The sequence below is a fragment of the Trematomus bernacchii genome, unplaced genomic scaffold (assembly GCF_902827165.1).
Source record: "Trematomus bernacchii unplaced genomic scaffold, fTreBer1.1, whole genome shotgun sequence".
NCBI lineage: Eukaryota > Metazoa > Chordata > Actinopteri > Perciformes > Nototheniidae > Trematomus > Trematomus bernacchii.
Genome location: NW_022987685.1, coordinates 3,294,651 through 3,366,739, shown reverse-complemented (window position 1 = coordinate 3,366,739; position 72,089 = coordinate 3,294,651). Strand labels below are relative to the sequence as shown.

The window sequence follows — 72,089 nt, the reverse complement described above, 5'->3', positions numbered from 1 at the left end:
ACAATACTTTAGCCACATCTGTCGTAGCAGCCCTGGCCCCGCAGCTCAATCCAGGTGAGTTTATTTGTTAAAGCTGTGGCAAGTGACGCCCTCAAGGAGCCATCACTTCCTCGCCGAGGGGGCAGCAAAATAAACGAGGCCCTGCCAGAGGAAAGAGAGAGAAAAGCAGCAAAAAGGAAAAACAGAAATATAGACCCTTCACTGGTGCATTCCTAAAAATACACTGCTGTCATACACTGGTGTAGGAGAAAAGGGTATATAGAAAGCATATGGAGACAACATGGACGCAAAGATTTACTAGGAAAACTAGACGGATGAACCCATAAAGCTGTTTACTCAAATATGCATGCAAACACTCAGTGAACATGCACACTACCATTTATCCGTGCATGCTTCTCATGCTCAGTGACCTCCCTAAACTGAGCCCACATCTCTCGTACGACTCTTCATCCATGTGGTGCATTAAACATAAATGAGATGGGACTCAATATCTCACTCATGGCTTCTTTGACACTCAGTTTCTTCTACACCACAACCTTTCTCTTTCGGAGCCTCCTTTGTCTATTTTTGCCCCACTCCCATTCTTCTCTCAGAATATTCAAGGTTATTACTTTTTCCAAAAGGCCACTTAGGATGCGGAGAAGAAAACATGTTGACTTCCTTCGATTTTTTTTTTGAAGGGGTTTAAGTGTATTTCTAATTCACTGGTGGCATGGTTCACTACATATGAAGCTGCTGTGTGGCGTTCAATGGACCTGAGGGGGACATATTTATAAACCGAATCCTGAACCGATGGGACTCGTAGGGAAGTATTTGCCTTCAGAAGCATTAAAGTGCAGGGATCACCATTTGCGGTACTATATTATACATTAAAAATTGAGACGGGGTGACTTTAGCTCTGCTGCTGACCTCTATCAATATTTGATCGCCGAGAATGGCAACTAGTAAACAATAGGAGAGAGGGTGATTGTGGGAAAAGGTGAAGGGCACAAGTATGATGCCCAAAGACCCTTACACTTGGAAAATGTTTCATATAGAAACTCAAGCAAAACCCCTTGAGAGTTTAGGGCTCAGGAAAGTATTGGTTGGCATGAAATAAAGACAAGAGAAAATGGTACTTACCAACTCATCTGTTTAGTCAATCAGTTATGTGTCACACTTGGCCCTTTTCAGAGAGGATTGTGGTTGGCGAGCTTTGAAAACGCAAATCGAAGTCATCTCTCTGGAGAGTCGCTGCCTGAAGGCTGCTCTGACCCCATGACCCGAGTATAATTGATGATCTCACATTATTTTATGAGCAAATGCAAAAGCCATCCACATGTCAAAAAGACACATCATCGCAGGCATGACTTTGAAGGGCAACACACAGAGAGAAGGCGCATTACGCGTGTCAAAGCACCCTATTGTTTTTCAGTGTGAACGCATGCACCGGCAGCATCAAAGCGTGTGTCGTCGTGAAAATGACATTTCTCTTGTCCTATTTACCAACACTGATGCACTTATTCAGAATTACAGAAATTGTGAGGAAGGGGGGAAGACAGAACAAAAATAATTACGCGTGATGAAACGTGTTCATGAGAAAAAGATTCAAGGTTAAGTATCTTGCCTAAGGATAATTCGTCATGTTTACTGGGGATCAAATGACTGACCCTCTGATTGGTAGATGCCCATTTAAACCCATAGCTCCCTATATTTAGTCTTGGAATGCACTTTTCCCACATAAAATCAACCACTTAACACACTACTGTAGGTACCAGGACTTCAAATTGTTTGTTAAATATCAAGCCAAAGCCTGGAGATGATTAGCCTAGCTTAGCATAAAAACTGTAGACAGGAGGCTAAAGTGAACGCTTGTATATTTGTTGAATTTATTGAAAAATAAATGTGTAAAAAAGACACCGTGTTGTTTAACGGATGGTAACGTCACTTTTTCTATCAGTTAAACCAATAAACCTGGACCTACTTCTTGGTGAGTATCTGTTACTAGAGCAAACCTACAAGAAAGGCAACAAACAAGATAAACAACTAGTGTCGCTATAGTGATCCATTATTGGAAAGCATACTTTATAGTATGTACATTTAACACAGACTTGGATCAACTGGTGATTATAGTGTCGACTGTCCAGATCATTAACTCAAATGAACGTGCCAGAGTAATAAGTAAGTAGTTAGCCAGCTAAATAGACAGAGCCCAGTCCATGGCACATCAGCCTGACAAACATGAACTAGCTTCTATAAGTATGACAAAATTAGAGATCATCTTGGTGGCATGTGGCGAGGAAAGAGACAGAGGAATGGGGGGACAAGTTAATCATCTCAGAGTAGCTTCTCCCATCAACTGGCAGTGACTTTAATCAAATTATGACCTTGTAAAGCATGCACTTGTCATTTGGGACCCTAATCTCTTTGCTAATGACTAATTAGCCCCATCACCTGTTCCTCCTAGCTTCCATTACACCCCCAACAAAGCTTTAAGATAATGGAATAAACAAAAGGGGTGAAAAATACTTCCTTTGCCGCAAACAAAAAAGGAGAAAAAGTAGAGCAGACAGACATCAATCAAAACCTTGGAGATTGATTACAGTCTGACAAAACAGCTTTTTTTCCCCTCTCTGACAGGAGACCGATCTTCAGTGCTCTGGAGGACAATAAGGATACACAAATTCATTAGGAGTAATTAACCAAAAATAGCTCCAGAAACACAGGCGGGGGAAGAGTGAGAGAATTCAGCCCAGAGCTGCTGCCCAGCGTGAGGCGAAAGCACACCGAGGATGTGCAAATAATCTACTGGCCTGGTCTCATCAATAACTTCACCTTGTGTCGGGACAAAGCCCTTTGGACCGCAGTTACAAATGAGTAAAGCCCACTTGTTTGTTTTTCTGTTAGGTCTTGTTATGGATTAACTCATTTGCTTCAATCTGAGGCCGCACACGTGCAACAGCCAGGTTTCTGCAGCGGACTGGCAGAAGGGGCACGGGGGCTTTTGTTTGTGCCATGCAGCGCCTGTGCAGCTGCACTACTTGGCGGCAGGCACACAAACAGGCGGCTCCCATTCATTAGGCCTTTTTATATCAGAGACACTCTGCTTCTGGGGGCCCGAAGCATCTGCCTCCACATCAGTGGGAGTGAGAGAGGGGGGGGGGGGGAAGACACACACTGAGGGGGAAGAAGATGGAGATTGAGCAAAGGGAGAGAAAACGGACGAATCTGGGAGGAGATAAGAGGCACAGTAGAGTTAGACAAACAGAAGAAACTCTTGGAGAGGCAAACTGCTCTGTGGAGAGTGAGACGGCTGAAACCTGTCTCTCCTCTTCATCAGTGCCTCCTCATCCTCCAATCAGACGAACATCTGGCTCCGAAGAATAAGAGCTACGGCTGGGCATTCATAGATCTGACACACACACACACCTCATCGAGCTAAGGGACCCATGGGAGTATGCACACACAGCTGTAATGGACCAGTATTATTTGAACACACAGCTGTAACTGATTCTGGATCAGCAATGGTGTTTTACATGAGTTTACGACACATTAAAAATATTTTATCTTGTTCAGTACTGTTAATCTAAGCACTGTCTAGAGTTCAGTTCACATTTTATGCACCGTGACAATCTTCATACTATTGGCTTTATCGTTTCCCTGTGACATTAAAACAGAATATTATAATTTATCATTTACTTTAAGGCAAGGCAAGGCAATTTTTAACTATATATTATTTTTATTAATTTGAGTACAGGTATAAATCAATATTTTACTCGCAAATGTTTAAGTTGTCCCATGCGTGCGTCATCCAGGGTGGGGGAAAGAAGGAAGGGATATTTATTTTATTTTATTTCTTTAATAAAAAGTGTTTTATTGTGCAATACAGTGGTTATAATAAAAATGTAAGACAAGCTGTTGAAATGCAAAAGTGGTCGTGGATGCCAAACAACTGGGTGGTCTTTGGAGTAGGATGGGGGTATTTTAAAGACTGGAGGGGGTGAATAAGAGCCTTTTTTAAGGGGAATTGATAAGTCGTACTATAAGTGGACAAGTAGGAATACTATATTTGTATACTTCATGTAAAAATGATCCATGTAAAGTGATTTGCATGTAATACTAATAAAGAAACAATAACAAATGGTATGCAGCACTCAAGGAGTAATGCAACTAGTGTGAATAAATAAAACAAAAAGTTACGCAGACACTGTGGCCTTTGGTTCTTTATCTCCCAGTGATGAATGAGGCATGCCACCTCCCAAATGAAGATATCCCACAGGCCACCAGCACTGCTGTAATGAAGCACTTCAAAAATGATATGACCAACCCCAATAGAGGTTGTGCTAAATTTCATCTCATTGAATTTCATTAAAGTATATGCCAGCAGGTGCAAGGACAGTCTTTTTTGGTGTTGCTTTTGTTCAGCACGTATAAATCACGACACCCAGAGGGTACCTGCACGTTGTCTCGCAGGGCAGGAATAAATAAAACATCAGCTATATCTTCATACAAATCAAATTTGATGAGAAGTAACAGGGGAATGTGTGGTAGGAACAGTTGAGGCTGTCAGCTAAGATTGTGTTGGGTCCCTTCAGATGAAATTATGATATAAAGCGACTATGAGGAAGAGGATTTATGAGATAACCAAAATATTCAAAAAGCATGAATGCAAATCTGACACATGTATTTTTTTCTGTATCCCGGGATAACGATAAACTCAAAAAAGTATATTTTTTGGTCAACAATTTAGCATTGCAGTATTTATCATGCTGCCAAAAGGCCTGCCAACCACTGTCAACACCGTTTTGAGAGATAGTGGCACATTATCAGCTTCATTAAATCCACAATCTGTGGGAATTAACATCCACAATTAACCTTTATTTATTGCCGACAATGCACCTCTGGCCAGGGCAGGCAACCCATTTGCATGACATTTAATATAAAGCATCCTGGGATGCAGAGACCTGTTATACGTTCAAAACAGCGCCTGGAATCTAAATGGAAATCGTGCAGGTTATAGACCCACGCGGAGGAAAAGCACCTTCTTTGTTGAACCGGGCCCAAAACAATACAGATACATGAAAGAGAAGGGAGGCTGTGGATACTGCAAATAAAATGATTACACATTTTAGAGCAATTTCTGGGTCCTGCGGTCATAATCATTTTGTCGATAGCCTTCCAGTGTGCAGGTGTGCTCATACAGATGGTTTTATGAAGATCCATTAAAAATAATTTCGCTCATCGGCGGGCCCAGGAGGGGCCCAACCCGGAGACTGGGAGACGAGCCCAGATGCCTGCTTAGCTTTAACCTGCCCCGCACGCCTGATGTGGACCCCCCTATCGCCATGGGAATGCAGCGCAATAATAAAACCTGTGGAGGTAGGAAGGGAGACTGTGTTGTGTACACATGCATGAGTAACACATTCATCTTAAGGGAAGAAGCGTTTTATAACTTCTGCAGGAATGATGGCAGCCATAAAGTTTTTATTGAGATGCAAATTTGAAAGAAAGTAGAGTTTAAATACAAGATTGCTGATTTGACTGTCACTTAAGGCTATTCCAAAAAACAAAAACACCTTCCCGCACTATTCCTCATATCAGTTTGACACGCGCTGCAGTGAAGCAACGCTGGAAAAACAAGGCAGCCGGGGAGCGAGGAATTTGACGTGGTTGTCCTTGGTGGCAAATATGTGATGTGTTTTGATTAGACTCCGGTGGGGGGGATTATCAAATGCTAAGAGAAATCAATGTTCTTTTAATAAAAGGAGTTGGGTGGGAGGGAGACAGACAGTTCTGTTCATGACAGGGCTGTCTCTGCCTTATCTCCCGCTCCTCAGATCCCCTAGACAGGCAAATATTTTAACTGTAAACACCCGTGGCTCGACAGCCTGCGTGGGACTCCTGTCAGCCTTTTTCCACTTACTCCCTTACTCTGTCACATGACCAGAAAAAGAGTTAGCGTGAATGCTAAACCCCACATACAAAAAAGGCATGGATGACTTCACCTGCCCACTCTTTTAATACACAATACCTGCTACAATTATCCCACAAAGCTTCACACATGCTTGATTTTCAGAATGCATATGCTAAGTGATACCTGCACCCTCCAGCTGCCATCCACATCCACAGTCATCCAGATTAGCCCGGACACCAGCAGATGCCTCAGAGCCGCCAGCAGAAGAGAGGAGCGGCGCGGAGCAGTGAATTCCAGTAATTAATCCCAGATTACATCCTGTGCCTCTCCATCAGGAGAGTTAGCTACAGTGTGCAGAGAGGATCGCTAGGTTGTGAGAAATGCAGAAATACAAGGGGGGTTTGCAAGTCATTTCATTGCAAGTAATGATGTGTTAGAGATCTTCAAATAAAGAGGCTTTTCAGATCAACTAAAAAGAAACTGTGGAGTGGCAAATGAGCCCCAGATACTTTACAAACTAATCACAAAGAAGAGGTGTGAGTTTCCAGCTGTGATTATTGTTCAGGGACATACTTGTTTTCTTGACAAGAGTTGAGTTTAAAGTGGGGCTAGAAGGCAATTAGCCTAGCTTAGCATATGGACTACAATCAGGGGTTATCAGCTAGCATGGCTCTGTTAAAACGTCCTAGAAATCCAACAACAGCACCACGTAAATTCAACTAAAACCATTTATTTAATTTGTTATTTTTACCACATGAGAAAAAACTATCTAAACTAGAATCCTTTCCATCGTCAAATGGTGATGTTTTTGCTCATTAACGCAGTTTGTTGTGTGGTTAGGGTTTGGATTAAACAGGCGCTGTAATGTATTTCTGATTAACCCTCTCTCTACATTAACACAATGATATGCGATCCGTATTGATCGTCTTACTCTCGGAAATAAATCAAATAAACATTATCCCTATAGGAGGCATTATGCACATAAAACTAACTGATTTGTAAATTGGTAGCACCACATGATAAACTAGCACCCTGCTACATTGATACATTCATTTCTTAACCACACTGTGATCATGGTAATCAACAAGCACCCAATATCATGCAAATGACATGCGGCATTGTTCTGCAGGATGGGAAGGTAATTGTTGTGGATGGACAATAAAACAAAGATTTACATGTGCTGATAACCTGCACATGCACACATAAAGAAAATGTAAGGTCTGGGCTGCAAGAGGAGAGATAAAAGCATCCCTTCAACAGTACGCTGTATCCCCCGCATACTGAGCAGCAGCCTCTTTATCCATCAACTGAGCTTTTTACTCGATCATCAATACAACTTTGAGACAATTTGCAGCCGCCTAAAAAAGTTCACGCCACAATTTCATAGTCTGCGGCGGTAGATTTGTTTGAAAAACTAATAGAGCGGTGTGCTCTGGAAAGCTTAGATTTTGTCTGACCTTTCCGGCTCAATTCCTTTTCCAGGACCGTGGAATCTAAATTAAATAAATGAACGACATTATACATTAAAAGGCGTTTCAATTAAAAATGGTGATCCCTTTGATGCTGGGGGTTGGGTGGTTGATGTTGGGAAGCCCCCCTCCCTTCAGGCCGTGAGAGCCTGTTTACTTCAGATTAGGCCCACAGTCATTTCTCACTGGGGAGGGAGTTGCTTTCTCTTGTAATAAAAGTCTTGCAAACTTACTAGGAAAGGCTCCATCTCACAAAGCAAAATGTGTCCCATTAATAAGAGAATATGTCGTGCATGCATTTGTTGCATCACTCCCCCCTGTTTGTCTGTGTGTGACATTTGATATGGAAAAGCATCAGTAAGTCATCTGCAGCGCCCTATGCCCCCCCCCCTCCCCTCCCCAAAGACAAGCCAAGAGCCCTTGAATTAAGTCAATCATTTAGTCGTAACAAATTAATTAAAAGAATAATTAAATCATTAACACATTAAATACGGCAATTAGAAATCTTGTCCTACATGAGTGAATTTGAGTGAATTTAATGGGGGAAGCAAATGGAGCAATGGGCTGTGCCAAAACATAATTTTTGTTTAATGCTTTTTTCCACAATAACATGCACTTTGGGATAACCCTTCACTAAAGAAACGGTTGACTAATGTTATCTCCACATGATATTGTAAAAATATTCAAAAGGGATATTACAGATGGGAGACGGAAATAATGGAAACTTTATGGATTTAAGCGTATTTGCATAGCCTTAATAAAAATGAATATTAATAACTGGGCACCACTGGCCACTAAAATGGCACAAGCCCCTCCCTTTCTTGTTGCCTAGGAACTGCAGCTCTCTCTTTAGGAGGTAAAAATGGGTTCAGGGGGCATCAAGGAATAAAAAAAGGCTCCTCCACCCAAAGTGCCTGTTGGCTTAAGGAGCTCCACAGGAAGGGCGGCAATGCTGTGGTTAATTCCCGGCTGTAATACCCTCCATATATATCCCCCCCCCCCCCCCCCCCCCCCCCCCCCCCCCCCCCAACACACACATGATGTTTAAGTTCCCAACCTGCCCGATGAGAGCACATTCGAGTAACACTAGTATGTAGCGCTGGACAAATCCGGATACGAGTGATGAAGATGAAGGAGATCAAATGGAGCCCAGTCCCCATGTTTCATATACCGTTAAATCACATGACCATGACCCATCTGGAACAATTATATGCAAACACATGCCCCCCTCGCTGCTACACACCAGAAAACGTCATCAGTATTCAGATTTATGTGAATTTAGAAGGTTTATTTACAGTATATGTTTGCGTTAATTCAAATGTTGGGTATCGCTGCTGCGGGGGATTGTGACATCAAGAAGAACTATGGGGGGCTTTCTCAGGTTTGATTCAGAGGAGCAGAGCATCCTGGGTAGTTCAGTGCAGAGTGGAAGTACAACTCTGTCTGTGTTCGTATATTATGAATGATAATACATGATAGTTGTCTTACAGGACTCACGTTAAGGGCACTTCCTGTCCAAAGACTCCACTCAACTTGAGGATCCAACACCGGGGAAATTGACTTGTTACACTACTAAATGAGACCACATCAAATTACTTAGTTCTTGATATAACATTTTTCCACTGCCTTCTATATAATAATATCTATTGTATTTTATTTCGTCTTATTATATTTTATCTTGTTTTATTTGTATTCTCTCAGACTTTAAATGACTGTTTTTAAATGTAATTTATGTCATTTTATAATGAGTTTCTGTTCCACAATGTCTTAAATGTTGCTTTGTAAAGCACTTTAGATTGCCTTGTGTTGAAATGTGAAACTTGCTTTGCCTTCGAAAACCATTACATCTAGAAATGCATTGAACCCTGAAATTCAGCATCGTCTGGTAAACTGTATTTCTTTACAGTTAAGGTTGCCTCTATTCCAAAAATATAGTTTTGAACGTTAAATGCACAGTTCAGTTTACCGTAGAAGTGACTCTGTTGCATTACTGCCACTGACTATTAATGTCAGGATGTCTTTTCAGCAGACAGTTTTAACACCTTTAATGACAACAAACATGCAATGGCTTGTCATTTAGCCCCCCCATTGCAGTGATAAACTGCCAGCAGGAGCTGTGATGTAAAGCAGGAAGATACTTCACATCTCTCAGGGTTTCCACTGGGCCACCCTGAGCTGGAGTAACATGTAACCAATTATATTCTCCCGTTTATCTTTGTTAAAGAATGTAGCTAGTTCAGCACATACATTCACAAAGAAATGTTCTTTTCTCAGTTATTTAAGATACCGCTGATGGAGTAATGAGTCCTGGGGGAATGCTGGAGTGATAGTGGATATGTTACTCATGTAGTTACTAAACACTACGGTGTGTATGAGAAAAGAGACACAAATAGTGAGTGGAAAGAGGCCATTATTTTAAAAGGTCCTATAAGCAACTCTTCTCAAGGGGTGGACACAATTAGTTGTATAGGCCAGGGTAAGGTGGCATTTATTTAGAAAAGATTAAGGAAACAGAGGCAAAAATTAAACCCAATAGGTAGTTTTGCTTCAACTTATTATAAAATTACAATAAATGGCGGTAGAATAATGAAACCCTGAACATTTAGCTTGTTTCCTTCTACATTTTAATACATATTTTAATTGTGTTTTGTGTTACTAGCAGTAGGCCTTGAGGGAAACTGAAAGCAATCCAGTTATCATCCGAAAAGAATACCATTTGGAAACACCTATGTTGAAGTTGTCGCCTCTTCAAATTGAGACAAAAAAATCAACAAAATAAAACGAATTAAAGTAGCAGGCTCCAGTGAATGGTTTTAACCTTTCAGCTTTAACTCACTGGACCAACTGCCCAGGAAAATATTAAACTATTTACTGCAGAACAATTCTACCTCTCTACTTAACAGTGCTCAATGCTAAGAGGACACAATGATGCTAACCTGTTTTTACGCTGTCTGGTTGAGCAGCTGTTCTAGCCCAACACCACAGCCAGGCATATAATACTGTGGACCAAAACAACTTGATACAATTTAAAAACATTAATGGAAACACTGGACTTAAATGTTCAATTTTGGAACAGGGCCTTGTGAAAAGAGAAAAGAGCTACCTTTCCCAATGTACAGGAGGAAATCAGGTCACTAGCTCTGCAAATCAGACACTTCCAGACTGCTTCAACATCGAAGTGCAGCAATAGTGAGATATCAAATGGTTTCACAAGAAAGCCTAACACAAATAACGTGACAACAGTGGGGTTAGAAAGTTTGGCACATAAAAGTTAGGCAAAGAAAAATCTCCCAAAATAATCACAGTGCAGAGTAAAGTGTCTCTGACAGGGCACGCGCCGCCTTTCCCCGGCATTATTCTAAGCCCGAGGTTTTATATTTGGCGAGACAAGCTCAACCTTGCATTATGAGACGTAGAAAGCTCTGTGCACGAGGGAAAGAGAGCCAGATATAGTAGCAGTGGCTATACGCACCACCTTCACCACTATGGAGCCCCGAGGGCACTCAATACCATCAATGGTCTATTTGTGTATACATATCGGAGCAGAATGGGAATGATCTCTCACACATCGATCCTTTCTAGTCTAAATATTTTTAGAAAGCCATCGATTATATCGGATTTATGTTCTGGGAAGCATTGCCCGATAAATGCAAAGGTGCCTGAGTGTTTATACATTAGTGAAAATATACAATAAGTGTATCACACAGGGGTAACAATAACATTATTTTGTTGCTGCGTCAAATGCTCAGGGGTTGGCAACCTTACTCAATCAAAAGAGCTTTTTAACAAAAGGTAACACCGTCAGTTAAGTCTAAATGTGCATTCATTCATTCATTTTTCTCAACAAGCTGTGAGGACTATAAGAATAGCCTGTGCCTGCATTCTCGACCAATCCTTTAACGTGTACCTGTGTAATTTGCAGGGTTGAATCATCACGAGTCCCTCTGATTGGCAGTGTAGTGGTGCTCAGTGTTATCTCCTAAGTGCTGTTTGTTCCAATATAAGCAGCCCACTGGAGCTATAGTGTCCCAGCAGCACGCCAAATCAAAGAGCCAGCACACACTGCGCCCATATTTCTACACACCGCTGCAGAATAAACACAGACAGTAGGTTTAAACAATCATTCTGTACTCATGAAAGCCTGCAGATGAGTGTGAACACACTTACACACAAAGAGCATCAACAACACCCGCCAGTTTGATGGAAATGCTGCAAATGAATGCGAAAGAAATTGATCTCTCTGTGCGGTTAATCTATTGTTGCCGTTTTAATGAAACTATTGCAAATGAGCAGTACCCAACATTAAAATGCATAAGTAATGGGTTCACTTCTAGAATGTAGCAAAGAGGCAGATGCACAAGTCTTAATTGCGCAGATTTAACTGATAGCACAGCGTGTGCCGTGTGTAATCTTTCTGGAAAATTGCGGGGTGCCGATTTAGCAGATATCCTCGGAGATATGCGTTGCCATGGCTAATCGTACTGCAGGCGAGTTATGTACCTAAAATCAAAGTGCTTCCTATTCAAAGAGCTTTCAAACTTGAAATGATTTACTTTTAAAAAGAATAAAAACCCAATAGTTATTTTTATCCCAGCGCCACTGGAACTTTTATATAAAGCTAATCTGGCCATGTTCATACAAAACGTAACCATATCTTCATTTTGAGACTGTATACCTTTCAATTTAAGCATTTACCGCTGTCACTGTTATAAGCTAGACGCAGTAAAAACCATATAGAGTATTGCAATACAGAACAATGGCTCCAACACATAAATATTACAATGTTTTGTCCTGGCTTTAAACCGTTCATGGTGCCACACTGCAAATCATTGTTTGATTATGCCTCAATGACCAGAAGCCATTTGTGTGACAAAATACTATTAATATGCTTATGAAGGGCCAAAAGGGATCAACACATTTGAATAACACCCCCTAAAATTAATATATGCAGTATCTTTGAAGTGTGCTAGCTATACAAAGCTGGAGAGATAAGGATTTTCTCCAGGAAAGTTTTTCTAATGCCTGCTTTGTTGCTTTTCCTTTTACTCACTCACTCACTCATCAATATACCAAAGACAATGCTGTCCTTGCAATTCTGTCCGAATAAAAAAAGAAACAAATTAGACTCGATACAATGGTATGTTTGACAGTGCAGACTGTTTAGCCTCGTCTTGGTGAAACAAGCCCATTTCTAGAACAACAACTGAATGAGAATATAGCGGCTGATTTTGCGTTCTTATAACTATTTACAAGAAAAACGAAATAAAGAAATTCAGCCCAGATAGCATGTGGTGATGCGGTACAAAGACCTACAGATATCTAAGGAGAACTGATGGACGGCTGGCTCAAATACATGACTTATTTCAAATAACATTTCATATTATATTTGAACCCAACCACAATCTGTTCCAAAACTTGCCAATATATTTTGTTTGAATTCACAATGTTCACATGTTTGTGTAGTGGAGCGTCATAGCATAGGCTATCCACAACACATTCATGTAAAAAGCTCTGAAATAGTTTGATTTCATTTAGGTTTGTTATACAAATAAACCCAGCAGTTTGAGCTGCAATCCAGGGTGTGGATATAAAAAATAATCAGCTGCAAAATGTGGGATTCTGGTCACTTTATACAAAGATGCAACACGAGATACAGGCCAACTATTTGTCAATAACTCTGAATTAGGTCCTACAGTGCCGCCTGCAAACGTCATCTCAGATCTGTGTTGGAGAAATAACTTCTCCAGCTTTTCTGGTGCACTTGCCTCAGTTCTCCCTCGTTGGCTTGCTGATGGACTGCGCCCTCACCATGCCAGGCACGCAGTCACACACACCCACAACAAAACAGCGTGCGACGCTCGGATGTGACACGATTAAGGTGCACATTCGCACGGAACCTCGCCTCTGCACACACACACACACACACACACACAAACTGCAAAACATCTTCTTAATGTGAACACAATTTTAGTGAGAGGTAATGATTGCATCACGCCATCGTAGCAGCTCATTGGAATGCCTGTCAGATCCCAATCCATTTGCGGTGATGAACCCCAAAAGCATGCACACACACACACACACACACACAGAGTTTCTGTATTTATCAAGCATATCATTTGTGAGGAGTATCATGTGAGAGGAAGTCTGGCAGCCTGATTCACGGCCAGATATTCATGGGGATCGTTTTAATAGACAGCTATGGGTCTGACACCCCCCCTCCCACCCAACACACACACACGAGAAGCACAATGTACATCTCCGAGCAGACCATCAGTGGTTGTAAAACTGTAGAGTCGTAATGTTCCCCAGCCTTGGGGGCTTATTAGGAGGCATAAAAGCTGCATGCTACCTTCATTCATATTCTCCATAAACACCCTGCCACATCTCAGCTTTTTTTTTTTGCTGCTGCTGCTTTCCGACTCTGGGCAGTCGGAAAATATAAGTCTCTGCGCCACTATTTTGTGCTGCATGATTGATTTGCAAAATAGGCCTGTACTGGAAATGTATCTGAATAAGGCTCTGTGTGTAAGTGCAAATTGCAGTGTCAGATCTCCGCGTGGATGTTGTTTGTCAGGCGTAAACTCAGCATGGCGGAAATTTGTATTCCTCTCTTTACACCAATGTCTGTATAATCTGCAAAAATGGAAGCTGTTGTAGATTATAGTCGAGGGGAGAGAAAGGACTGGGCAAATTGACATTTCCAACTACGATTTATTCTTGTGAATAAAAAAACACTGTGGGCCTGAGATAGTTTTCGGTTATAAAAATACAATTATGCATTCCCTTACAAAAGTTCACAACAGGACAAATAATGCAACATCTCAAGAGCGGACGATTACAGGCGCCAGTGTGCCAATGTTAGACTTTGAGAGGGTATTATCTGGGTTTGAAAACATGGCCAGACCACTGAGATCACACTTTTTACCTCCTGCAAGAGTCGAGACGGTATTGAAGACCGATTCAAATCAAATACTTGGCTCAACACAGAACCAGGCTTCTCACATTTCATGGCAGGCAGACAGAAAGGTAGAGGAAGTTAGTTATAATGGAAGCGATATCTTTGGATTGTAAGAGGTAAAAATGGCGAATATGGAGTACAAAATAGGGAGAGGTTTGAGAGAAAGTGAGTCCTTTGTGTGGGGAGTGAGCTACAAGTCATCTGGTTGCCGTTCCCCCTTCACTCCATGGCAGCAGAAGGAACATCTGGCTTTAAAGCGGCCCAATAAAAGAGCCGCTGGGAGGTGAGGGACGAGCGAGAGAAAAGGTGTGAGAATGTGTGAAGGATAGATAAGATAGCGGAGAGATGCGGCGATACAGAGGCCGAGGAAAGACAGTGAGACTGTAAGAGAGTGCTGGGGGGCTGTCATAACTGCAGAACCGGGCCCCTTCAAATGACATCCTTCGCCAAATCATATTTCACACGTGGCGACAAAGGCCACGCCACATTTAGAGCATTCCGTCCCCCTGCAGGGATGGCAATTGCACTCTGAGTTCTGATTCTTCTTCTTCACAAAAAATAGCCACTTGTTCCCCGTGTTTCTACATTTACAGTGTGTAATAAAAGATTGGGACAGCACCCACATGGAAAAGTACTTGTAGCTTGACAATATTTCAAAAGGAGCTGCATTTGCATAAATATAAAAAAGAGGTTTTAAAGTCAATCTTTGAAATAAACTCAAGCAAAACCTCTGGGTCTAAAAAGTAAAGCCAATAAGGAAGCGCTTAACACAGGAAGCGAGTCCACTTATGTGTATAGAGGTCTATGAGAAGATTACAATAAAACCATAATCAATGGGTGAATTCATGGCGACTGCTACCACTTATTTTAAGTAGATAATCTTACCTACTATTTCCTTTGCAGAAAACAGTTTACTTTAATGGTAATCCATAAAATGCACCACAGTTAGACTGAATGTAGCCGTCTTTAAATAAGAAGTGATACTACCATAAAATATCATCTTGATAGTCACAGTTTCACAGCACTATTTGATGGCACTTGTCCATCAAATTGATATAATTTTAAGAGAAATAGTATCCAGGTCTTCCTTTGCTGCAGAACAACTGTGTGCACAGAGTGGATGGTAGTGTCTGGGCTGAGCGGCTGACAGAATGACAGCTTTTTGTGACAGCTCCCTGTCAAGCAGCTGGAGTGTCGCACTCCAGTCACAGTGTGATCACTGTCATTTGCAATGCTGAGCAGGTTTATGTAAGGTTTTGTAAATAAACCAAGCAGGCTGCTGTCAAGAATTCAAACTGATGTAAATTTACTGATTCAATAATCTCCGCAGAATATGTGGAATAATGATGAGTCCAGATAAGCTTCCAAATAGCAGATAAAAGGATGACAGTGAGACTGCAGTGAGACTATGACATCCAGTCATTTTTCCCCCAATTGCATCATGTGCCTTGAAATCCAACAGGCAGGAAGCAACAGATTTCATTTGCATTGGTGATCTGTGCCTCGCCAATCCCTGCTTCCAAAGTAGGTCAGCACGAATCGGCGCCTCCGAAAATAATAACAAAAGGTGAGCCCCCTCGCTCTCTCCGGGGTGAACGCTCCGCTTTCCTTCGACTCAGATGCTTCCTCTGCGAAATGTGCTGTATCAGCACTATCCAAATCTGCAGGCATTATACTAGGCCATATTAAGGCACAATATAGCGTTCAGTATGCGAAGGCGCTCAGCAGCCATTGTAAAATTGTAACAAGACAATAGTGAATACACACACACATTGTAAATATGCAGAGTTTTGTTAGGAGGCACTGGAGTTGAAATTGTAATGATGTTAGTGTGTGACGGGGGCTGCAGCGAAGACTGAGTGTGCCGCTGTAGCCTCATCCTTTTTCATCAGTGTGTTTTCCCAACCCGAAAAGTGAGTTGGAAAACACAGTCTATTCCTCTGGGGGGGTGTAGCTTTGAGCAAAGTGCACTTCATCTACAAGAGTAAGTCAGGGCACTGTATATCACCTCAGCACAGGCACACAAACATGTCCTTTCTTACTCCCAGATCCACAAACACACCTCTCCCTTTGCTTCTGATTCACACAAACACACGCCCTCTGTCAGTATGAGAACAGTACATGCAATGTCCAGAGACCCAGCTTCATGCACAGTTAATGTCTCTGCTGTCTAGATGATTAACGTTACTCGATTCACAATCCCAAACGTTGTCCAAATTCCCCTCTCCTCTCCACCTCACCTTCTGTGTGCAGCTCACTCCTGGGCTTCAGGTAAAAATAGCCACTCCATCCTGCTCCTCTCGCTGCCCAGAACCTGCTGGGCCTCCACTGGGCTTCAGACCTGCGAGACATTGATTTTATTGAGAGAAAGGCTTGTCATAAAAGACAATACACCTACATTAAAAGACTTGTGAATTGGGACCTGATACTTTTTTTTTTAAATAAACGTTTTCTGTAGTAGAAATGTTAATAATTCAATTTGTATTGACATGTTCATTTTCCAAAATCACAGTGTGTAAGTGCAACAGGACAGGCCTTACACCAGCTAAAAGAATAACTACAAATGGAGAAAGCAAGTGTATTGTGCTGAACAAGTTATTGTTTTATCAAACTAAACCTCATGGACAAATTGCTGATGAAATAACATTGCAGGTACATTTAAATGTTAGTAAATTAGGTAAAGGCTCTTAAAATATATAAAATGCAGCTGCCATTTATAGCATTAGCTTATTGCTAATTTTAGCTTTTGCTAATGTTAGCTTGTAGCTAACAGCAAATTAACACAATGTAATTTGGGATTAAGACAGAATGGGTTACGTTTATATTAATTCTGACAAATAATATGTTATTTGTTTTAAGTGACACGCATAGGATATGTATATTTATGGTGTTTTATGTATGAGAAATAAAGTGAAGCGAAATGTATAATCTAACTGTTGCCATGTTTATAGCTGTACGTTTCAGTGTATCGGATGTAAACAAAAGAGCCCTTTGGGACAATAAAGCATTGTTTACGCAACATCTCTGCCAAGAGACCTTTGCACATGTCAGCAGACAGCTTTCATAGTTAGTTATTCTTAAAATATATATATTCTTGTGCCAGAAAATGTTAATGATTTTGCTAACCTCAACCATTCGTTCTAATAGTAACCAAAGTACAGTAGTTAACTCGAGTTACCTGTATCACTCTTCCACTATTCCCACACCTGTCCGGTTGTTTGTTGTTGATATAAATCAAAATAGACTTCTTCTTCTTCTTTACAATTTAAGGCAGTGACGCGTCCTAAAACCCGGAAGTAAGCTGCGCATGGGTTCCTTGTTCCTTCGGAAAAAAAAGCAATACAATTTCTCCATAGGATTTTGGAAAATAGCTCGAAATAAGGTCTGTTGTTGACACACATTTAAGAGAAGGAGCACGTTTTGTTCAGTCGGATAATCTCCACATGTCTACCCTACTTTTATAATTTTCGAATCATAAATCTAATCGATAGATTTATGATCGATAGATTTATGATTCGTAAATTATAAATGTCACAGGTAACTTTTTTCCTAACTTTACTCCTAACATTTAGATACACCTCATGGCTGGTAGGGGATGAGGGACAAACTAAAAAAATGCAATCCAGAGTTCATCCAAAATTAATATTATGTGAGGCTTCTAAGCTAGACAAATTAAACCATGAGATATTCTGCTTATATGCAGATACAGTAGCAAGAAAAAAAAGAGCAAAAATGGTGAATGTTGTATGAAAAACACTTTATTTTCTGTTATTCAGACCGCTGAAGCCTCATATTATCTTCAGCTGAACTTTGGACTTTTTGGACAGAGGTATAGATTGTTACCCCAATCTCTAACTTATTTAGGATATCTTCAAAAGAAAGAATGGTGAAGGGGAAAGATAAGATCAACCCCTATTTTAAACCTATCCTCTAACAGGCAAGAGTTAAATACACCCACTCACTGATTCTGTCCTGGTTTGGCTCCTGTAACTTATTTAGGAGTTGTTGGGATACCAACACATCAGACCAGTGAGCTGAAAGCTTGCAAAGCTGCAGTCAGGTTACTGTCAGGATCTCAGCAGGACTCTATTGAATAATAGAGTTTTAACTTAGAATATAAACTTTAAAACAAATTGACATGTAATAGGAACATCCAGGCCATTGTCTCACATGTTAGCCCTAAGCACCTGGTAATGAGATTTATATCAAAGCTGGTTTCTTTCAGTTTGTTTAGTAGTCTCTGCCTCCAGTTGTCACAAATAGCTTTCTTCAAGTAACTCAGTCAGAATTTACCTTTGACAAGCACTGCGTTGAGCTTTGGGAACGCTCCCAGAATCCTTCTTTCCATGTCAGTGATAGGACTGGATGTGAAGCTGTTGCCCGTGGCCAGAATGCACACATTAGTGAGGAAGCTTTCCAGCGTGGCATCTCTCTTTATGTAATGCAATAGCATCTGCTGAAGGCGTTGACATAATCCCAAAACTGAGCCACGCCGTCCGCATGCCAACAAGTCCGCAGACAAGGGATCCAAATGTGAGTCTGCAGACAACAAGACAAATTAGGAAAAGAAAGTTCATGAAGACAGTGTTAGTTAAAGGTGGCCTCTTCAGAATGCAAACAAACTTTTATCAGACAAATAAAGTGTTCTTCAGAGCTTTCAAAAATCCATACGAGGACAAGATAAAACAAACCCAACAAACAGGAAAAAAGATTAGAATAAAATTAATGTATATTATTTACGTATAATGACAATATAGAAATCTTGACCCTTGAAACAGGAATAAAAGCAACATCTCTTATATAATGCTACCTAAAACTACTCGTATTTACTGCTCAGCCTTAACTTTGAATTGAAATCAGGGAAAGCAGTAATCCATGACCAAACAAACAAGGGACTTTAATAATTTACACACGATTAAGCCACAAAAATCAGCAAAACCTATCCCACTGTGAGAAAATCACAATAATAACAATTACTCACAACTTACTGAAAGGTCTTGATCCTGTAGAACAGTGGTCACCAACCTTTTTAAGCTCAAGATCCCCGACCTCGGCCTTGGTGAAAGGCGAGATCTACCTATTGCAGAATTGAGTGAAAAAGACAGCCCAGACACAGTACTTCCAATTTGAGGCCTTTTATGTAGGCTAATTGCATCTGAATTAATGTAGGCCTACATCAAATCATTTGGTGTAACTTCCAATTAGATTAAACCAAGAACACAACATAACTAACATGTCAAAAAGGATAAATATATATATTTACATCATACCTATCATTTTAAGTTTCATTCATTCCTTCATTACAATCCTGAATATAAATGTATGTAGCTTATTTTCCATTTGTTTGAGTGAATGAGTATATTATTTTGTTGACAGCAACAACAACAAAGAAAAAAATAACATCTTGCAGTGAGCAGATAACATAAAGGGCCATTTTAACTGTGAGGCTTATCCACTGAAGCTTCATGCAAGTGCAACATTTAAGATTAACATTTCAACTAGTTATTTTAACACAATTCTTACAAATTCAAAATTCTAACAACATTCTTTATCCGTGCATAAACCATTGGTGCGTTCACACCGGGCGCGATGCGAATGACGCGTTCTCGCGGTAGCCAATCAGCGGTGAGGATCTCAGCCTGCCGTCACTGACGGTGAATCAGAAAACCAAAACATCATCACTCAGAGCTCACAACTCCTCATATCTGTTCAGAGACTGGACACAAGTTAAACATTAACAAACCACAGACTGTCTGTGTCATGGCGAATTCAGTAGCTGTTGTATCTGTGTCTGTATCATGTTGTTGTGATTCCGAACGGAGCAGCTACAACGTTAGCTTAGCCTGATGGATCCGATCTCCATTCAGAAAACACGCAATTTAAAAGGTTTTTCGCCTGCCGTCTTGTCTGCACACTTGTCAAAGCATTAAACCATGGTTTTTACTAACCGGTATCAGTATGTAGTCATTCCGGCATCATTTTTGAAACGTGTATTACAATTAAATAACGGTAAAATATATTCATTTTGTTGTAGTTGGTACTGTATCTAGCCTACCATAAGTGCAGTGAGTTCAAAAATATGCAGCATCACTTGAAGTCAGTCTATTATTTTCGGGAGCGACAAGGAATGTCTCGAAAATACGTCAATCAAGTGGCACCTGCTAACGGGGTGGTGGATGATAGGCTTACATCTAAAAACTTTATTAAAAAAAAACATTATTTTTTTATTTACTTTTCTTTCTTTTGTTACTTTCTTTTTTTAACGGTGCGCGATCTACCCGCACCACACTCGCGATCGACCGGTTGGTGACCACTGCGAAGCTTCCTGCTCAACCCTTGACTTGTGTCATGTCATGCTTCTGGATATTTAAAAGTGAAATATGACATTTTGAAGGGATTTACATTAGCTTTAAGTCTAGAAGTTTGATTATTAGCTGCTCCTGTGCAGAGCTGTGTCCTCTCAGCTGTGTGTATGTGTGTGTGCACGTGCGCGTGTGTGCAGGCAGGCACGTTGCCACTCTCCAATCAGCGTTGATTGAGTCCAGGTGCAAGTTTGTCCTTCCAAGTGGTAGAGAGCTGAATCAATACCAATTCACCCACCAAATTTGTTCACGCTCGCAACAAAACTCTTGCATTACAGTACGTCACGTTTTATACCCAAACTGTGTCAGATTCACAGTGCAGACATATCTGGGCAGCACACTGAGTCCTGCAGAGTCCTTTGGCACCGAGTGTGAGATCCTGCTGTCCTTGTATCATGTTGCATTCAACAAAGTGCAGAAGTGTCCCCTAGCAAAAATGACATGCCTGTAATTCCTAAAAGTACATGTAAGCAAGCCTCGTATGAATGCAAAAAATGCACTTTTTGGTACAAACATGTGACCTGAAAAGCTTTCATTACAAATGACTCACAACTATCGGAGCATCCAACAAACTGACACACATTATGTCCAGAGACAGCTCTTATAGTCCTAGTTGGTGAAATACAATTGCCTCTAATCTAACATGGCGAACCGGCTTGTCACATTTAAAAGAAAAAGTATTCACAAAGTGGGAAGACTTCCCACAAACTTCCCTTTGTCCTACAACTTATTGCCCTGTCTCTGTTTAACAAGAAGCAGGCATGCTTGAATGGAAGAGCGGTTCTGTCCTTCACACTGTCTGATTTGCTTAGGAAAGGCGCTCACGTCTAATACTAATCTGAACGACAGCAGTGGAAATCTTGGCTCAGTTTCAGAGGCTAGATTGGGCCTGGCCCAATGACCTTCTCTGAGAGAACATGGAAAGTTTGCCGGCTCAATATGTCACAGCCAGCATGAGCTTAGAAAGAGAACAAGAAAGGCGTGATTAAATGGGTTGGATCCGTGGCTGGCTTTGTGGATGTCAGGAGGAGTGCCGCTCTGGTTGTACTATGAGATTATCAGAAATTGTATCAGGTAGAAACTCTGTTATAGTGATGCATTCAGAGAACCAAAGAAAATACAAGACTAGTTCCAAAAAATGTAGATGTAATTTGAAAGGTGTTTTCCAAATTCAGCTCTGGAACTGTTTGTATGAGCGCAATCATACAACAGCTCAGTGGTGATGAATAAAGACAGCAGACGATAATAAATGACAAAGATATCATTATGTTAAGAAATTCCCTTTTAGGCATCCCTCTGGATAAGAGAAGATCCCATCCACTGAAAATTAGTGTTCCCCGACATAAACAACTGATAATTCAGAAATTGGACTTTCTGAAGGCATAATTATAGCAACTGAAGGAAGTTTAAAGCAAATTAGCCTCACAGGAAGTTGAAACAAAGTGTTAAAACGGGGTTAATTGAATTGTAAGCCTTGTCACAGAAGATTACCAAGTCCAAGAAACACCACTTTAATTGCGTTATTACCATGTGGATTAAGGCATGGGGTATTTTTGCCCAGTAATTATAGCTTGACTGTCTGTGCATTTTAATGCACTTTAGTCAGGACGATTTGGGCTGAAATGTTTGACAGTCCACAACGAGGAGAGTTCCATTACAAAATCATCTGTAATGCTTTGGGATAACATTGGCATTCAACTGTAATGGTGTCCACAAAATAAGGATTAAAATGGATGTATTGTGATAATTAGTAATTCATTTGACAGAACATCGCCTCAATTTGATGCTATTTGTGTATCAGAGGAGAGAATCAGAGGAGCCGAAATCAAAGAGACTCCCCTCACTGTGGGCATTTGTCAGCCATGGAAATCTTACTTACAAATGTATTTTGATCATCTTTATCCAGTCCTCTGCAGCCAAATGTTTGCTGAATTTTTTTCTAGTGCCACCAGCATGTCAACAACTTCATTAACAATAGTTGATATGGACAGTCATGGTCCTCAGATGATGAAAACTAAAGATCTTGGTCATCACTTATTTGTTTTATGACCATACCTGCAAGACATCAGCTTTATCTGTACATTTTGCTTATTATATTACAAAATGAAGTCAGTAGAATGCCAATATAGTGTGGATGCTAGTCTTAAACGTAACAAAAGCAATGCATTTCAGAATGGAACATATTAATGTGGATGTAGTCTTGTTGAATTACATCAACTCTGTCCCGTTTCCTCTACATTTCAACGTTGTGTTGCTTCTGTTGTGACTGGTGAAGATTTTTCAGAGGTCTTTAAATGGAGGGATAATGTCACTGAAGGTGCATCTTTGCTTTGAAACGATAAGGAGCAGCGACAGCATCAAACCTCTTTTTTTAATACTTTATTGATCTCCTGTTGCCGTCCGCTCTCTACACTCCATATGTTTGTCAGATCACAGGAAGCTGCTGGGACTTTTTCTATCTGTTGCTCAAGGGCACTACAGGGCAGAAGCTTCCAGACGCTGGAATTTGATCACGGAGCTCCAATTAAGCAGCGGCCTCCCATACTCTCTCCTACTTCTCACATTCGTGATTTCAACAGCCAGAGAGCCCGGGACGGTTGCAGAATATCATTAGCCTAATGGACGGGAGCGCGGGATGGCAAGAATGAATGATTGCATTACGGTGCCATTTGCTGCAGTCTGTACATTGACATAAATAGTGCAAACAAACAATAACTGTCCATGTGCCCATTGTACTGTACTGTGATGGCTGGCTGTGTGATACATGGGTTCATGCCGGGGGCCGGGGGGGGAGGGGGGGGGGGGGGGATGCTCTCTTTCGCCCTTGTGTTGGACTGAGTGGGTCTGGTGGGGGCTAAGTAGCTGGGAACTGGATTTAGACACAACTGCGTGATCCGCCATGACCACTCTGCAAAAAATACAAGGAGCAGATAAGAGAGACAGGGGAGGGGTGGGGGGTGTGCACAGAGAGGGAGAGAGCACTCAGCTTTCTCTCTTTTCAAGCCATTTTCTCAAGAATGCTTGAATGGAGCCATTATGAAGCCTAGATCCAACCAGTATGGGACAGTTTAAATAACAAGAATAAAAACTAGAGAGCTTGCTTTATACTTCTAAAGCAATGGTTCCAAAACTGGGGGTTGCGACCCTGACGAGTGGCCGCAAGCTGAGTATGAGATGATTTCTGTGGGATGGAAATACAAAAAAATGATTATTCTGCTACAAAAATGTGTTTGTCTATAAAATGGTTGAAAAATAAAATATGTAAAAAACACTCGATTACAATTCAGATGAATTTAGGTAAATCAGGGCCGTGAAAAAGCAAAAGTATATCAAAAATATCCATTTAAAACTCTCACACAACTCAAGCCCAATTATATAGTGTTGCTGTTGTTGTTGCCCATTTACTTTAATTCATCAATTTCAGTTTTATCCTTTTTATTTTTAGGGTAAAAGTATCCCTTTAAGTCATTTAATGATTCAGCTCTGGTGCTACTTTTTGTTATTTGCAGTCCTCAACGTTCTTAATCCAGTGTGCAACAGACTGTAAACGACCTATTTGTACGGAGGAAATAAGCATATTTGATTTGTCAGTATCTCGGATGAAGTCATTAAGTACTGAAGTTGTGGAAATGATGGTAATTGTTATTGATGCCACTCCGTGATTACCAAATAATAACCGATGATATGCTGCTCACATCATCACATTTACATGTTGCTCTCCTCGTTAGTGACGCCGGGCCAATCAGGATCCTCCGAGCACATGAGGTGGGAAGTAGTGGAGTACTTATTTTTCTGACGACTTTTTACTTTTACTTCTTACATTTTTAACACAAATACCTGTACTTTCGATTTCTTACATTTTCAAAACAGGTTCGTAAGTTTAGTTTTAATCTGTGTTTGGTGGTGTGATCATTATTATTTAGAGTCATTGCGTGCCTATTGATTTTAACACGATCCATGTATCCATCATTTCCTGGTCTTCTCTAAAGAAGAGGGACCAATGAGAACTTTGTCATTTTGCCGTTGATCAGCATCGAAACATTCATTAGCTAACAATAACATTATTGTTCTATTAATATAAAGTTACCTTGGTTGGTTATTGGATATTGGTTACACAACCCAAAAAAACTTTATGACATCATAAAGTGGCCAAAATCTGATCAGCTCATTTTCAGACAGGTTTTTATATAAATGGATCAGGACAAAAAGAGAGAGAATCTTTTTTCCTGAAACTTTCAGAATCTCTGGGGACACATATTTATGTATAAAAGACATGAAAAAGTGTATTTTGCACAATAGGTGACCTTTAAGTACATTTCAAAGCCCATACTTCTTTACTTTTACTTGAGTAAAGAAGTTTAGTCCTTACTTCTACTTTTACCAGAGCATTTCTAAACACGAGTATCCGTACTTCTACCTAAGTAAAGGATGTGTGTACTTTTGCCATCTCTGCCGAGCACCTGCTCACTGAGCCTCCCTGAGCTTTCCACCCAAAGAGCGCCATCACAGCCTTGTCACGTCGACTCAGTCTCTTTACTCCCTTTTTCCGGTCAGGTGAGGGGGCCCAGCCGTCTGAATCTGCAGTCCTAACGCTCTCTGTCACCCGTCTGTCCCTGCGGTCACTCTGCAGATTCATCTTTCTGCTGATGTCCCCCTCGGTGTGGCACACAGTTGCCAGCCTCGGCATTTTTAAAAGGCCCTTCATGGCCTCGAGGCACAGGAAGCAGGTGAACGTAAGCACGTCATCTGTTAGTAAATGATCAAAAGACCAGATCACCAAATGATTGCCTTCTGGATCTGATTCCTGTGCTAATCCATCAACAAAATCTATACCAACACATCATCACGGATGCTAAAACACTGGAATCTTTCTCTTTTTTTGTGTGTGGTTGTTCTAATTAATATGCCACGTCTTGGGCACACTTGAGGTAATTAACATTGTTTTTTGCCAGCAACACACAGCAGATGGTGATTGGAAATAGAGGGATGAGTCGCTCAATCAACCACCATTTGTCTGTAGCCATTAATTATCTAGCGAAGAATACATTCAGTCCCCAAAGTTGATAGTTTGGGGGGAAGAAGAATACTGTCCTTCTGTTCCTCATTACTCTTTAACAGCAGAAAGTGCTGAAACTAGAATGCCGGACAGGGAGATTGTGATTTTAATAGCACTGTCATTATCTTCTCCCAGAAGGTGCCATACGATAAAAGGCTTGTAGGACAAAAAAGAAAATGGCGCTAACAGAGGAGCGTTTGAAGAAATGGAAGCCAAGCAATATAGTGGTTCATTCTGTTGTGATTCATCAAAGGCCACTTTCACAGATGACGGCAACGCTGCAAGAAATGTTTCTTCTTTTGATTAAAAGAAAAGAGCCAAAGGGTCACATGACCACAACACTGTCACGACAGGGCCATGTGACTTCCAGATCATCCACAGTTTGTTCATGCAATCTGATGGGAAAGGAACAACGGCGTGCCTGCAGCGATCGCAGTCATGATGCTTCATGATTTCACTTCCACTTCTGGCAAAGTCTTGTTGGTTTTGCGTCACTTGAGCGCCTTACTCTGCCTGGTAACGAGATACTACAATGTTACATACTCATCCTATATGAATAATCTCAAACTAAAAGGCCAGGGAGGCAGAAAGTGAGGAGGAGTTTGGGGGATTGAGCAAAAAGAAACCTTGAAGGGACACCAGAGGCAGGAAGTGAGCGTCACATCCTGCCGTCGCTTCTTTGATGTTATTTTGTCGCCGCCAACAGCTCCCTAATCCCACATCTATAATCCTGTTTTTATTCTCTCTGCCAGCCTTGTAGTCAGAGATAATCAGTGTCACCTAACTTTAATTATTGTGACAGACCCGGAGATAAATGTTGTTGCTTCAATGTCAGTTGTTCTCTATCGATACAGAAGGGAAATGTGTACTCTTGATACATCTTGTGCTCGGCTGAGGATATAAAAAAAAAAGTTCTTGATAGTAAATTACTGGTAGATTGCTCATGTTCCACCCCACAGGCTTTAATTAACTAGTCTCAGGTAGTCTAATCTTATTATCGAAGACTGCTTTTTCCACACATTAGCCTGCTTACATGGTCCTGACGCGGGCGGAGCAGCCAGGATTGTGCACGGTTTTCATTTTCAACCACTGCTCGGCCACCAAAAACGCTAACCATTTAGACATTCTTGTCACATCGCTGGAAACAAAAGGCTGAATAGTCGGTGCCATTTTCAGGATTTCAACAGCCACAGCTAGACGCCAAATAAAATACACAGCTACACATCTCAGTGTTTGTCCCACAGAGAGCCCGGCCCCATCAAACCCCATTATCTCCAAGGCTACCTCTTACTTCCAACTGGAGTAGAGATAGCTGCTTATCTACTGGTTAATAATAAAAAAGACACATAACAGATAAAAAAAAAAAAAAAAAAGCTATCCTATCGTGATGGAAGGAGAGAGGAGGGAGAGAAAAAGCCGACAGGGAGCAGAGAGATTTCCAGGGACAGTTTCATTCTGTGGAAAGGGCAAGCAGACGGAGACCTCCCGCTGTAATGCGCCAGCCGAGCCGAAATGAAAGCCAGCCGCTCTCTTCTCCGGGGCTAAACAGCGGCCTTAATAAAAAACACAATCAGACCCCCAACCTTAAAGTTTAATGCACATTCTTCCCATATTTCTCTTTGCACGAGTAGAAAAAAAAGACCTGGTGAAAGCTCCCGGTGTGATCCCAGGCTGTGTTAAAGCAAAAAAAGGGGGGCTGCTATAATCATTATGAATATCAAGCACACCATCAACCCGCTATAGCTCTCCATCGCGTTAATGAAATTGTTCCCCCTAACTTTTTAATTAACTCGCAGACTCATGGTGTGGAGTCAAGTTGTGGACACAAAGACTACAGCGTTCTCTCCCAGGTGATGTGAATATCAAAGAGGGGAGTTGTTCTGAATTAGGCTGAGTTTCTTTATTAGGGGAGAAACTTCAGAGGGAGAGACAGATGTGCTCGTGTCGTTCCAGTCAGCTTTCATTCAACACTTTGATATATCAGCGCAGGAGCGAGGCATGATGGATTTATCGAGAGGCCACTTTTACAACATGCATTGTTTTCATAACTTTTCAATCTTTTTTTAAAAAGGATGTCTGCTTGATAGTAACCAGACAGAGAACAAATCGTCGCTCCCCGGCGCTGACTGTTTGATGACGGGACATTCATCACAGAGAAAAGGGAGATAATAGGGAAAAAATAAAGATTTTTGTTTCAAACACATTTCCCTTTATTGGCATGGTGAGGCTGATGAGAATTGCACATAAAAAATGAAATTCACAAGAAAGTCGTACAATAGGTAGAACCACAAAGGCATTGGTAAGGACTTGGCAGAAGGCAACGTGGATAGGACACAAACAGGTAACAACCCATAGCGGCCCCCCTCCCCCCCTCCCCACACACACACACACACACGCTTCCAGAAACACACACACACACCGGCCTAGAATCACACACACTCACACACATACATTTGCTCATACACATATTGTCCTTCCAAAAGAAAACATGATTACCCAACAAACGTTTAAGCACTGGCAAAGTCCTCAGTAGGTCACATTATTAAAAAGTCCGCCACATTTGAAATTTTGAACCAGAAGGTGTTATAATATATTGCTACTCTAGGCAATTTACAAAGCATTTTTTCATTACAATGATTAAAGCCACATCTATCAAATGGGACACGACACCATTACCCAAACGCTACACAGACATCAAAAAAGTAAAACAATGTCTTGAAACACAGGTGAAGGGATTTTTTTTTTTGTATCGTTCCTTGGGAGCAATTTTTGCCTCTTTGCATCGTAAAAAAATCTCGCCTCCACAGTCAAACTCCATGAAAGGAAGTCTGTGATCAGCAAAAGATTTTTGTCCTTCCTACGATTGGAAGCTGCTTCTCTCATTACTTGGCTGGAGCTAGAAACGGGATATTAATTGAACCAGAAAACCGCAAGGTTACCTTTTATGTCATGTGGACGGCGCTGTGATATCTGGACTGTGAGAGGAGGAGGAGGATGGGCGGGGAAGGGGAGGGTGGAAAGAGGTGCGGCATGCGATACATTGTCGAGTAGTTTTTCTCTAGGCTTATAGAAGGTCATTTAAAATCTGCCAGTGAAGACAGCTGAGAGGCAGATATCCAAAGTGGTAAATACTGTGCCGACTGTCATCCTGTAATAGCCATGCACTACACAACACACAGGTTCAACACGATTTACACACAGGTGGAGATCAGAGTCACGTCTGCACAGATGTCACAAGGTAATGCGTGCATTACAATCACATAGACTCAATTACATCTTAAAGGGAAGACTGGGAAGTGGTGGTGGTGGTGGTGGGAAGTGGTGGTGTGGGGGGGGGGGGGGGGGGGACATTCAAGTGTTTACCGCACAGGGTCATGTCGATGAAATGAGACTGGAATGGAGTCAACCTACAGCAGCTAACCAGCGACTGGGTAATGGGTCAAGTCCAAAAATCACACAACAATAGAAGCTAAAATACAACTCTGAAAAATAATTTATTGCTTTTTATATAGTTTTTTCTTTCATTTATATTATTATCATTGTTATTATTATGAATCATCTTGTAATTATCGTGAATAATATAATCATATATATATAAGTATATATATATATTGTACATCAAATACAAGATCTTTAAAAAAATTCAGGAAAAGGAAATTGTAAACTTTTGTTTGGCATTCACATAATCAAGCGTGAGTGGAGCGATGACAACGACTGTTTACAGTGGTACAACAAAGAAATGCCTGCTAAATCATTTTATTGCTTCATGTTCTGCTCGTGTGTGGAAAAAGAAAGAGATGTGACGGATGGTGGAGACAGAAATCTCTGCGTGATGAGCGCTGCCTGCCGGAGTGATTAGCTGAATAGTTTGATTGTTTTGGAAAGGCATAGAAGGTAATATTATCTCCACCAAACCATTTATTGTACACCCTGTCTAGTGATTGGAAGTTAAATAACACAAATCGAAGGACAACATAAAACAGCAAATAGATTTTGTGAGGTGCGCCATGTCGAAATGGAGCCCATAAATAGTCTTGATTCAAATAATAAAATAAATAGATAAATATGTGTTTGTACTGATTGAACAGATTTGAATGCAGTAGTCTTTTTCATTGAAGGTAATCAAAAGGAGAACCATACAAAGCAATGAAATCAAACCCAGTTACATATATACATATCTGTATATATATTGATTGCTTCAGAAATAATTAATAAAAAAATGGGGTATCTTTTTTTTTTACAATCATGAAAAACACGTTAAAAATGCATTTTATACTGGTTTCATAAGCAAAAACACTGATTGAGAAACGTTATAAACAGAGAAAACTATACATGGTTGACTGTTTTTTCCCCCGACAAAATAACTTAAAAAAGGACGTTTGTTCACATGCTCCCTCAAAATGAGCAATCAGACAAATCTTTTTTTCTTTTTTACAATCATATCATGTCTTCTAAACATCATGTAGGTGTACAATATGTTTTACAGTATTGTAATGACCACAGATCGACATTCTGAATTAAGAAATGTTCTCCTCATTTTTAAAAAAGGCTGCGTTTTACAGTGCATAGCTGTAACAAATAAAGAACTTTATCAGATATGTACATAAAATAAAAATATTCCTTTTTATAGTATTTGTAAATACACGGCTACATTTCTCCTCAAAATGTAGACAGCAATGTTACCTTGAGAATTTTACCTCCAAGACACAATTTCTTATACTCTTGTTTGTAATGTAACACTAGATCCAAACACCAGGTTTAAAGAAAGAAAAAAATCAACAGCAAAAAAAAACAAATCTGGCTGAACAAGCTGCATGTTTTCACCCCCAAAGAATTGTGGGTATTGTAGTGCTTTGAGAAAAAAATCACAAGTTTTTTTTTTCTTCTTTCACTGGCGGTAGCACAGCAGTGCACCAGGCTCTGAGGGTTCGCTGGATTTCCTAGAATGCAATGTCTCTTCCCAGCTCTTCAGCAGCTATGTTCATGTAAACTTTATTTTTGATATATTCATTTATATTGATATAGGTCTATAGACTTATTCTTATATACTCTATAACATAGAGTGTAAAACTTCTGGTGGTCTCGTCGTCAAAGGAGCGAGACCCCACAGTGAGGTATCAGAAGTCCCTCTGTGACCGGTTACCTTCTCAGGCTGCGCTGCGCCTCCCTCAGCAAGCTGTCAAAATCCATGGAGTCGTACTTGCTTTTAGTGGAGGCTGGATCAAAGTCATCCGAATGGGAGTCTGAGAGCAGAAAGAAGGGTTGTGATCAGTGTTGAGCAGAGCAGCGTTTCATCAAAATAGTATTTCTTCACCGAATATCGTGCCTTAGCAGCTTAATTTAGCTCGGTGTTATTTGGTTACTTTGCTATTGAGCTACACAGTTTTCACATCTACATCTCCCTTCAAAATGTAATTAAGACCTTGGATGTTGATCTGTTTCATCGCATATATTCTCAAAGAATAAATGTATAATATAATTTGACCTGAAGATTGAGTCTCTTGGTCTTTTCCATTTCATTTGACTGCAATAATATTAATCAAGACCTCCTGGATCCTGTTTTAAAACGTTTTGGTCCCAGCTCACAGAATACAGCATTATTGCTTGTAGCTAGGTCTTAAATCTGATCTGGTTACTTTGCATTTGATTAAAAAATAATAATTTTGGGAAAGAACACCCATCAGGGTCCAACGATGAAGACCTAGAGTTGACCTGAATCCTTTCGCCTGCCCTACTACAGAGCATGGGTAAGATCAGCAATCAAAGCCATGTCAAATCTCCTTTTTTTTAATTATGAAAGTACAAAAAAGTGTATATTGCTAGTTTGAGTTTCCACAAATCATGAAGATGCGATAAACTTCAAAAAATAAAGAATGATTTGCGAATAGTCAGACGTTGAGTTGCATGCAGGAATATTTACTGAATGACCACGATAAATTACATTACATTACATTACATGTCACTTGTTAGACGCTTTTATCCAAAGAGACTTACATACATTCAGTACTGTGGACAATCCCCACAGGAGCAATTTGGGGTGAAGTGTCTTGCCCAGGGACACAACGACATGCTGACTGCAGTGGGACTCGAACTTGCTACCCCGTGATTCAAAGTTCAGCGCACTAAATTCAGCGCACAATCCCACTGAGCCACAGCCTCCATAAATAGATGCTATAAATAAATAGTAGATAAATCCATAACTGCATGTTTACAAAGCACCCTAATAACTTAAACCAAAGAATTCTAACAGTGCAGGTAGAAAAAGTGCCTTATTTGTATCCCTCTCTCTGTCAATCTTCTCGTTATGTCATATTTTTCTGATCAACCTGATAATACATAAAGAGTGTCTTATCTCTGCCAACAGACAGCTTCACAAATGGGGCCCCCAAAGGGCCCAGCAGCACACCGCGAGAGCTTTGAGAAATGGGAATGACCATGGTAGCTGGAAGACGCCAGTTGTGATCTAATGCAGCGGCCGAGGGCTGGATTGTGTCACACTGCGCACCTTGAGGGATGAAAAATACCGCGGTGCTCTACTTAAAACTAATGGACAGTGTCTCCGAACACACAGGGAAGAGGCCTTAAAGATTGAGAAGAGGGGGGGGGGAGAGCTTTGGATCCTCCCCTCCGTCTCTTTATCCTGTGCTATCAGTGTGGGGACGACCAAAATAGCCCCATTCCTGACAAAGAGGCGCTCGAATGAAGGCCTTTCCATTCCAGTAGACTGATTAGTCAATCTCGGCATAATGTCTATCCTCAAGGCTTTAGGATTAGCAACTGTTTCTGTGTGTGTGTCAATTTCTCATCATGTCCTCTCTTTAAGAGCCGATAGCTTCAAGCATGTGCTTTGAAAATGTATAGTAACCGCTTCATTTATTGAGGAAAGTGGCTCTTTTTCTCTCCGCTGACCCGCTGACCCTCTTGCCGCGGTGCAATATACATTTCTGACCTGCCATTTTTGCTGGTAAACACATGTCACGGTCAATGCCCATCTTATATCAAATGGAGGAGATTATCTTCTCTTGCAACACTTGCCTCACTTTCAGCTGCTCAATTATTATCACCAGCGGTTTAATTGTGCAACTAACAGAAGATAAGAGGGCTGCAGGATAAATAAACAGTTATTTTGAAAAACTAGAATTAGCCCTAGAAAGTACTCTCTACTCTTTTGGGGCATCATGCCAGTAAAAAAAAAGGCCTCGCTTTCACGGATATCTTGAATAATTGATTAAATGTGCCATTCAACCTTCAGCTGAGCACAGATTCCTCTCTGAGATGTATGCATCTGATCAATATAGGAGCTATGTTCACATGTCAGGGATCATACATGCATGTTACGCTATGGAATTACTTAGATGAGATTTATTCTGCCGCATGCCTGCCAAAAAAAGCACGAGCAGGTGAATGCTCGGCCCCCATCTGCACATCAAGGCTCCTCAACAGATGGACCCTCCCTTCCAGAGGGAGGAGAGACTTAACCTTGCTCCCTCCTTCCTCTTCCTCGCCTCTTTCTCACTACTATCGCGCCTTTCTCCTCGTAAATGACTCTCCTCTTTGCCATGTTGTTAAAAATGAAGCCCACACACACACACAGTATGACCCAGAGAAAACACATCATGCTTTTAGGTTCTCTAATGTGTTTCCTTTCTACAAAGTGGAAACAAGCATCATGTCCACATGAGTAATGGAGTCTGCGTTGTTTTATTTAAGATACTACAGCTGCTTTCAGGAGGACTTGGAGCTCTATTCTTACGATGCTCACAGAGTGACCCTTGAACTCTGTTTGCCCTTTTCAGCGAAAGCCTGATGGACACATTGAGGGTTGGAGGAATTGCTACAAGCGCCGAGATGACTATCTTTGATATGGAAGCTATTTTTTTTGTTGCTTTCCCCCCTCTATTTTCACTGACAGTCCTCGCAGCTACGCAAATACACTTCCCTGGCCGCAGGGGGCTGATGGAGAAGAACAACAGAGCTGCACTCACCCAAGTCTGTGTAATGTGATTTGCAGAACTGCTTTTGTCCGCCAAAGCACAGCTCGAACTGAGGCTCGTTTAACCGGCGTAAGGTGTGTCCGTTCTCAAGGGCGGCAAAGGCGTCACAAGTGTAGCGGTAGGTGATGAAGCCAAAATTGTCCCTGGTGAAGAAGAAGATGGGAAAATGAAACGTCAGAGCGGTGCTGTGGGGCAACAATAACTGAGCCTTGTGTTCTATCACGATGGCGCTATTTATATGCAAAAGAGAATCAATAAAAGGGTATCTTTGGGGCTCTATAGGGTAAGAAGTAGATGGATCTTTGTCTTACACTTGCCTTTTCGCAACATAATTGTCACACACACACACACACACACACACACACACACACACACACACACACACACACACACACACACACACACACACACACACACACACACACACACACACACACACACACACACACACACACACACACACACACACACACCACACACACACACACACACACACACACACACACACACACACACACACACAGAGAGAGAGAGAGAGAGTCCCGGGGGCTCTTACCCATCGTCCCTCAGGTTCACTGCACATTCTTCAATTTCGCCGAAGACTTCAAAGCGGCGCTTCAACTCTGTGCGGGTGCAGTCGGACCTCAGTCGCCCCACGTACACCACCCGTCTCTCCTCCTGCTCGTTAAGAGGGAAGACAGAACGGAGGAAGGAGATTAAAAAAGGGGGGGGGGGGGGTGTGTTTTTCCTCTCCCCTTCTCTTTCTTCACCCCTGCTCTAATGAATTGGTCTTGATCACTCCTGTGGATACGGCCGCTGACTCTCGGCCCTTTTTGTGTCCCCTCTCCTTCGCTTCCTGTTATCTGATAGAGCTGCACTCTGCCTTCAGTCTGCCTTGGCACCACAATTCCTCTTTCTCTCCGCAACTCATCAACCAGAGGCGGGAGTGATTTTTATCAAATGATGCCATGTCTTAAAAGTTACTGCTTCTGCTTTTGCGAAAGTCTAAAAATAAAAAGCTGTGAGGTGACTCAGTCAAGTCTGTTTTCTTCCTCACAATGCACAGCAAACAGGGCATGGTCAGTTAATTTTTAGGGATATTCTAAGAGCAGCAGCAGCAGCAGCAGCGAGCCACGGGGCAAAGGAACATGATTTTCATCCAACCTCAAGAGGATGTAGGGGTCATAGCGGAATAATTTAGGAACAAACTGCACCGGGCTGCAATTATGGCCTTTGAGTAGTTTAGTTGCATTTGCTAATCATATAATGCAGCCAAGCCTGGGGCTACAGTGTAGCAATGGTATTATTTATTTATAAGGAGCAAGTCCATTGAGGCCCGTTGAAATTGTCAATGCTGTCTTGCGGCTAACAGGTATGTAAATCAGTCACATGCTGCTAAACTCTGAGTCCACCTTTGCCCTGTTGGACTTCTATAAAGCAGAGCAAAGATACAGATTAACCACAGATGACTGTTTTTATGCTTTTTTCCCCACTCACTTTAATGCTTACATGTACTGTTCGAGACAAAAAAAGCTTTTTGCTGAATTAGTGGTTTAGTTGCTGACAGCTGATAAATAGGCGGTCTTCTCTTGATGGCACCCTGAGGGCTGCTGTGTGTGTGTGAGTGAGTGAGACAGACGGAGACCAAACCCGGTTTGACAGCTCGAGCCTCAGCGCTTGTAATTGTTTGTCTTTGCATCTCTGAAAAAAAATGTGTGCATGCCAAGCAACGTTTGCATTACTGCTTCATTTAATGTGTGCTTTATCAACGGGTGGTAGTGGCGCGGTCCCCGGCTGGAAACCTGAGTCATCTCACACTGAGACACGGAGAGCGGAGATACGGCTAGAAATGTGATATCCACTGCGGAATTTTGAAATAGATACAGAAGAAGGAAGAGAGAATCAGTGACCGTTTTCTAGTTTCTTTTTGTTCTTTCCTCCGTCTTGCTCTCCCAGTTTCTGTTTTCCACTATTTTAAACATTTCACCCCTGTGGTGTGATTAATAAGAGTCGACAGTGTTTCCAGACGTTAAAAATACAAAACCCTGAGATATGAGGAAGGGCCTGTCGCCTGAATCATTCAGGAACTCACTTTGCGTGTGTGTGTGTGTGTGTGTGCAGGAGCTTCTGCATGAGCCACAGCACTGTGTGCATGTATCAGCAGGGAGAATGTTTAGTCGTTTGTGTGCTACCGGCGGTCATTTTAATTATTGATGAATCAAATGATTGTCTTGTTTCTCAAGGTCTTTCAATGTATTGTTTTGTCAGTATAACCCAAAGACTTTGATATGATGAGAAAAGCAGCAGATCTCCATATTTGATGGGCTGAAGCAGCATTTTCGGACATTTTTCAAGAGTTAAGAACTGATCAATACTCAAAATAATTCATTATATGTATATCAGTGGTCTCAGAGTGGAGATCTTAGTGTCAGTGGACTCACTATTGCTTTTTGCTTCTGCCTCTCTCTCTGTTCGGCCCTTTCAAACTCCCGCTTCTCGTAGTCCCGGTGGTACTCCTCCCTCTTCAGCCGCTCGTGCTGGTACTCCTCGTAGCTGTCATACCTGGGGGAGGAAAAAGCAGACGTATCACATCACTCGTCCTCTGGATTCACCCTTCCTGTTTGACGACTGCGAAGATCAATTGCCAGTATTCACAGAGGAGCAGTCTTTCCATCTCCTCACCACTGATGGTGGAGAGTTTCAAAGAAAAAGGAAATGGACATAAGACGTCCCTATCGTCATCGCTATGATTGCGGCGCCCGCAGGAGAAGGCCTGCGGGAGGGCGGCACTGTGGAGAGGGGGGGGGGGGGGGGGTTGCGCAGGCAGCTGCAACTGTCAGCACAACTTCACATGCCATTACTTTCTGCTTAGTTAGGGCTTCATCAAGAAGGAGAGTACAACTTTTCTCCTTCTCCCTCACGCCAGACTCGCACAAGACGTGTCCGTTAAATGATGAGAGACTCTTTGGCTTGTCGGGTGCCATTAGGCCCGCGGGTGCCAAATCAGCTCGGAGCGCTGGGATGATGTCAGTCTCTCTCTGCACAGTGACAGCACCTCTCTCTGCATAAGAGAGGCTCCTCTGCAGACTACAGAGGACTTGAATAGGCGTCATTATACAGCTGGGAGCTCACAAGTGAAGTATGAATGTGGGATTTTTTGTCACTAAACCAATACAATTATCAATTAAACATATTTGCCCTGAATTTTTGTTGCAGGCCCCTGTGGAAGCGAGGCTTTGAAAAGGCTGTAGTCTGATGTGAAAAGGGAAATCAAACTATTTCTGACAGTAGAGAGGTTCTTTCACTGCATGTGTCTTTTATAATGGATTGTGAACTATACTGATATCTCGGGAAGAAAGAGCATTTTAGCACCAATTTCAATATTTGCTCTTTTTCACTGCATGCACAGCCCAGAATTATGAAGAGACCATCTTTCTGGTGTTGAAATCCTTCGTTAAATAATTCATTTGAAAGGCTCACCTTGGCCTGCGGCTGAGAGGGGAGCGAGCCTGAGGGTGGGGGCTCTTCTGAGTCCTGGAACGAAAGGTGCTTGCATCTGTGTTGTGACGAGACCTGTGGGAAAACAGAAAATGTTAAATACGATGATATTATTTTCTGCAACACCTAGGAATGCTTGTTCATTTAAAACATTTGAAAAAAAAAAACGACTTTGAATGAATCACTGTGCATACTGAGTGACATCTTGGATAATTTGTTCTTGGCTTTGGGAACTAAATTAACCTCTTTGATATTCACAGAGCCATTTGGATGTTAGAAACTGGGTTAATTCCAGATAAAAAGCGTTCTGTAGTTTCCTAATATCGCTCCTGGCCACATTAAGTGTGCATGAGTTACTTCTGCTGAACTTTTGTACACACCTGAGCTAGCACATACGTGCAGCTGCTATCTATGTTGTATGAGGAAATGGTCAATAGCATCAGCCCCAGTGACCTGAATGTGGAGCTTCTGATGCTTAATTATTGAAGTGTTGCTGAAGGAGGAAGAGCCGACTGATGGGGGGGGGGGGGGGGAAGAGGAGTTTGGGAATCTCAGTGAAGCAAAGGAGCGCAAGTTTGGAAAGATCAAGCATGGTAGGCAGTGAAACAGAGAGGAGGAGAAATGCTTTGCTGAAAATCTGTTCTTGCATGAAATAATAATACACTTCTTGTTCTGTCGCTTTCTAGACTTCAATACCTACACAGCCTTTTCAGAAAGCTTGTCAGATTCTGATGGAGGGGTCTTGAGACTATTACTGTATAATTTGTGAGTTGGTGCGGGGCAAAGTGATTCTACCGGCTCCCTGGAGTAAACTGACCTTTAAGTAATCAGACAAACAAACGGCAGTGGAGTCACTCAGCGAACCTCCACTGACAAACTTCATTTGCTCACATCCTCTTCAATAACTTTGCCTCTGTTCCTCCATCAAAAAGACCAACATGACAGAAACCCCCTCAGCTCTGATCAAAAGGAAGCATGGGAAATGTAGTTCTCACACGGCGCTATGATGATAGCAGCGTCTTTAGAGAGGGGTGTTGAGACTACACTCCCACAGCCTGGCTTCAGCTTTCATCTCTGGGGGTTTGAAAGAGGAGGCTTTGCCACGCAGTAAAAACAACAGCTGCCGCTTAAAACAATAGCCCCGGCATCAAACAAAAAGCAGGAGCGTGTGAGGAGGGGGGGGAAAGTAGGGGGTGAGTGTTAGGAACACACTCAAATAAAAACTCCCTGCCTAGAGATTCAAACTCAGACTTTTCAAAGGTCCAGTGCCTCTGGCATGTTTTCTGCTCTGGGTCTCTTATTTGTAGGCTCATTGATTAGAGAGAAAGCAACAGTCAATAAATTGTTTTTCCCCCGAACGTCACTTAAGAGACATTTATGTGCCACCTGGTCAATGGTGACTTTTTTGTATTTACATCATTATTTTAAGAAGTCTAACACGCGTAGTTACTTTAGGCCAAACCCTGATCTGTTTTTCCACTATAATCTGGGAGAAAATACGCTTTCCTCGAAACACAATAGAAAATTTGCAGGAGACAGGTTTGCTATTTCACCCGTTAAATCTTTGTACTAGCCAAATGCATTCTGCCTTTAGTTCAGGTGAGGTACAGACTAGCAGGAGGTCAGGGGCCCCCGCTGAGAGTCTCCGGGGTCTCTCCTGTCTGACACCAGCTCTGACGACTGATCAGGCCTGTTTTACACTCCGGAGCCAGATCCCCCGCCAGGGCCAAGCCTGAATAAACTGCTTGGGTGGCTCAGCCAAAGGAAGCAGGAGGTGTGTGTGGTGTGTGTGTGGTGTGTGTGTGGGGGGGGGGGGGGTTGTGTGTGAGCAACAACATACCAGGAGGAGGGGCGTCTGTCAGGTGAGCTGGAGAGGGAGCGCCTCCGGTAGTGCGAGGATGAGCTGTGGGAGCGGGAACGGGAGCGGGACCCGCTGCTGGTCCAGAAACGCCTGCTGGGCGATTGGAGGAGGGAGGAGGGGGGGGAGACGGAGCCTCGAGAGGGGGAACAACTGGACGGTGGGGAGCAGGAGGGGGAGCAGGGGGGGCAGTCAAAAAGGAGGTCCAGAGGAGTGCCCTCCCATGGATACAGGAAGCGGCTCTCGCGGGTCTCCCCCAAATCGAGGTCGTCCTGGAAAGGCAGGATCGGGTACCCTGACTCCCCCCCCTTAGGAGTCTGAGGGGCCGCAGCCTTACTTGGTTTGGCTTCTCTCTCCTGGCCCCCCGGGATATGAAAGGCTTTTAAGGGGGGGCCAAAATGCTTGTTGAGTTCTGCTCTGATGTCCTGGTCTCGCAGGAGCTTCCGGCCGATGGCAGAGCAGTGGAGTTGGTCCCAGTCGATGGGGGCCTCCTGTGGGGGGCTCTGGGGGGTCTGTTTGAGGGTCTGCTCCTTAACATTCGCCAGGGAAGCAGATAAAGCTGATGATGGAGGAGGTGAAGATGATGAAGAGGATGGAGGCATGGCTGAGTCCTTACATTCGACACGCCCGTTCTCCACGCTGCCTGCGGGAAGCACGGGAGGCGCAGTGGGGGCACCCAAGGTGACCGCTGCTGTAGTCACGGCAACAGTGGCTGTGCCGCCGTCCTTCTTAGCGCTAGCTTGGCAATAGTCATGGTCGCTGTAGCTGCGAGGCGCCGCCCGCTTAATGCTGCGACGTTCCTCAGGGCCGCCCCCCAAAGTGTGTTGGGCGACTGAGTAGGGTGGGGCGGTGGACGCTTTGCTCAGCTGGGCATAAAGCTCAGACTGCTCAGGACCCTTCCTGGATGGGCCCCCGCTTGAGGCACCTGGGGCCGGAGCCAGAGCGCCGGGGCCCAATTCGCTCAGCCTGGCTCTTTTGCACGCCAAGGCCGATGAGGAACATGAAGACAACTTGGTTTTGAGCGATGCTTTGAAAGGATTCTCTTGACTGGCTTTGTGTGGGGGCGTGGTAGGTGGTGTCAGACCTGCAGAGGGGAGGGGGAAACACAGAGGTTGGTTGAGGGTGGGGGCAGTAAAATGCAAATGGATCATAATGCAAAACCTCCACAAATATCCCCCCTCTCCTCTCCTTCCCCTCGCCCATCCATAAACTCACAGGTCGGTTTATGGACAGTGGACACAGAAACATGGCTGATTAAAATATTCACTTTCACTTGGCCTAATCCTGATCTCTATTTTATTGCAATCTTGACAGATTAATGTAATGCTTGGTGTAACTTAATACGGTGGAGCTGTAATACGGATGACTTGCCACCCCCTTCCTCTCTGACCTTGGAAAGATCCTTTTTCATGGAAAATAAATAAATAACACAAAAGCCCGCAGAGGACAAACGTAATGCACCTGATGGAAATAATTTAAGCACATGTATCATATCTCTGCCCGCCGCACATAAATGTCTGTAATGGACGGCAGCCAATTCATCTGAATAAAACCAAAGGACCTCTTTGAACTGCCGGAACAAACGATCACTGACATGATGTCTCGCATGTGTCAAGATTATCCGGAAGCATCTCTGTGTAACAATGTAAGACATGTCTCTGAATGTTAGCATGGCTGCTGATGTCGAGGCGGGTTGTCGTTCTTCTCAGATGGCATGCCCCTACTTCCTGTGCCCCCCACCCCCCCCCCCCCCCTCCATCTTTCCCCAGCATCCTACAGATTTACAGCCAGACAGATGGCAGTTATATGGGAAGTCCTGAGATGAGCCCACTTTATAGCATTGTTAATGCACTCGCACAAACAGCCGCCGCCATTACTCTCCCCCTCTTTCCTTCTTCTTCCCCAGTCCTGTGTTCTCCACTTTTTCTGCCTGCCATCATCCCTGGATCAATCTCTATTTCTCTCTCTGCATCCTATCCTGTTTCCGCCGCGCACAGACGCAATAAATGTGCCCACACACACACAATCTCGTCACTAACAGTCTCTCACTGGAGTCAAACTCAGGCACTTTGAAACACCTACGCTCTCCCTTCTCCTTTACCTTTCTTATAATGCACATCACTCTCCCCTTGCTGGAGAATTGCACCAAATGACAGCTATTAGTATCAAATCCAGTGTTAGAGTATGCACGGGGACGACAGCTCGGCAAAGAGAGTGGGGGAGCCTGATGCATAAATATGCAAGTTTCTGAAGCCACTTGCTGTGTTTGGAATGCCTGATCCAACAGCTTATCATCCTACTTGTTATCCGGATGTGTCTGTAACGCCCTCGCTCCCCTCTCTCCCCGCTTTCTCCGAGTGATATAGACACACGTATATATGCATTATGCCAATGAGCTTTGAAAAGGAGCAGGGAGAGAGGAAGGGGAGGCTACACAATGCCTGAGGAACTTCTGTTTCACCAATGAAGCGCCATCTGTCCAGAATAATGTGCGCGTGGGGTCATAAACTAGCAGCCATTAGCGGCGGGGGTGAAATAAATCAGAATTAGATAAATATGTGCCTCTCAGTCAAACTTGCTGGTGATGGATGAGCCGCAGACACAAACACCAATCATGTCGATAAAAAAATAAAAAAACATGAAGCGAGTCAACGAGACGGAGAGGAAGGAGGAGGGTTTTTATATCGTCATTTTTTTTACTCGTCCAGCTGTAAATTGCAAGGAGACCTCGGAGCGAATAACAACTGCGTGCTTAAAGAGTTGATCCGGCGGTAAGCCATGCAAATAGCAACACACAGACCACCCAGTGCCATGAGATACAGTAATTAAAGACAACACGGCAGCACAGGGTAAATCTATTAGCTTGGCAGAGATTAGGCCACAACAGTCAGATCCCTGGGGGCCCCGCTGCCTGTTGTAGCCTTCACTGCACTCCTCTAGTGTCAGGAAACAGAGCTATGATCCTGTCCTACCAAAGCCTGGCAGCTGTTTTAGGCACAAAAAAAACGAAATTGTATGAAATAAATTCAGAAATCATTGCAGACACCTGGCTGGTCGGATTGGGAAGAGATTCAAACTCTATCAAGAAAGGTCCAAAGGTTGGTTTAGTATTAGATTTGGCTCACCCCATATCAAATGTTCCATGTAGTAACAGCTACTACTACAACTCCTCATAAAGGCATAAAATAAATGTGCTCGTGTCAGCATTTCGTGGAAAGTTCAGTGAGTTGCCGACCTGACTTGAAGGTGGAGGAGGGCACAGTGACCCAACTCTCATGTGGTTATCAGAAACACCACTATAATCTTTATTCAGATAATACCCTACATATTGTAGGTATGATACTGTAATTCTGCAAAGAGCATGTAACTCCAGACCTCAGAGCTCACTGGGATCTATATCCATCTGTCTCTGCAGCACCACACTCTAATCCCCGAGCAGGAGAGGGGCTCTGGACTAATAACTTCCCCCCGCTAATATTCAATCCGAAATTTGCTTAAAGTCAGGTGAAGGTGCTTTGTTGGCGCGTGCTTGTAAAAACCAGTGGAACAGAACGGATGCAAAGACTTGGCCACAGGTCAATAAACTCAGCCACGTGCAGTACAACAGAAAGAAATATTAACCGTGCTTGATTGCCCCAGAGCTTAAGCAGCCATACTCTTCCCCTTCTTCAGGTCTCAACAGGCCTGACCTTTGACCCCCAAAGCTTATCTGCACAAAAGGGTTAAACGGCACTTGGACCAAGGTCAGAGGGACAGAGGAGAGCTCAGGGGGTCTGATGTGCAACAATGTCCATATCACACAGGAGATAAGTAGAAGGTGCAGGGGGCACAAATGAGGTATGTATGAGGGACGTTGCCCCTGCTGGTAAATGAATACCTAAACACAAAAGGGCAGCCATTTTTGTTTCTATGCACCTTTGATCAGCTATTCTCAAACACTATGCCAACAAGTTTAGATTCAATAAAAAGTTACATGTTTCGGTCATTTACAATTACAAGAATTCACACAACCAGACATTTTTAAATCAAAATGCTACTGAACATTATAAGCTAGCTAAAGTGTCCTGAGATGCAGTAACAAGGAAAAAGAAAGACAATCTAAGCATATAAAAGCCCCAAAGCATGTGGTAAGGAAATATAACACTGAATATTTTCTGCATTTGCATTCAAGCAAAGTGTTTTGAATGTGTTGAAATGCTGACATTAGGCGCTAAAATCATCAAAAACACCAACAGATATTCGCTAAGGCAAAGAGCACAACAGAAAATCATTACACCCTCTTTTATTTATCATAATTATCTTTTCCCTATGGCTTTTTGATGAATCATAACTAAATGCCTCAAAAGGATGATGTCAATAATGATTTTGAAGAAAACCTTACACTGACTACATTTACAGAAACCCTTTGAATATACGTCCTAAAATTGGAAAGTGACTCGCCGGTCAGCTGATCTAATTGCCTGCATGTCTGGGGACCGAAGGGAAGGACGGCGCAGATCATACGGGCAAAACTGAATTACACCGCAAAACCAATTAAAACAATAACAGTGCCATTTCAATGTTCCTATGATGTGTAGGCTAAGTAAGCTGTCATTCAGAGTGCATTAGGATCTGATAGAGGAAGAGGTAAAGCGTATTAACTCTTGAGTAACAGGCGAAAGGAGGGGAGGGGTTCGCTAATAAACCCTGAGGAGATTGGAAAGCCTAATCAATACTCAGGCACATAAAAATGTTCTGCTGTGCCTTCACCTTGAACTCTGAACTGTGAAGGAACTATCAAGATCAAGTTAATCCATTACTAGCCACAACTGGGAGTTTTTTTTATTTAATAATAACTACGTGTGTTTTAAGATGATCAGAAACGTGTGCTTACCTGGGGTTCCAGCAATCTCCACACTTAATGTGCGTTCAATGGTTTTGTTCTCAAACGGTGATCCCTTGTGGTCACTGCAAGACAAAAACAAAATGGCAACACATTTTACTTCTCAGGTGAAAAAAGAGACTTTTTTTTTTTGTGTGATTTAAGAAATGGAAATGAGTCACAAATGCCTCAACTTGGATTATAGTCTGTATAATTTCCTTCCTTTTTTTCCTCTGTTGTTAGTTGTTGTTTAACCCTAGAATAATGTGGAAAAACTTCTCAAACTTACTTTGGAGACTCTGGGGTCAAAGGAAGTGGCAAGGTGGTTGGTTTGGCTGCAGAACACAAAGGAGCATGGGTAATTATTGACCTGGGTATAACACTCAAGGCAGAAGAGAACAGGTCCACATTCTGCAACAATTAATTTTAAAATGTCTTAATAAATGCAATTATTGCTAGAAAAACACCCATACCTGGTTAGAAAGTATATTTGAAATATTGTATATTTTTATAATTGACCCCGTTTTAACAATAAATTGTCTAAAGATAGACTGTCCACTCTGTGAGGCAGGATGAAGTGATGGTACATTTTTGTATCCCCACTCAGGACAACAAACATATCGGAATGGAATAAAGACATAAAGAGACGATGCCACAAACAAGACACATGACAGTGGGTGAGCCCCTCTCTGGACAAAAAATAAATCGCATGCACCAACAGCAGAGGAGGGGAAAAAAGAAGGAAGAAAGGAGAGTCAAGGAAGCTTGTGCAGTTGCCCGAGGCTCTGGCCGACTCGTGCTCCGGCTAAGGGAACGTGGCTTTAGTAGCACGACGCTAAGGAGCAGCACCCTGAGTCTAAATGTACAGCACACTCAGCTCAATCAGCCACAGAAGGGATCAAGGGTCCACTTCATGAATACAAGACGTACAGTAGCAAGACATGGCTCGCCCCTTTTCCCACCCCTTCCTTTTTGAAATTTAAATTGTAAATGCCTTCGGGACTAGCAGGAAGCAGTGGCTAGCAGGCTGTTTGTCGTCACTGTTCACGCCCCCAGAATGACTGTTAGATTCGAATTAGAGTAGGGGTTAGTTGTGAAGTCAAACTGGGAAGTGGTTAAAGCAGGAGAGGGAGAAGAGAGAGCAGAGATAAGGCCAGTGGGGGGGATGCAGTCATGATTACCTAACAACGGGAGGCCCTGGTCGTCGGGGTGCTCGCTGAGTGCCTGCCTGTGTGGGGGCACTTGCCCATGTGAGAGGCAGGGGAGGGCTGGCACTGCAATTCTATTATTTGGGATGGTAGCAGTGCTGCCCATGACATCATCATCATCAACATCATCATCATCATCATGGTCAACATCCTCCCCATAGGGCCCCTGGTTTAGCCACCCGAGCTCTAGTCCAAAGTCTAGCCCCGAGTCTGGCTGGTAAACCCAGCTCTCTAAACCTAAGGGCGGGGGTCCAACCTGGGACCCTGAGTCAGGCTCTTCAAGCTGACTTACTTCCCGCTTTCTACTATCAGCGGCTCCTCCCAACTCCTCCTCCTCCTGCACCTTTGAGGGAGCCTGCACTGGGGTCCTACCTGCTGACCTGCTCTGAATGCTGGGTAAAGGGGTGATCTGAGGTGGGGGTATGTGGATTTTATACTGAGCAGGCCTGTGTTTGGAGGTGAGCAGCTGGCTAAGCAAAGGGTGCCCCGGCTTCTCATCTCTTTTCTTAATAGTCACTGTGATGTGCCTATGGCCGGCCACGCTACTGTTTCTACGGCCTCTAGCCTGAGTGGCGCCCGCAGCCTCTCGGCAATGCTCACAGCTGTGACTCGCCTCTCGGGGAGGGAGGGAATAAGAATGCATATACCTAATAAACCTAGCCAGGCGGCCCACATCGCCTGGCGGCCTTCCTTCTTCAGCGTGCTCCTGGCAGCAGGCGGAGCTGACAGGGATAGAAGCACCCTCCGACTCCTTAACCCCGTCATCGTGAGAGCAACGCTGCCACTTCCCAGCCCCAACACCAGGCACACTACACCTGCCTGCAGCCCGGCTCTCACCTCGCTGCGGCGGCGGCTGCTGCTGCTGCTGCGGAGACGGTACGGCCGACTTCTTCTTGGAGGTGGTGGAGGAAGAGGTGGAAGAGACGGAGGAGAGGGAGGAGAACGAGGAGGTGGATGACGAGGACGGCGAAGAGGAAGAGGAAGAGGCACCGAGACCCAGGCCACCCTTCTCCCTGCTGCCCGCACCGCCCCAGGTGCTCTTGGCGTCGCTGGCTTTGGTGTGGAGCAGGATGTCATCGGTGGCGGTCAGGTACTTCAGCAGCTCCGTGCAGGGCCGCCTCACCGGGCGGTTCTGTTGGCTGGAGCCCCCCCTCGCTTTGCCATTCCAGGGGCTCTCCGTCTGCAGACAGAGATGGACAATTATTTACTTTGCTTAAAGGTCATTTATTGTGCAAAATCCACTTTTTCATGCCTTTTATACATCAACATGTGTCCCCTCTGTGTAAAGAGATTCTGGAAGTTTCAGGAAAAAAGATTCCCTCTCTTTTTGCCCTGATCCATTTATATAAAAAACCTGTCTGAAAATGAGCTGATCAGATTTTGGCCACTTTATGATGTCATAACGATTTTTTAGCTTGAGAAACCATTAGCCAATCACCAACCAAGGTAACCCCCCCCCCCCACCACCTTATCACCTGAATCTCCTCCTAGAGCACCATTGTGTTCTTTTTAACCAAATATCTCTCAGAGGGGCGTGGGGAGTGGCTCCTTATTTTCATCTAAAGTAACAGACCCAGAATCAGCACTTTTGAAACAGGGCTGAAACAGAGGGGATTATGGGATGCTGCAATGCATGATCTGTTTGGTATTTCGAGCCAAACACTTCAGAGACACGTTTGTATATATCTGAGACCTATAATATATTGGTGAAAGACAGTATTAAGGAGACCTTTAATAAAAAGTTAGCTTGTTTATGTTGTTTTTTATTTGGCACAAGAATAAAAGAGACAGAGTCAGAGAGGGGGTCTAAAGCCAGAGCACAGTGGATGCCCGACTGTCTAGGAGAAGATGTCGGGGGTGCTGTCCGCCCATCATCTTAATTGCGTGGCCCTGCGAGCACCACCGCGCCACTCTGTACGCGCACCATGTCCTCCGGGAGTACTCATTCGCTGTGCTCCAGAAATGGATGACTCAAAGGCACGGTATGAAAATAGACTATGTGAGCAAGGTTGACGCACTGCATGTGCAAACATAGTATGCGTAACACACACAAATCTGTGTCTGCCACACAATGTGATCACATACAGATGCTTATATCATTCAGAGGAATTCTAAGCACCAGGGAAAGCATAAAGCAAATAGAGCTTTTCTTCCTAAACGAGCAAATGAAGTATATGACAGTGAACATACAGATTGTCACGTTCTGACATGAAACAGATTCACATACATTATGTATTCACATGCATTGAACTTACACCGACTAAAATTGATTTTAATCAAATCCACCCCTTTGGAAAAAAATAACTTTGAGAGCCGTCTAATGAGAACATCAAGTCTGATATTTTGATCTTCTCTTCTCAAGGCATCAATCTCTCCCACAAGAGCGCCTGTCGTTTTTTTTCAACAGGCACCATACCAAGGCGGATAAGTGGTGGAGCTAATGAGACAACGGTGCCGATGCCTCGCCTGGAAAGCCCAACAGCAATCAGCCTGTTTTCATTACGGGATGCCCCCCTGGGACGGAAGACTAGAGCAGTAGTCTAACGTCTTCTAAAGGCGGCCACCAAAGCAAGAAAAAGTGGGAGATGGAGCAAGAAACCAGACAGAGCAAGAACAGAGAGAGGGATAAACAAACAAGAAATGGGAGAACAGGAGTGGAAAAGCAGCAAGGCAGTGCGTGTATTTGTGTGTGTGTGTGTGTGTGTGTGTGTGTGTGTGTGTGTGTGTGTCCCTACCTTGACGACGGCAGGTGGTGGTCTGATCCGGTGGTTGCTGCTGGCTGCATGGTTCTGTGCCTTGCCACCTGTGTATTGATTATAGCTGAGCTGGGAGTTTGCGGGTGCCAGAAGGAGCTTCTTCAGCTGCGAACGGACCCAAACAGAACAAGGGAAAGTGGTGAAGGCGGGGGAATTGAGCGTGGGTTATGCAAATTACCATTTTCTTTCAATTAGACAGCCTGCGCTTTGTAAATGTACAACCAGAAGAGACCAGTACTGCGAGATAAAATCACTGACAAGATAAGATTAGAGATATTTAAGCGGTGTTGTGGCATGTGACTGAGCCTTTGGAGTTTTGTTTTTTTCCCCTGTACAGGTGTTTTTATGTACACACAGCCAGGCCTCTCAATGTGATTGAATAAACACACACAGGCATGTGGCTAAAGGTCATTTTGGAAGGGACCGGCATGGAATATAACTGAACATAACACAAAATGTAAGGTCAAAAGCAGTTTAAACGCCCAGATGGTGTACAGAAAATACCACAAAAGGTAAGCCGACTTCTCATGTAGAAGCCCTTTGTAATGCCTGAAGAGACGACTCAGACGATATGAGATGGATTTCTTGCGCCTCTTAGTTTCATTCTGTTTGATTTCAGGTCCTGTGGCACTGCGTCAACCGGAGTTGGCCCCACCACAGTGTTAATATCATTGAAATGGCACCACAAAAGCACTGTTATGTAATTATCACTGAGCGGCAAACACACTGATCCATTTCCTTTCCTCCTCAATGCATCTGCATAACATCCATTTGACCGTAATTAGAGTTGTTAGTTGAAATTAATTGTAATATTAAAGTTATGCTGATAAATGTGCTGGTATTTGTATTTCATACACGTGTACTTTGATCTGTTTCATAATTGTTAGTGTGATGGAGACTATGTAGTTCTCCTGTTTGAAGTGTTTGTTTTGTGTGTTCCTGCCAAGGGACTGCAAATGGAAATGAGCTAATAGCTAAATGTAGCATTAATCATCTCTATTTCCTTTTAGATTATTGTATTTTTATGCGTGGCCCTTGTTTAATGGAGATATAAATAATACAAATCTGCGTCTCTGCACACTCTCACTACACATGCAGGGAACATACTGTGGCAAATGTGGCGAGTGTGGATTGGGCAGAGCCAGAAACAGAAGTCTGACAGACTAACTAACGGCCATTTTTCTGGTGCCCAGGCTTGTTAAAGAGTCTTATCTGGTGTCTGCCATGGACTGGCACAAAAAAGCAACAGTTTGTGCGGGATTGGGGGTCATGTCTTTTATGAGTTGACCCGGGAGTGGTGCTGATGGGAGTCTCTGGGGGAGCTGCTGGTCTTACCAGGGAAGGCTCCTCGGGCTCTGGGGTGCGTGGCGAGCCGTCGGGGGAGGAGGGACAGCTCCGGTCACTGGCATTGGTCACGTCCCCATCTGCCAGGGCCTCAAACGAAGGCAATCCGTCCTCATCCACCGGGATGCTGTCCAGGGTCTCTGTAAGCACTGCCAGCAAGTTGGCCTCATTTTCTTCATCTATCTTCTTGAGGGGGAGGGGAAGGGGGTAGACAGAAAAATAGAGAGACAAGAAAAATAGGACATTTTAGTCAGGAGAAGTAGCATCTCTTTTTTTTTTGTATCTTCTTGCAGGGAAGTTAAGGCGGCGGATGCATGCAGGCTCTCATTGTTAATAGAGTGGGAAGATTTTTCTCTCGATTTTTTGCAGCAGCAGAGCAGGCGCTATTTTGGCAGCCTTTTAAAAACAAATTCTCTCCCTGTGCAACTGAGTCAAGCCTGTCACTCATATTTTAAGCATGCAGCTTACTGGACCAAAATAATATCTCCCGCAAGAAACCCATTACCAGGGCTGACAAGTAGCAAGTATCTAGGGAAGACAGGAATGGGTCGGGGTGCGTCGCAGCATGCAGGGGTGTGGGGGTAAAAGAAACAATGAGCGGAAGTCCTCTTCCTCTCTCTCCCCACAGAATTGGGACGATCGGCTTGCCGACAAGATGTTTGCGAGCAATCCTCAGATAAGGCGTATTACCACACGCTAACGCTAAATAAATGCGATATATTTCAAATGTTGGCATGACAACTGATGCTCACAATGGGCGGGGAGTTGCCATCAACATTTCATGAAAAATAAAGCTTGTTCTTGTTCACTCTGTTCCTCTTTGATGTACCAGAGGAGTTGTGAGTTGTGTGCTGCATCTGGCTGTTTATGGTGGAGATTATAACAGTGTGAGAAATGAAGAGACAGACAGATGAATTTAAGGAGATGGAAAGTGAGAGTTAAGGAGATGTGAGCTGCCAACTATTGACATCGGAGGTTTGCTTGGGATAACAACTACGCATGTTTGTAGAGAAATAAACACGAAATGACAGAAAAGATATTTAAAGTGAGAGGAACGCAGCTTTTTTAAGTGTGTGTGATTGTGATTTAGCCTTTGCACAGTGACAAGAGGAACTGTTAGTTCCAGGGCCATAAAAGCCCGGGGGACTTTAAGACAGCGGAAAGATAAACAGCGTCGTCACCTCGGGAGGTTCTGTGGCCAGCCCAACAAGAACAAATCCCTTTATGCACACGGCGGGATTATCATCGCTCTGAGACGGCGTGTGGCCTTCATTATGCCGAAGGGGCCACCAACCCCTCAGATACCAGCACAAAATCCCAGAAGACCCTGAGCCCCACATGCACAACAATAACCCACCCACTTGTGTCTGTCTACCACACTGATTCAACATAATTACACACCCACCACGGATGGCAATTCAGGAGCAGGTCTGGATTTACCAATGAGATAGTGGACATTTAAATGCCCCCCCTCCCCTCTAATTTTCATTTATAGATGACACAGATATAAGACGTTCAGTTAGCTAGCTAACAGTGAGGAAAACGCTAATCTGATGTTCATTGAGTAGATTTTCTCCTAACAACATGAGCACTCAGTCATTATTAAAAAATGATAAAGGGGACATATTTCACAGAGATAACACGACGTTGACTGGGGCCATAGCGCATTGGCAGGCAAATGCCTTGCAGGAAATTGCTCTGTATGAGGTGGCATGCTGTTTAATTACTTGCAAGAAGCTTCAAATCCACTGTGCTGGAACCCTATGCTCCTGAAATGCTTCCCATTTTCAGCATCCAGAGTTATTACCTGAGCACTAAGCGGGTAGGTATTACCGCTGATAAAGCCGCAGCCTTTTCTTAGCCCAAACATATATCCTTCCATGGGAAATTGAAAGCAGGTTCATTTCAGATTATCACAAATGAGTCTTTAATGAGCCAGCCATCTGTTTTGGTCCAAATATCCAAGCAATGCTGTTTTAGGGTGGGGCTGTATTCACCTCTTTAGAGTCGGACAGAACCTGAACACGGTGCAGAAAGTGCAGTCTGTGCCACAGTGAGGCACTAGTTTCATTAAAAGTTGAGAGGGCTGTGCAAGCTTCATTATGTCATGGTTTGGAAAGGATTGGGGCATTTCTGAGGCTGTGGCAGGCTTAAATGTAGCGATTTCAATCACGTTTCTAAAACCACCACCAATTGGCAAGCTCCCACAGGCACACTGTATCCCCGGAGATAACCCAGAAGGGACTCTCATATTCTGAAAGAGACACTTGTAAAACCCTGAGTCGTGACGATCATACTGCAGCCGCTGCTGTGGCTCTAGTGGAGGCACTCGTCGGCCAAGTGGGGATTTGAGAAACTGGGGTAAGGAGCAAACCTCAGTGATGGTTTCTGCCATGGAGAGAGCATGATCTAATACTCCGGTCCAGGAGGGCGAGCTTTTCCACGCCAGCTTAAGGACCATACCTAGCAGAGTTTCAGTCAATCTACTACCAATGACTCACTTGAACCTTGTATATTTATACACAACATCTCCGTCTGGGTGTATTCAGGAGCGATGGCACCCAAAGGGGGGTGACGGCGGAATAACCTGGCAACCTGCTGACCGCCATGTCCACTTATATTGATTACTACAGCGGCTGCTGAGAGGAAAAGAGGGCAGGAGTAACAAAGGGAGAGGAGAGAAATTGTCTCGGTGGGAGCACTTTCTCGCCCATCCCACTTAATGGACCTCACCGAATTAAAGAGATCTTAACAATCCTGGGCTAATTGTGGGATCACAATATATTAACCCCGCTTCAATTCTAAAGGGTGCCATTTTGTGGCTGTTTTATTCCAAATGCTTCAATTAGCCGTAAAACATGCTGGCAGGTGCTGGCCGAGCTGCTCTCCCCCCTCCTTCACCCCAGCCTCCCGTGTCAGAGAAAAGAAAGCCAACTCCAGTTGTTCATTATTAGGTGAGGCCCTTTTGTTATCAGGCAGGCTGTCTTTGAGGTTGTCCTTGCCTTTAACTCTTTTATTGAGTTCCACAGCACAGCATTGTGTTCCAGGAGATACTATTCACACAGCTGATAACGGTGCAGGTGAAGGTGCTGTTTTGAACAAACACCTACTTCTGAACACAGGGGCAAATAGGCAAATTAAATCTGCTAATTGCTTCTTGAGGATTCAAAGCTCCTGAGCAAGTTTGCAAAGGATCACATTTTAACGAGCTTTTCGGGGCAATGCATCATTTACATGTTAAAAGGAACCAAATGTGTTGTGAAATTGCCAAAATGATAGACCCGATCACTGAATAACACCGAGATGAAGTTTCAACAGACTAAACAGCCCCGCCGTTATCTTCAAATGAGAGGCAGAACATGTGACAGACACTCTGGGTAGATAAAATGTTTCCCATTAAATGGGTCATCTGGTATTTAAAGTACTGTTTATTCTCACTGTCTCCTTTTTGCTCACTCTTCCCTTCTCTCTTTCTGCAGATAGAGAAATAGCATCCAGTTACTTCAGACAGAAAACATTCTTAATAAATTGGCCCCCAAATTGCGTGGCGGGGTTAAATCTGTGCCTTGACAATTTAATTGCGTTGCTTCAACTCAATCTTTTATTTCTTTCTCCCTCTGCTCTCTGCTTGTCAGATTGAAAAAACATTCCCTTGGATTAGGTTAAGCGACGAGCTAGACCGTCTAATCATGGCACAATCAGAAATTGTGGGGTGTATATGTGCGTTTGGCGAGAAGGGCGGGGGTGGGGGCGGTATCGAGTCGTCACATCTTGCCAAGAAAAGCAGCCTTGGATTTGATAAACAAATAATGTCATTCTGTGTTATTACCCCCGGCCCCCAGATTTCAGAGGAAATAAATCAACGTCAGCCTTGCCGTTAAGGCGTTAGTGAGGCCCGACACGTCGGCCAGTCACACAGGCACAACATATGGCAGCAGAGGAGGAGGGAGGAAGGGGAGGCAGGGAGGGTGAGGTACGGCACGATGCTCGGCAGAGAGACAAATCATGGCAGCCGCCAGAGACGTCTGGTCATTTAGCATGAGCTTACTGAGATGGAGAGAGGGTGATTATGGCCTATACGGAGCGATGAAGCCATACATAACACTGTTAACTCCCTCCGTGTGTGTGTGTGGTGTGTGTGTGAGGCCGCTCTGACGATGTTCCAAATCATAAAACTAAATGTTAAACCTCCATTCTGGTCAGCCTGTGATTGGCTCATAATACACAGAAACAAATGGACGGTCCTGTAGTTTTCCATCTGACTACAGAGTCAATAGAGCATCTTGTTATTCTGAAACAATTTCCCAAGCAAATGATCTAGATATGGATGCCAACACGATCCTCTGTCACTCTTCTTTTATCACCATATATATCGTGGCTTATCGTGATGGTTTTGCGCTGTAAATTGCTAAATCGCAGCCTCTAAATGCACACAAGAGTCCAGTTCAAGCACCAAGCTGCTGATTTCAGGATTCTCAATCCGAGTTAGCTATAACATCATGTAGTAATCTCTCGCCCTGGCAGGAATTCACTATTCTGTGCCTCCGTTTAAACCAAAATGGCAGCTCTTTGGATGAAGAAGAAGTGCTGTTGCTGAAGCTGACTGTTTACATGCCAGATGTCTGTCTGAGTTAGGAAGGCAATGCGAGTTATACATCAGCGAGGAAACGGTTCGACCCATCAACGGCGACCAGGATGCGTGTGTGTGTGCAGAGATGATGCATCTCCAGGGAACCATTTGAGACTGTTAGAGCACTATCAGATGAGCTGATGGGGGGGGGAGAGAAGAGGAGATATCCGTGCGTGTGTGTGTGTGTCACTGAGCCAAAGAGAGGAAGAGAACTGTTGTTACACATCCTGACACAGGCCAGATCCGATTGAGACACGTACCCAGGGGATGTAAGCGGCGCTGTTCTTTTCTGGCTCTATGTGGAGAAATCCTTTGACTGGGGGTGAAGCTAACCACCTGAACTCTGTCACACATCTGCAGAGATCAGTGGCACAGATTCAGACACACCCGGCCCTATCTGTCTTACTTTGGGTCAAAAATCATTCTGTTGTGATATCGTAGTAAAAGCACACACAACTCAGAAGATTTGCAATGGATCCAGAGATCAAACACCTGGAGATACATCTAGAAATCTGCCTTTTTTTAACAATCCAACACCACATTTGAATTAATAATAAGCCTCACTGTGCTGAAGAGACCATGATCGTTCTTCCAATTCAAGTTTAAGAGATTCAAAGGTCTCTTGGCCATGTGCACAAAATCTACAGAGCTGTTATTGGCAATACAAATTAAAGTTCCAGGCCTCGCCTACAGTTTAACATACAGTAAAGTTAAGACATAGAGAAATAAGGTAGTAAAACAGTGCAATAAAAACGAGTTTAAGTGATATAATTGTGCAAGGAAATGCAATAATATATGTACATAATTAAATGAAATACTGTACGTAAGAATAAATACTTTGACGCCTGACAGCATTGCTTTCCTAACTTCTTTAAACAAGAAAAACTAAACAAAAAAAGGATATTAATGTACTGAACTTTCCTTATTCAAACAATGGTATCTGATATCAGATTGGCCCATTATCTCAAAACCTGATCCAGCTGTTTAAGTCAATATCAGACTGGTAACCAATATAAGTATTAAGCAATTCATTAACAACAGATCGCCATTGAGACGTCATGACTACATTTGCATCCAAAGCCAGCCACAAATGTATGTGTAAATATATACATGTATGTATTGTGACACAACTATCCAAATAACCGATCTTGAGCCCCCCCCCATGTAAAGTCCTGCTCCAAGCTGCTGTTGTTTTCCTTCTACTGCCGTCCAACAGATGGTCCAAGCAGCGTTTGCTAACACCACAGAATCACACACTATCATAATGATTGGACGCTCTCTCTTTTGTTTTGGCAGGGTCTCCCCAATCGGCTTGGCACGAGGAAACTCTGATTGCTGTGATTGCTCTGACGGCCGCAGCAGGGGGGGGGAGGAAAACAGAGATTTGGGTCCTCAAGAATATTCAGCTCGATGCAGCGATGGCATGAGGAATGGTGCTACCCTCTGCTTTTTTCACCTAATGGCATGCAAATAGCTATTTGCTTAAGTCGGCAGCTCTAAATGTGCACCACTAAGCAAGAGGCCTTTGAACATACTGTTACACTGTTGATAATGTGCTGGAGGAACAAAGGGAGGGGAGAGAGACACACAATAGGAGCATGGAGACTGTTTCCAATGTCCATCTTGTTAAATGGACACAGCCACATTTCCTGGCTGGAATGCAAGTCTGCCAGCAGCAGTGAAGCGTAGCTGTCCATAAAACAATTACACACACACACTCTGGTCACTTTTGGTTTTGACATTTACATATATTTGCGTGGCGAGCAGAATGGACCAGAACTTCTTGTTTTCCACAACGTTATTATCCAGTGCTGACACCACCTTTAACACAACCGCACACAGACACACACACGCGCACACCTGCACACAAATGCAGCTCCTGACCTTTCAGGCCCTGCCAAGCCCATGGAGGGTTTGCAGTGTTTCATTTGTCACCGTAATGTCTTCCTAGGAAGGATGCCAGCGCAGAGAGAGCCAAGGTACAGTGGACAACATATAGTGGTCTACATCTATTCAAACAAAAGGTGTGTTCCTGTGTCATTGTCTCGTTCTACATCTTTTGCGTCTATGTGCATATGACGGAGGAAAGCAATAAAACAAATTTATGGTAATTGAAATGGCAGAATCTTTTGGGGGAAATGCAGTCAATTTGATTCTGCGGCAAAAAAAGGTCACCCTATTCAATTTGCACTCAATGCCATACGTGGCGCGTCGGGGAAACACCTGAAAGCAAACGATCTTATCAGAGCCTCACAGGCTTCACCACTTACCCACTGCATAAAAGCTATTTGCTGATTACTAAATAAACGCATTATCTTTTACCTTGACTTCTGTGCGAGTGCCTTTTCGCTCCTGGATCCAGGTAGGAGGCTGCCACTGTCGTGTGCATGCCTCTTATCCATGAATGACTTTGTGAGCATCGGAGCAGTTTTTTTCATGCGCACTTTCAAGTGCCATATGTGTATGGGCCGCACGTGCAGTAGCAGTGGTCAAACACGAAGGACTTCACAAGCCTTTGCATGGTGTGTGAGTGGTTACGATGGGGGGGGGGGGGGGAAGCGCCTCTCTTTACAAGTAAAGAAATGAAAACACATCAAAGAAATGGTGCACCTAAGTCGATACAATCTCAACTTGTTGACGTGAGGCAGGCCATGAGAAAAGGATAAAGGGGGCATGAAAGCTCTTCGAATCTCTCTTTGTAGCATCAACATCGAATGTTGAGCTGTATTTCATCTTAATCTAGGATCTTTTCTCTGTGGAATACTGATCTTGTTGCCTTTAGTTGAGATAGGCTTTCCTTTCAAAGCTTACGTTTAGCCGAGCATGGCCACCCCACCTGCACACATTACCAGACTGTGAACTGTCTGCCAAACGCAGAATGATCAATGGCCGCTGACCACTTGATGACAAGCATCCAACACTTGAAATCCCTTTCCAATTTGCCCATCAAGTTATTATACGACGCTGCGCGCACAGCCATGTGAAAAGAGGTTTGGCTGGCCACAGTACAAAATTGTCTTCTGGAACGAGTAACAAGCAGACAATTTTAGAGCTGTTGACTTCCTGGGGTCAACAGCTCTGTGATGGCAGACAAACGCAGGAGATTTATCCTGGATACACCACTTCACAAAGCACATATTTCTCAATTCACCTGATATAAAACATGCCAATCATTGTGTTTAGCAAGTATTTGGGTATAAAACCAAAGCATTTTTTAGCAACCCACATCCATATCCATCTTCCACATTGCCATTTCCTTCTGGTATACTTTTTTTTATATATTTCAATAATAATATATTTCATACATGCAGGTTTTTGTTTTACAACTGTTGGAGTGGAGGGAATATTTTCTATCTGCAGTGACCACGTGTCTGTAAAAACTTCTGCTTTCAGTTGAGACCCAGGAGCTACTGATTGGGCAGCTAGTGAGTCATCCAAGCATCCAGTCACTCATGCATCAGCAGCAGAGCCTCTTGAACTATTTGAGGCCTGTGCAGACTTAAATGCTTCAAGGGGGAAATAAGCTGAAGCTATAAGCATGCAGTGCACATCATAAAGCTTAGTTAGAATGGGGAGGGGGTTTTCTTTCTGCATGGATGGGAAAGCTCTTAAAAATAGACTCTCAACCAGGGAAAACTAGTCCTTCACATGTACAGTACAAGACTTCGGTGAGCACGGCCCAAGAATGTGTTGATAAATGACCTTAATTATAACACTCATAACACTGTTGATGGATTATATAATCCAAGAGAAGCATCATGGCGGTGTTTGACCAACATGTCATCAGTTAATCAGAGCTAATTGGATAAGTGGGTTTAAATCAGGTGATCTGTTTCTTCTTAACCTTTCTGCACTTCATGATGTCACTGTCAGGTAAAGCTACAGGTGCAACAAAACACACCTCTAACCACAACAAATCCTAAAAAAAATGCTACACCTCTGACCAGAGAGGGCAGTGAAACCCTTCCGTTCAGTCTTAAAAATGTACAGCTTTTATAATAACTTTTAAAAATAATAAATAATAAAAAGACATCATTTAGCATCTTAATTATTGTTCAACAACACATTTCTCTGGAAGCTGTGACACAAACACAGAGAGATTGACAGACGATGGCAGACTACCAGAGCAGAAGGGCTGGCAAGGTTTACTGCCACTGCTGGGGCGAGCTGGCACTGAACACACACACACACTCTCACGCAAACACACACACACCTGGGATCGATTGGCCTTTCCTGGACAGGGGAAGCAGCCTATCGCCCAAGACTGATAGCACTTCAGCATGAATCATGGCCCTCGCTGTATTTCTCCGTCGAGGAATCCCCTTATCGTCTGTTATTCATACCTTTCTCTAACTACCGGCTATCACTTTCATCCTTTTCATTGTCACCGTTTGATCCATTTTATTTCATCTCTATGCAAACACCATCTTCCTCTTTCTGTTGCACGAGGAGTATGAAAGCATTCTAGGAATCCTCTGTACCTCCCTCCCTTCTCCAAAGTGAACACTATTAAATAATACAAGGCAGGTTGGTCATATCTCACGGCATCGCTGCAACATGTTGCCGTGTGTGTGTGAGAGTCGGGATGGGAGGGGGGGGGTGGATTATTGGCTTAGTGTTTTGGCCAGGTTTAAGTGAAACAGCCCTGAAAGGCTCTTAGCGGAGATTACCCCAGGTACTAAAAATAGTCATTCCCTCCCAACACACACACACAGAACCGAAAGTGATGACAGTGTTGTGTCTGGCCAGAAAAAGACCACTATCTGATCCTGGTGTCGGGCGTCTCTATTACACACAAAAAACACACACACACACGTACATGCATGCACACGCACACATCGGTGGCTCCAGTGTGATGAGAGAGATCCACTGGGGGGGGGGGGGGGGGCCGGGGATCAGCTGGGGCAGGAACACCAAACCATGCCTCAATCAGCGGCCCCCGGCCCACTGGGAGTGTGTGTGTGAGAGAGAGAGAGAGAGAGAGAGAGAGAGAGAGAGAGAGAGAGAGAGAGAGAGAGACAGAGAGAGAGACAGAGAGAGACAGACACAGAGACAGAGAGAAGAGGAGAGCGAGAGAGCAGAGATGATAGGAGAGAGAGAGAGAGCGAGAGAGAGAGATCAGTATCCTGAGCTGAGGGAGATGAGATAAGGAGTAGAAGGAGTGATGTCAGCCACTTCAGACCAAAATATTCTCCCTTTCTCTTTTTCAAAATATTCCCTGAGGGGAGCCTTAATTTTTTTTTGGCCATATCCAACCCCCCCCTGCTCACCATCCCTTTACCCCCCCCTTTGTTGGAGGCAAGAATATATTTGTTTAGCCAGTGCAGCTCCAACTTCCCATCAGCCGGGAACAAATGCTTTTGCCTTGGGTAGCGAAAAGACAGAGGGAGAACGGAGGGGAAAAAGAAGAGGGGGGAGAGCAGAGGCCCCCCGGTGTTGCAGGGCGGCGGGTTGAGAGCTCTTGTTGTGTGAGTGGATCTGACAGACGCTCCGAGATGACACAAGCTCGGACAGCCTAAGTCTGCATCTGTGTACTATACGTCTGCGCTGCCTCTCATTTGTGTGTATCTTGAAACAGCATCGCCGCGGGTCTGAGAGCGCTTTGCCTTCACTTCGACAGTGATGGAGGATTGCTTCTATCAGACAGTGCAAACAATGTATCAGCACAGGAAAACTGAAGGGAACTCGAGAGGAGGGGGTAGTATGGTGTATTCTAATAAGACTCACTTGAAAAAAATCATATTATACAGTGGAATATGATAATTCATACACCCTTTGCTGGAGCGGTGAACTGGTGCGGGTGGTGTACTCTCAAATGTCAGCATAAATTTGCAAAATAAACGCATCCGGCATTCAGCAGGGAGTAGAAACAGGGACAATAAGGGTCTCTGCTGTGTGTGTGTGTGGGCGTGACACTCCTTCTCAGAGGGTCTGTGTGACTTTGTGCGCACTTCTGCTTTAGCCAACAAGTGACTGAGGGAGGGAGGGGCTGCTTGAGGAAAAAGCATTCCATCACAACATGTTTTATCAAAGCCCGCTAAAGATGACCCAATCAATCTAATCTGCCTTTACTTAGCAATAAGCGCCTGAGCATCTGTCTGAAAATGCTTAAACAAAGCGGCATAACGCTTCACAAATTCTGATGCCATCACACGCCCCATTCCGTTGGAGGAATATCAAGAGTTTGCATGACCGACATATGTGCGCTCACGTGCGTTGTAATATCCGAGTAATGCTTTAAGCCTTGGCATCTTATTTTACTACCTGCAAAGCCCACAACCTTTTACTTCCAATCCGTGAGCTTTGATTTGAGCTGGCACTAGTCCAAGCATTCCCTGGTCTCCACATTTATCTCTTTCACTACCCATCTGTCCTTGTGTCTGTGTGTCTGTCTTGTCATCTGTTGGCCTTTTCCGTCCATCTCTGTGCCTCCCTTTGTCTCTCTCTTCTCTATCTGCCCTTGTCCCCTTGTCCCACCTGTCCGTCTGTCATCGGCGTATCTCACGACAGGACAGGTACAGCTGCGATAAAATGTCAGTAGGTAAAGCGAGTGCCAATTGTCTTGCATAATCACGTAGTCTGTAAACCTTTGAGGTTAGGTGCATCCCAGTGCAAGAGCCACACATGAAGCTATAACCACATTTCTGTCAATCAAACGGCGTCATGAAAGCTGAGAGGAGTCCTGCGATTAAAAAGACCGTGGGTCACGCTTCCGTGCTGTTATCTTTGGCAGTACATTGGGAACTTATTGCAGTAACCACCCCTTAACAACTGCAGCCCAAAATAGACTGTGGACTTTCACGGTCGGCCCGTTCTGAAGGGGTGTCAAATGCACTGTGCCAGGAGCGATAGCGGCTATGTGTGTGTGTGTGTGTGTGTGTGTGTGTGTGTGTGTGTGTGTGTGTGTGTGTGTGCGCGTGCGTGTGCGTGTGCGTGTGTGTGTGTTACAAAAGGGGGGAAGGGGGCACATGGTTCTCCAAATTTCGTGTCAGGGACAGTTGGGACAGTGGCAGGGAATGGAGCAAAAGGCCAGCCAGGGGACAGCTTGTGATCCCGGACCGTATGTTGCTTACAGAACAGAACACACACATACACAGATAGAAACATGGGCCTGTTTGCACCCATACACACACGTACACTGCCCAAACACGGTGTAAACTGTTTTTATTGAACCTTTAAACAGACTTTTTCGGATGTGAGAACGGTGTTTCTGATCCCTACTGTACTGTATAACCAAGGAAAAGTCACTCATTTGCTACCGTGTGTGACATGGAGCTCTACCCTGAATAAAAGCCCAAATCCAAGAAAAACAGAAGCGGTTTGTCTTTCCTTCTAAGCTGCAAATCATTTCAACAGTTGACGTACTTCAGCAAACAAAGGCTGGTTCAAACTTCCAGGGAGCGTGTTGTTTGATGGGGACTTTGTTAAGAGAGAGGCCTCAGCGTGACAGCTGCACCCAGCTGTTCCACATGTAAGTCAGGGCAGCCTTGATCATCTGCTACCTGCTTTTTCTTAACACGCTCACACGCTGATTTGTTAAGTGGATGTATATGCATGAGTTGAAGGGAAAATGCAAGAAAACAAAGAATGCACTCGCAGGCTTTTAAATCTGGCTGGTTATTAACACGTTCTCTAATCTTCAACTTTTGATTGGATGCTTCTCTGCCCTGTGGAGAGGCCAATCAGGGGGGCGCAGGAAGTACAGCTGCAGCCCCAGCTTTCTGATCCTTGCAGAGCGGCAAACTTTCCCCTGTCAGATTAAGTAGGATTAGCCGGGACCTGCCGTATGATGAACTGAGCACTTCATATGGTGACTAGAAACTTTCCAAAGATGGAAGAAAAAAAAAATCCCCGGTCAGGGAAATGTGTTACTCGCTTTGAAAAGCTTGATTAGAAGCCTTTCCAAACCATCAGCATAATACAATATCTGCTAGCCTGTTCAGTGTGTGAAAACATCACCCGCTCACTGCTATGTACAGTATTCCTGTGGATGCTGAATGTGCATGAGAGTGTGCACGTGCCGGCTCATAAACACAAACTCCCCCACGGCTTCTTGATCTGAGCTCGTCCCCTCATCAGCGTCCACAATGTGTGCTAAGTTCCAGTGTGTTTTCAAATCACACACACATACATAATCACATGCATACACTATCAATGGTATTTTTATCCATCCCCAGAGCCACTCTCATATCACTCTCAGACGACAGAGGAGCCTCGGTCACACCAGCTAGTACTTAAGGCACCCTTTACCGTGTGTGTGTGTGTGTGTGTGTGTGTGTGTGTGTGTGTGTGTGTGTGTGTGTGTGTGTGTGTGTGTGTGTGTGGTGGTCCATAGAGGTACAATGCGTGGTGATTTAAAGAGACTTGGTAAAATGTGGCTGTGGGAGGAGGTCAAACGTGGAAATAATTTAGACTGTTATCAACTGTTGCCTGCAAGACCACTAAGGAGGAACACACACCCAAGACAAGAGACCCTGAAAACGTGACTACATGTCAGGGCATTCGACTAACACACACTTCTCAGACAGGGTTTTTCCTCCAGAGGCGAGGCTAAAGCATCCAATCTCAGTCTTTCTTGTCTATCTCTGGCACTGATAAAGGTTTATAATGAAATGGGGACTGCAACTCAGTCCCAAGACCGATGGCTTTATGGCCCTGGCCAGATCATCACCCTCTGTGGACTTCGTTTGTCATCGCGTGAGGACAGAAAGACAGTCAGATGGGAGGGATAGGAGGAGACAGGGAGAAAGAAAAAAAAGCCAGATAGATTAAAGTTTTACACTCCAACCTTTGAGAAGCGTTTTGCAACACAGCCGCCGTGTACAGAGTTTACTACTGGAGCGCTCTCTCAGATGTGTGCCGTTTCTGGGCTGAAATAAACGCTCAGAGTTTTGATAAGATAGGCTACAGTCGCGGCCAGGATGCAAACAAGGAGACAAAGGTCCTCCTGGGCGTATCGTTATTTTTGTTATCTCCCCCGTTTGTACTTGGGAGCAATGTTGAAGCATGTTTGTAAACTGGCAACACTTGTGCATTTTGTTTGGCTCGCATTCAAGAATGTGTTCGCTCAGGCGTGTTATTATTCCAGCTCACTGCTGACCCCTGGGAGAGCATGTAATGAAATCACTGTGGATGCAAAGATGTTCCATACCACCTTATAGCCTGGAAAACAGCACCGCCATGTCATACATACTGATGAAGGTGATGAATAAGAAATTATATAGAAAGGAAAACTACTGTAAGCTTTACTTACCTCAAAAAGATTGGACGCATCGTTGCCATACTGGGTGGAAATAATCTCTGATTGGTCGCTGTACCATTTGAGGCCGCCCAGGAAGCTGTCTGCATCCAAGTCACTGACATCCAGCTCTGAGAGGTCCAGCTCGGGGAGGTCCGGGCAGAAAGGCTGGTCTTCACCAACCAAGGCAGCACACTGGAGGAAAAACAACAGCAACAATGATCGTCAGAAAGGAAATCTCTTTTATATGCAAATCAGCGTGCGGAATTATTTGTGCCAAGTTTGAAAACAATGGCTGAATCCAAATCTGGACAGGAGTCAAAAGCCTTTTAGAGTGAGCAACAGGAAATTCAAACACAAAGCATGACCAGCAAATTAAGTAATTCATGTCTGCCAGTTGATGACTTTTATTACAATAACTCTATTGATTATGATCAGTTCTGCAGGTCCACTCATTTTGCACAGCAACCTGTTTCCGCTCAGCTCCTATTAACCCAACCCCCCCCCCCCCACCCACCCCACCACCACTGGTGCTGGCCTGCTGCTACTAAACGCTGCCTGTTGACATTTTGCTATTCACCAGCTACTTTTATGTAATCTAGCCAATGTGTACTGTATGTAGCAGCTGTTCCTGCATCTCCCCCACACTAATCATCAGCTCTGGCTGCAAGTGGGATGAGAAATCAACAGTGATGTGACAAGGTGTTTCAGCGGAGGGGAACAAGCAACAAGTCTAAGCTAATTTTGCTAGATTAAATGGCATATTTACCATCCTTTTTTCTGGATGTTACAGCCGTTTCCAGTCAATTTATACTCATTATTATACAAAGTAAGCAACCACAAGGAAGGAAACCATGAGCAGCACACTTTAATATCTAGTCAGTGATCATTAAAAGGCAGAAAGTCAGGCATGTTTACACTCTGTAACTGTGCACATGCAAATCCAAGCCTAAGAAAACATCTTTAAGGCTGTATGATAAGAAACACACTCCTAATTGTTGTTGACAAGACGTCATGCACGCTACAGGATGGCCTTAAGACAGACACGAGAGATATCCCCGGGCAGAGCCGGTGGGTGTTTGGCCGCAGACTGAGAGCCGGGTTCGGCTCAGGGCAGAGCTGAGGATCGGATCCTGTGCCAAGCAGGAAAAAGCGGCCAGACACCGGAGTCACAGTTCATCTGTCGTCGGATTCGCACCAACACGAATACACGATGACTTCGATGATGAGACAAATCCGATATGCTGCACAGAGCGAGGGGAACGATTCACTGCGTTTTAGGCTCCCCCTGTGATGATCCAGTGTGACAGGGCACGGCATGGAAAATATGAGATGATACTCAGAGGCTGGACGTCCTATGCCCAATTATCTATTGGACTTCTTGCTCGGACTAATGAAACAGCGCCGCCAGACAGCGCGCACCACAGCGCTCCATGATTTACGCTGTATCGCACATAAGAGCACCTGCTAGGTGAAGATTATTAGAGGAAGCATACTGACGACCTGGAAGACACATCTCGCGGGGGTTTTAATAAGAGTCGACATGCACACATTTCACAGAATGAGTCGAGAAAGAAGCTCCAAGAAACAAGTGCATTATTTGGGTTAACTACACGGGAGACTCTCCTGAAGTCTACCTGGCTACAGTGACAGAGTGAGTGCCCCGGTGATTAAAGTACAAAGAAGCGAGTCTGAATGAAAAGCAATCACAAAAAAAACTGTCCGGAATAACACATCCTTATTTTGATGCAATAAAGGCAGTTTTTCATATTTTCATTACGCAGCATAGAACACATATGCAAGCAGGCTGCAGTCACATCGTGTAGTGACAGAGAAAGCCTCACTAATGGAGACTTCTAAACCCAATTATAGCCAGGTAGACCTGAATGTCCACAACAAGCTGCACGGAATAAGTATCCGTTTGATGTGCCTTTTCTGAATGCACTTAAGTCATGGGAAAGGTAAAGCAAGATTCAAAAGACGACAGCTGCTAATTACTTGGATGAAACGAGAAAATACGCAGCAGGTAAAAGGAAATTCACGCAGACATAAAACGATGAAGTGTGGCTGGATGTTGCTCTCCAGCCAGCCGGGATGTTGGCACACAAACGTGCCCGGTTCCGTTACTGTTATGATTCTCCTGCGCAATGCCAGATAGTCCTCAGTGTGCACAACCTTTGCTCCTGCCTTTGAACAAAATAACATGCCCTATCCCGACACAGCACGTCAAAGGGGTTTCGTATCTTCGGTGGATTTCATGCCTCAGCGAAATACCTGACTTTGAGACATTTCAGTCATTTCGGCATGAAAAGCTTCTCGGCACCGGAACGCGTACAGTCCGCGGCTGGAAGCAGATCCGCAAGCTTCAAGCTCTCAGCTCCGACTGAGCACAGATCCTACGAGAGAGGCAGGTCCCGAGCCTGTGCATGCATTACAACTACACCTTTAACTGAGGAGTAAAGGGAGACTCCGCACACTTGTCATATATTCCGGTGTTGTATATCCCCGCATCCTCAACTGTGTCCAGACGCGAAATTCACCGGCACGCCACTGCCAACAGCAGCAGCAGCAGCGAGAGAATATGTGAAGATCACTGTGTCTGTAGCCAGTGCTGTCCAACGGGTCCAGCGGGAAAAAAGAAAGTCCACAGGGCTAGAAAAGATGATACAAGTCGGATTTTTTTTAGATGCGCTCACCTCTAATTCTCTCCACACAGAGTCCTGGTTACACCTGTCCCACGCCATCCAGCCACTGAATGACGGTCCGAAAAAGAAAAAAAGAAGAAAAAAAAGAAAAAAGAAAGAAATCAAGTAAAAAAGAAATCCACACGCGCTTCCCACTCGCTCTCACACAGGCTACTGCTGCCCCTCGCCGAGAATGAACCGAGGGCACCTGTCTTACAACTGCTTTCCATCACATGACAAAGCTATTAAAAGTAGGCAGGGGAGTGACTCCGGCTCCACACTACTCGCCAGTGACGCGCACAGAGCAGGCGGGGTCTGCCTGCGCACATAGTAAAATCCTCTCCGTGCACTGCAAGAAATGTCCAACCTAAAACCACAGCATGCTTTAACTATCCATACAATCATCACATATGTATATTCATAAAGTAAGTGACCATGTTGCGCGTAGACATTATTTTCGGGAAATGTAACGAAGAAATAGACTGCTTTTTTGTTTAATTCTAGTAAGTTATTAGATATTTGTTTCATGAAATTCTCTCAGAATCAAGATTTGAGTTGAAACAAGCACATGATTTCAGTTTTTTATGTAAAAATGTTTAAGAAATATGTATAAAATCATGCATTTTTTGCAGTGTGGATGTCACATTGCAGCCAATCTGTGGACCAAATTAGTGTAAATCTGCTACCTGTACTGTAGTTTTTCATCATTAAACTAGAAGAATGTCAGGAATATATGCGGACATTCACAATCAATGTTCTTTTTGGCGAGGTCCGTACCATAATTTGTCTCGAAATGACGGCCTATCATCAGTCATGTCTCCGGGTTGGATATGGGGGGTTGGATATGGGGGGGGTTGGATATGGGGGGGGCGGCTTTTGCAGCACACCTCGGAGTGAATGAAGCCCCGGATCTTTTCAAGCTCCCCAAAAAAGTGACTGTAAAGCTGTTGCTGTAAATGTGTCAGCGCACACCTGGAGTCCTGCAGGAATGCGCAATCAGAAAATATAATGTAGATAATATAAACACGATGTCCTTCCAGAAATAAATTGGTAAGCTTTATCATTAAAATGGGTTTATAACAGTGCCACGGTTAAAGATGTAGTCTATAATTGAAGATGTTTCTCGCATCAACGATAGAGCACATAGGAATTTATGTTTCATTAAACTATCGCACGTTTACAAGCTAATTAGTTTTCATTGTTTGCTCCATTTTTTGATTAACTCCCGTCAGAGCCAGTAACCTGAAATGCCCGTTTGGCGTAGACGCCGTAGAGTATCAAAGAGCGTAATTCAGTCTTTTGGAAAGTATTTCTGTGTCCATTCAGAGGCAATAAAAAGGACAGATGGCAGTATGAAGCGTGTATATAGTGTCAACAGGACGTGTATAGGCAACAGTAGCCCGGTAAAATAAAAACAAAAGCTTTGTGGACATTTCAAACAAAGAGAGCTTTCTGTTGCGTAGACTGACGGGCTGACTGCAGCACGATTGTTTCCTATGATCTTCTACACTTACACATGTAAATATCACCAGGTAGGGATTTACTCATGAATAATGTGGTTCTAAAGCTACACTGTCAAATCAGAGCTTTAACAAATACATCTAAAAGGATATCAACAGTTAATTGGTTTTATTTTCAGGAAATAAGCAAGTATTTCTGTGTTAAGAAACACACTCCAATCCAATTTTGGGTCTTGTAAGGCCATTAAGTCCACCTGAGCATGCAAGGAGCAATTGTCTCCTTAAATTAGTGAACCGCATACAGTAAGTGTCATTAAACACAAAATTGCACAGAAACGTGTAAAAGGGTTGTGTGACTGGAATGTACAGATTGTGTTTGAGCATGCCAGTGCAGTAAGACATTATTATTATGTGTGTGTGTGCGTGTGCGTGTGCGTGTGTGTGTGTGTGTGTTATACTTATGGGTATCTGAGGGCCTTTGTGCCACTAAATCTATACATCTGCCTCTCCTCGCGCGCCCAGAGATGCTACCCAGAAGCGACGGCGAGACCCAATCTGAGCAGGTGGTGTGTTCAGTGACCTCACAGAGCCCAGATGGACCAGTTACACTGAGACATAATATAGGGGGAAACATGGAAGTGACATGGGGCTCGGCTTTGAGACTGCGGCAAATATAAAACACTGAGAAAAAATGATTTTTAAATGTATAATATGTCACATTTATGCATTAAAATGTCTCCAATAGGTTAATTTGGTCCCCAGTGATGCTGTGAAATCCACTTTTTTGGTTTGAATGTCTTTTTCCAGTTCTAAGCCACATTTTCTGCCATTCCCTTTTTCAAATCTGGGTGGTTTTTAACTGTATTTTTGACCTAGATGAAAGATTTGAGTCATATGATGTCTAGATATAAGGTTGTCAGAGAACTAAACTGAGCTAATGTTAGCGGCAGCCGAACAGCGCACAGCAGAAAAAACAGTTTTTGTTGCCATGAAACTGCATTACTCATTGTTTTAATGAGTTTGAATCACCTGGGATGTTTATTTTAAAGAGGAGATGTGGGGGAGTATGATTGCAAAGAGGGCCATGGTGGTGAATACAAGAACTCAAATTATTTTGCTATCGTTTTTACTGAGGGACTTTTCTTCCTGAGATGAAAAAGTGTATAAAAGAAGCTCTACATGGTGTTCATGTGTCCCACAGATGTAGCTAACTACAGATAAAGAAGCTACTGGTCAGAGCAGCACAATTATGAACACAGACTTGCAAACGTAGAAAAGAAGGGAGTCTTGGCAGCAGATATGTGCTGGTAAACGATATTTCTCCCTCTCCTGAAGCGGCGTGCGAGTCACAGTCAAAAGGCTTATCTGATTGTACTCTTCATGCCAATTAAGACAAGGGAGGCTAAATATAGATATAATGTTATGATTTCCTTTCTTGAATGGCCTTTGATTCTTTCTTTCTTTCTGCAAACACATTCTTGCTGGAGGCAGGATATTTTTGTGTGCAGTGGCAGAGATTTGTAGATATCGGAATCATATCAAAAGGAAAAAAGGGAGGATTCTGCAGCCATACTGAGAAACAGGTAATCTTTGAAATGCCACGGCTTTTGTTTCACTTGCAGTGATGCTAATGAAGGGGTACGTTTGGGGAGATTGTCACAGACTGGTGCGGAATGAGAAACAATGTTTAGTAATCCACATCAGAGGAGATATTTGGGCCGACATCTCTGCGTGTCCATCATTCTGCTCAGAAAAATGACCTTGGGTCTTTCTTTCACACCCCTCTTGCATTTAGCCACTCTTATAGATATCATGTCTCAAGGGGCTGAATCCATAGGATGAGTGTGAAAAGTAGTTCACACCCATTTGATGCATACCATGTTGGCATATGCTGGACCTGACATCTTGAAATCCCTTTGAATATTGAGACCTTGCAGACAAATGTACTTCAAAAGGAACCATTAGAACCCAAACTAATTGAAAGTGACTGTTGTTTAATTGCAACTCACAACTCACAAATAATGCAATGTGACATCTTTTCTGTATGCACACAGAAGATTCCACGTGCAGACAGTCAGACTTGCTCGAGTCGGGGTTGTGCTGCTGGCATTTCTCAGAGAGCAAAGGGTCTTCATGATTAAACAATTCCTCCCAAGAGTCAGCTGACAAGTGGAGCTCTCAAAGCTAAAATGGGGCTAATCCACGGATAATTAGCTTTGTTTGAATATTCAACGTGGCCTGACTCATGGTACAGAGTCATTTGCATTTCTGCTCTCGCATTGAATCTAATATTAACATTTCCGTTACGCGAGCTGATCCTGTGGTGTGGTTTAATTCCAATAGTGCCTGACAGTGTTTCTTTCTGTCGTTTTTGACAGTCCATCTATACTCAAGTGGCGGTGTCTTGTTTTCCTTTTTCCATAAATTGTGTCAGCGGCCCTCTGAGAGCACAGCGTGGAGATATGTTGGGGGTGGGGGGGGGGGATGATTCATATCACTTTGTTGCATGTCATTGCTCCCAACAGAATCTATCCTAGCATCTGGCCATTTTAATACATGGTGGCTGCATTCATAGGAATTAATTGAGGGCAGAGGTAAAACAGAGTGTTACATCTCTCCATTTATTGTCCAAGACTGTTAGAAGACAGCTTATGCTTTGTTCTCCCGCTTGTCATTTGACGTTCTATCAGATCTTTGTAGCCTGGATGATTTTTCCCCTCGACAAGTCATATTGTTTTCTCCTTATTAGGCGACAGCGGAAGAAGCGGCCACATTTCACCGTACTCAGATGCTCTACAATATCATTGGATGTAATGCCATACAAAGCTGGCAACAGGAAATGTAAATTGATACATGGTGCAGATATAAATACCTGATGTGGGGTCAAATGATCACTTAAGACCACTTTATTAATTAAAAGGACTAAATAACAACATTTAGGGAATTAACGCATTATGTGATTAATTGCCATTATGGTCTCCCAATCCCCCACAAATTAAGTCGTGAAAGCAGCGTTGGATCATGGGAGTTGTAGTCTTTGGCTTTTCTTGGTCTCGAGTTTTTTTAACTCTGTCCTCTTCAGATAAATATTTTTTTTAAATAGCAATTTGTCGCACAAATAGTTTTTTCCTGCATGCTGTTCGGCTGCCGCTAACGTTTGTTCCGTTTGTTTCAGGGAGAACTTAAGATCCAGACGTTGAGGAGGTTTGCTGCCCGTACAAAATTACCCTCATAGGTCTCCTACTCTCCAAAATAAATGTAACCACTAATTACAAATGTTAAAAACAATGAAAAAAGTAGTTTCAACTTAAAAATCAGTGCGTCACTGATGCTGTTTTGCTGATAAACGGTCATTCTGGCAGTGCTTCAAGCCCAGCTGCTGCTGACGTTTGCTCAGCTTGTTAACTTAAGATCCAGACATCTCAAGACTAAAATCCTTCATTTGTTTAAAATATAGAGTTAAAAAGCACCAAGATCTAAAAATGGTATGGTAAAATAAGTGGCTGAAAACTGGATTAATAGTTAATTTATGACAACTTCTGGCAGACAACGCTGACACTACTTAGGACACCAGAGCAAATACCTTCATTAAAATTACACATTTCTCCTCGTTTGTAAAGGTCCAGTCTATACAGTATATAAGTGGATATTGTACATATACTTTTATCACATATAATATGACATCCATGATATTTCTCTATCTATTCCTATCACTGCTACAGAAGATCGCTCACACGGTCCATATATATCCGAGGCCTCCATAGTTTCCTAACTCATGCATTATAGGCAAAAATATAAACAGTGTGACGCCACAAATGATGCACACAGTCACCCTCTGACATACAGCAAGGTGGTGCATCTCCCCCTGTGATGGTTTTACACCGCCTCTCTTTGTAGTGCCCTTCAGAGAAACCCTTCGCCTTGCCGCCCTGCGTGCAGGCGTGTAATCCCTTCCATCAATGAACTCCACTGTGTCATTTAGCCGCTCGCAGGACGCCGGCCACTTCCCCCGCAGAGAGGCCGGCCCACATTATTAAGGCAAATGGCATGAAGAGGCTAGGGCCAGTTAGCCTTGGAACTGAAAATAGCATCAGTCCCATGCAGGGGCAGGTAAACACAAAGAGGAGCCTGGGGGTGCCACACAGGAAGCGCCCCGCCCCTCCCCGCCCCCGCTCCATCTCTGGCTTCAGAAGAGCCACAGATGAATAATATTACGGTCACACGGCGAGTCGGAGTCTCCCGTCGGAGCCGTGTGTGTTTTGGGGCTGTTGTTGGGCTTGTTTAAAACCACCAGTCAGTCATGCAACATGCATGTGAGAGTGAGCACAGGCCTGGTGTGTAATACGTCTTGGTGGAGAATTGTGCTTAACTAGCGCTCTGGGCAGGGGCTTGTGAGGCACTTTGTGTTTTTGCTCGGGTATAGCACTCACCAGGAATATTAAAATGTATAGACCACAAGGGTTCGGGTTGCAAACACACATACATTAACAAGACTTGAAATGCTACAAACCCAAACTTTGAAATTGCTATAAAATTCCACACATGCCCGGCAATGTAACGGAGGAAATGAGATGTGTGGAGGAGGTGCAGGAGAATATTTCTCTATTGAAAGGGCACATGGAAATGTTGTCATGCTGAATATCCAGTGAGGTTCTTCCAAAAGTTTAATAGAAACTAAGTGAGTCAGAAGCCACGATGAGTGCTGCAGTGTAATCTGTAATGAACAGGCATTACATGAATTACCTCTCTTCTGATGCTCACTAAATCATGTTTGGATTGTGGAAAGCATGGTTAAATATATATAACAAAATCCATGTTTT

At 43.5% G+C, this 72,089-nt stretch overlaps 1 protein-coding gene across 3 annotated transcripts; it reads right to left on the bottom strand.

The window, feature by feature from the left end:
- Window positions 1-29,065: 29,065 nt before the first annotated feature.
- Window positions 29,066-66,206, bottom strand: ppargc1a (peroxisome proliferator-activated receptor gamma, coactivator 1 alpha). 3 transcript variants are annotated; one of them, XM_034136563.1, is made up of 13 exons: window positions 65,822-66,206; window positions 63,141-63,320; window positions 49,249-49,443; window positions 47,893-48,018; window positions 45,131-46,337; window positions 44,239-44,284; window positions 43,962-44,035; window positions 39,071-40,172; window positions 37,213-37,305; window positions 36,174-36,294; window positions 34,289-34,410; window positions 33,724-33,875; window positions 29,066-30,981 (listed from the first exon to the last, which is right to left on the bottom strand). In XM_034136563.1, exons 1-13 carry the CDS (start codon window positions 65,867-65,869, stop codon window positions 30,878-30,880), a joined length of 3,570 nt encoding a protein of 1,189 aa, XP_033992454.1. In that variant the 5' UTR covers window positions 65,870-66,206; the 3' UTR covers window positions 29,066-30,877. The 3 variants fall into 3 exon arrangements, with proteins under 3 accessions (XP_033992454.1, XP_033992455.1, XP_033992456.1); XM_034136564.1 differs by having other exon boundaries at window positions 29,067-30,981; window positions 45,995-46,337; window positions 65,822-66,200; XM_034136565.1 differs by having other exon boundaries at window positions 29,067-30,981; window positions 45,995-46,337; window positions 49,249-49,440; window positions 65,822-66,200.
- Window positions 66,207-72,089: the final 5,883 nt, after the last annotated feature.

Bases quoted from the DNA above. Each gene is read 5' to 3' on its own strand.
- ppargc1a (XM_034136563.1), bottom strand. From the start codon at position 65,869: ATGGCGTGGGACAGGTGTAACCAGGACTCTGTGTGGAGAGAATTAGAG. The intron at 44,285-45,130 runs GTAATCATGACT...TGTGTTCTGCAG, and splicing joins CCAGGGCCTCCCGTTGTTAG to CCAAACCAACCACCTTGCCA. The intron at 34,411-36,173 runs GTGAGTCCACTG...CTTAACGAGCAG, and splicing joins GGCAGAAGCAAAAAGCAATA to GAGGAGAGACGGGTGGTGTA.